This window comes from Cornus florida, unplaced genomic scaffold, assembly GCF_030987335.1.
Source record: "Cornus florida cultivar Cherokee Brave unplaced genomic scaffold, ASM3098733v1 CherokeeBrave_3.0.0_Hap2_Chr01, whole genome shotgun sequence".
Lineage (NCBI taxonomy): Eukaryota > Viridiplantae > Streptophyta > Magnoliopsida > Cornales > Cornaceae > Cornus > Cornus florida.
The window spans coordinates 17,985,673-18,057,761 of record NW_026775571.1 but is presented as its reverse complement, the minus strand read 5'-3'; the positions used below and the strand labels follow the sequence as shown (position 1 = coordinate 18,057,761).

General features: G+C 38.5%; 1 protein-coding gene and 1 pseudogene across 1 annotated transcript; both read left to right on the top strand.

Annotated features, from left to right (window-relative positions):
- The first annotated feature begins 6,584 nt into the window (after window positions 1-6,584).
- On the top strand, window positions 6,585-9,587 carry LOC132269731 (ankyrin repeat-containing protein At5g02620-like). Its single transcript, XM_059770987.1, has 3 exons — window positions 6,585-7,182; window positions 7,490-8,004; window positions 8,811-9,587. The coding sequence occupies exons 1-3, from the start codon at window positions 6,585-6,587 to the stop codon at window positions 9,585-9,587; spliced, it is 1,890 nt and encodes a 629-aa protein (XP_059626970.1).
- A 26,794-nt stretch (window positions 9,588-36,381) lies between these two features.
- On the top strand, window positions 36,382-36,480 carry LOC132284142 (small nucleolar RNA R71; annotated as a pseudogene).
- The last annotated feature ends 35,609 nt before the right edge of the window (window positions 36,481-72,089 follow it).

Genomic DNA, 72,089 nt, shown 5'->3' with positions numbered 1-72,089 from the left:
TTCCATTGTTGTGTTGTTTCTCAGCAAATCTGGAGTTCGTTCTTTAATTTTTCTTCTATTGGTTCATGATTTGTTTGTCTTTGTACGGTTATTTGTGCTGTTCTTTATAGATGCCGTATGGCTGTTCTTCTTATTGCAAAAAAAAAAAGAAAAAAAAAGACTCAGAAGGAAAGCGCCTTATTGCGCGTTGGTTTCTCTTTTTATTTTTATTTTATAAAACATAATACTTACCTCATAAGAAATTAACGACATTTTATTTTATTTTTTATTTATGATCTTTAAAAATTCTTAATTTAATGACTAAAACAGGAGAGCTCGACAGTGTACTAAAAGGGCACTCTTTTAATAACATTATTTCATATATATATATATATATATTAACATAGCAAGAACACATTTAGGACAGTTTCTGAATAGGGAGATGTTTCGTAATTATTTTCTTAGAAGAATGAAATTTAATGCAATTTAAAATAATTATGAGTTAATTAAAAAAATAACATGGAATTTTAGAATACAAAAATAACGTCATATCTGGATACAGAGATGGGTGTTACTGATAGCAAGGTGTTACTTGTATAGGCCCGTTTGGTCATGTTGTTGGGCCTTTTATTTTGGTCAACTTGCTCTCCCTATCTTCTTTCTTAGCTCATTGTTTGAGCTTTTTGGGCCTCTTCAGGCCCAGACCTTGTAACTACTTCTTTTATATATATATATATATATATATATATATATAGTAGTGTTTAATTTGTTTCCAGGAAGCAATATACTCACTTTTGTTCACAGTCTTAGAGATTTTATTCATAACCTTAGGATCTAATCCAACAGCTACTGGAGAAAATAATTATTTTAGAAAATTAATATTATTTTAATTAGCAATTAATTATGAAATGACTATATTGAATACATTCGAAGAAAAAAAATATTTAACAATGAAATGACTCTCTCTCTCTCTCTCTCTCTCTCTCTCTCTATAGATATATATATATATATATATATATTATAATTAAGTGTAACAAAATGCACAATCATCTTACTCTAATTTTTAAAATTGGTGATTTCATTCATAATTATAAATAAAAAATTTATAAGCAAAATTTATTATCTTTATATATAATAATTTTTGATGTATTCATGCCATATAGTATCGTGGTATACTCGTTTCCATATTCTTGCTTTCTGGCCTCTAACCTAAATATCAGTGTGGAAGCTTCAATGAAAGAGTGTGGTAGATAAACATGCAAATTAACATAAAATAAAAAATAAAAAATAAAAGGAAAAAGAAAGCAAATGTTCTCAATGTTAGCAAGTATTTCAACTTACTTATATCTTTATTATGTATATATCAAAATTACAAGAAAATAGACAAAGATCATAAGCTTCTACTTAGACATTCAGCATGTTATTCTCTCCGTACAACCTGAAAATAGAATGAAAACAAATCAAAACTAACAACAATTTTATCATTCAATTTATTAAGCAGTGGGTAATTAATCAAAATAAATAAATTATATATATATATATATAAGTGCATAAGTTGAATAAATTGTCTTCCTTTCTCTAAAAGCAACTAAATGGAAGGAAGGAGTAAGAATATGAATAACACATGATCTAGACATCACGAGCATCATCTGGACTAAGAACATAACCTGAAATTTGAATAAATATCACCCTTCTCTATGTGCAGCAACCTGAATAAAAACCCAAAAAATAAAAAATAAAAAAATAAACTAAACAACCTAACTATTTATTTTGATCAATACGGTACTATATCAATTAGGGTCTACCCAAGCTAACAAAGCTTCAGACAAGAGCCAGAACTGCATACATCATCAGAATGCTAAATTAACCAAAACAAAGAAAGCATACAAGCAACAAATCTGCCATAAGCAAAGCACGAGCATCTGCCATGGACATGGCAACGACTGGAAGTGTTTCCTACTAAATCAGTCTGGCCACCTCTTAAAGTTTTGTATAGGAGCTTCAGTGTAGGAGTTTCAGTGCCGAAATCAATGGCGTGTAGACAAAAACATATAATAAAAAAAATGTAGAAAATATATATATATATAATGCCTAATATAGCTGAAAGTCACTAAGTCCCTTCTTAGGGCAGACCTGTAGAAACACTTTCTTGAGTAGTTTATTAAGGCGGTTTTGTTTTTTTTTTTTGTTTTTTTTTTGTTTTTTTTGTTTTTTTTTTTTTTTTTTGTTTTTTTTACTCTTGCTAGTAATCTGCCATTGTTGTCCTATTTTCTTGTAGTAAGCTCTCTAGATTTCCATATAAAGGAATGATACTACTATAAAAACTGCCGTGCTCTAGTACTAATTGGCAAAATAGTGATACTAACATGCGCAACTGGTATTGATCATTGGCAGAACAGTGATACTAGCATGCACAACCAAGGTTGTTAAAATTGGGATTCTATCTAGAATCGTTTTGGATTTCGTAGAATCGGATCGTATAAGATTTTACCAAATTAATAAAAATACAATTCAAACTAACTTTCTCAACAAAAATTATCCTCAAAATAAATAAAAAATAGTAAAAAACACAAATATATATATATATATATATATATATATATATATATATATAAGTTCATATAAAATTATAAACAGATTCTTTTAAAATTTACAATAGATTCTTTTAAAATTTAATTTATTTATTTAATTTTTGGAATGAAAGAACAAATTTTATATAAATGTAAATATTACATTGGGCTTCAAAAACTTAAAGTTTGCAATGCCCATTTGGCCCAGCTGTACAATAGAACAAATACAGCACAAGAAAAGTAAAAGGCCCAAGACCAATCTTTTTTAGGCAAGTCTAACCTAGGTCAACAACTTGCCACCATCTGAAGAGAGCGAAATTTCCCCAGTGGCAGACAAAGAGAGCAAAATTCCCCTGTTGCAATTCCCCGGCAGCAGCGGCAGTTCCTCTCGTCTTTTTTAGGTAAGCTCTCTTAGCCTCTTGTTTACTCTTTCCTCCTTCTCTGCTTATTCTTCACCAAAACCCTAGCATTCTTTTTGCCTTTTGCATCTCATCTTTTCTCGGAGCTGTGCTAGAGGCCTCGAAAGAGAAGGAATTGTTGCACTGTGGTAATAGATTTAGGGTTTCTTCACAATTCTTAAACCCAAAACAAGACCACAATCATGGATAATTCAGAATCGTTGGGATCGTATAGAATCGTATGATTCCACGATTCTATGTACGATCCCGGCGATTCAACTCACGATTCTGCACAAGCCACGATTTTTCTGCGATTTGGGCATGTTGGATTGCAAAATCGCATGATTCTACGAGTCAGAATCGCGATTTTAACAACCATGTGCACAACTAAGTATTGATCGGTAGATAAAAAATAAGAGTCAAGTGTGGAAAACACCTTTGAAATATGCTTATAGTGCACATCACACCCCTCATGTGCAAAAAATAACTCTCAAGTTTCAATTTGGTGCAATTAGGTCCTTTTGGCACATTTAAAATTTAAATTGACCAAATTACCCTTATTGAATAAATTTATAAAATACATGAAAATAATTTTTTTTTTGTGAAAACACCAAAAAGGACACTTTTTCCTTTCTCATCTCTTCGACTCTACTGTCGCCTCCTTTTCTTGCTCCCCACATAAGACTTAGTTCTTCTTTGCCTTTACTTATTGTCTTTGACTTGGGTGGGAGTCTTCCACAACCAATTTACATCCTCACCCAACCACAAAGACCCACTATGAGATTTGTTTTTTGTTTTTGTTTTAATGATTCTATCATTTCTCTCTCTATAATTCATCTTCAACAACTACCCCCATCTTCTCTCCACAACCCAGCACATAAATCAATTAATGCCACGACCCAAAAATTAGTCAATAATTACCACAACTCCACCATCCTCGACCACCAGTCATCGGGAAATTTCTCTCCGGTGAGAGTTCGGATGCGGGTGAGGAAGAGGAAGATGTGGCGATGGCGGCGGTCGTGATGCGAATAGCACCGTCGATTCCTCGGACCGCCCTTACTCTTCCTCCAGACGACGTCGAGCCACGATGCCGATGGTGAATCTAGTGAGCAGCACAGGTGGAGACCATCCTCTATGGCGGTATTCTGAGGCCAACGTCGTTGATTGTTCTGAGTCTTTCTTTACTTTAGCTTCTTGAGAGCCTTCAGAAAGGCCTTTGTTGCTCTGGGTTTTTCTCTACTGCTTTCTCCTTTCCTTGGTCTTTATGCATGTGGTTCTCATGGTCAAGTTTGAGGCAAACAGATCAATGGTGAAGATGGCGAGACGGCAAAGGATGATTGTAGTGAAAAGGATGATTACAGAGGCATTTTGGGAAGAATAAAATGGTAAAATGGGTATTACAACACTAATTTATGTCAGATTTTTGACAGAGGGGTAATTTTGCACAATATCAAAAAGATTAGGAGTGTTTATTGCACACGTTTTCAATAGGGGGTAAAAGTGCTACAAAAAGTATACTTTAGGAGTGATTTCTGTCAACTGCAAAATCCCAAAATGGCCAATAATACTATCAACTCTCGGAACTCACCCGGCACACCCCACAGTGTCTGGCACACAAAACGAGGCTAGCTTAAACAAAAAAAATCCAGAAAAATAAAAAAATCCCAAAAAATGAAAAAATAGAAACATGACAATATATATATATATATATACACACACGCACACACATATACATAATTAATTTTAGATATGGACATACATATAATTAGTTTTAGAATAGCCATTTTTTTTTAAACCCATTATGGGTTCTTGCTATATATAGTCACACACTCACATAATTAGTTTCTTACTCTAATTTGGATTTGCCCATGTTTATATATTAATTTTGAAACTCTTATTAAACTTGTTTTAATTCTAAGCCATATGTAATTTATTTTTAATTGTACGTAATCGATTGAATTTGAGTTTAATTATTTTTAATTATTATTATAACTCCCCCAAATCAAATTACACCAAAACTGACAATATATTTGTCTTATAGTTAGCACGCGCTCTCTCTTTATATTGATTATATATAATTAATTGTTGTATTAGTGAAAGATGTGTTAATGGAGTTTGAGGATCAAGAGGAAGAGGAGCAAAAGAGGAGATTGAGCTGCTATTGAGTTACGACTCGCTCAGTAACTCGTCCTGACCCAATATGTGAAGCCCAAATGGAGCTAGTGCGTTGTCGAGGAAACCCGGGTACATGGGCGCCTAAAGAACCAGGCCGTCGAACTTGGCGGCCATGCTGTGTACGGCTGTAGAGAGTCCATGTCGGTTGGCCCAGAGGGCACCCTCAACGCACTGAAATTGCGCCGCTTGCAATGTCAGAGCTCTACCCAACGCGGAGGACGGTGATGGTTGGTGGATCGCTTCCTCCACGTCAGAGCTCCACCCAATTCCAATCCCATCAAAGGCGTCAAGACCTCGGATGTCGTCGTCGACTCGACCAGCAATCTTTAGTTCGACATCTTCCCTCCCACTAAACCACCCCGTCCACAGAGACTATGAATATCCACCACCACCCCGGCCATCACCGCCAATTTATTAGTTTATCAAAAATGATCAACGCTATCGCTGCAGTGCCCAACCTTCGCCGTCATCACCTATGTGCCTAAATGATGTCGCCCTAGGTTGCCATTGTTACATATATATATATATACACCTACCCGAGGCTATAATGACATTTAAGTAACATGATATTTTGAAATAAATACGATTATAAAATTTGGGGCAAAGTTATCTTTTTCATATTTTTAATGGAGATTTTAACTGAAAAATATAAATGAATCTAAATAATAATTTTAAAAAGATATTTAAGAATGGTATTTGGCCAACCTAAATGGTGTCAATAAATTAACTCTTAAAAAAACCAGCAAAGTGCACGCTTTTTCAGCAAGCGGACAACTGGACCGGCTTTTTTTAAAAAAATTTTAAATTTTTTTTATGTTGTTTTAATCCATATTTATATTACACATCTGTTTTTATATTCCATTATACAGTGGATAAAGTCAATACTCCTACTGGCCCATTTAATGTGGCTTTAATTAAAAAGTAATTACGCTAAATATAAGTTATAACAACCACATGGCAGCCCCTCAAGTCGTTGCAATTTGAACCAAGTCTTTTTAAAATAATTTCCAGGTAGAAGTCTTTTTATAAATGCACATTTTCACGGATCTATTCATGTGCTCCATTGTACTTAAGCTATTATATTATGTTATATTACATTATATGATTCCTTGAGGCTTAATACTTAAACAACAGCCACTTAATTTTCTTTGAAATACAATCACGTGAATAACAGCAATATCTTTCGATCATGTATATTATATTTATTGGCTAGCCTTTTAACCCTTATATTAACTTTGCGAATCAATTCAACTAATCCATAATAGTAAGTTACTAATCTTTATTAATTTTAGAATACATTTATTCAACAAGTTATATATATATATTTAAGTACAAGAAGTTGTAAAAACAACGATGACCAAGTGAAGTCAACCGAGCAAGTGTTTAAATGGACAAATTAAGCAGCTTTAGGAAGCTATAATTCCAAGCAGAAGAAACCAGTCACAAATAACTAGTCGCAATGACAAGCATCATGGATACAATCTTATATAAGGCTGCAATGGAAGGAGATTGTTGGGTCCTTCGGAAAAATGCTGATCAACTTCAAGTCCAACGGACCCCTAACAACAACACAATCCTCCATGTTGCAGCTCAGTTTGGCAAAACAGAGGGTGTGAAAAGTATCCTGAAGGAGTGCGGCCGGTCATTGCTTTTTGTACTGAATGTCACATGTGAGACTGCACTCCACATTTCAGCAAGGGAAGGTCACACCGACACAGTACTAGCGCTCATTCACTATGCCGAAGCAGTGGGCGAGGACCTCGAAAGTGAGACTAAAGGTGCCAAGGAGATGATGAGGATGAGAAATGTGGAGGGTGAGACCGCCTTGTACGAGGCTGTCCGAAATAATCATCTTGATGTGGTTGATATTTTGACCAAAGAAGATCCAGAATTTGTACATCCACCCAATAATGCCGAGCAGACTCCACTTTACCTAACTGCCGAGAGACGTAATCGAGCTATTGTGTCTAAAATTTTGGAAAATTGCATTTCACCAGCTTACATTGGCCCAAATGGACGAACAGCTTTACACGCCGCAACAATTTTTTATGACCAAGGTACTTACTTTAACTAAATACTCAGTATTTAATTTCTTCATCTGTTTTGCTAGTCTGCAGAAAAGAAATAAAAATTTAGATTAATTTTGTGCGATAGTACCAGTTTTTAATTTGCAGTAGCTATTCACATCTGCTAATGACAGCATAAAAATAATAACTAAATATAAATAAAATTACTAAAAAAAATCCAAATTATTATGATTTAGTAAGGGTCAAGCAATTTCAAAAATGTTTTACTTTTACTCTTACATAGTAATGTTTATATTTACTTGTTAGTATGAGTCTCTAATATATTGTTCTCTTTCAGAATGCATAAAAAGTTTACACACCTGGAACTCATCACTAGTCAAGGAAGCAAATGTATATGGATGGAGACCACTCCACTATGCTGCATGGCATGGCAATTTATTGGCAGCTAAACAACTACTTGACTTGGATAAATCCGTGGCATACATTGTTGCAGACAAGGATGACAACAAGACGGCTCTTCATATAGCAGCTAGTCAGGGTCATGTACGTGTCATGAACGAACTATATACTCGTTGTCCAGATTGCTATGAAATGACCAACAGTAGAGGCCAAAATATCCTTCACATTGCAGTGGAGCATGAGCAAAAGAAGGTAATCGAACATATCTTAGCAAATCCCTTTTCCAACAGCCTCATAAATCAGAAAGACAATGGTGGAAACACACCTCTTCATTTGCTTTGTGCTCAATCCGCTAATCACAAGTACCATCTCAAAGATAACTCTAGAGCGGCCTACAACCAGAAAAATTTGACTGCACTGGAAGTAGTATATGGTGACATGTATCCAGACCAGGTAAGGATGGTACCTTGTCTATAATATGAAAAAAATTTCTTTACGTGAATACATGCTAAATATGCTACCTTGTCTAATTGCTTAGATATTAGGAATTATATTTTCTAAAAATGATTAACAATCATCTCAGGGCTGTGCAGCCTGTAGGAGGTTCCTGTGGGTTAACACTAAACAGTTTGTGGATGTTTTTTCTTCCGGTATTTTTTTAGTTTTGTTTTGCAATTGGATTAGTTGTGTGTGATGAACTTCTCCCTCAAATAGAGAAGTTCTAATATATAGGGGAAAACGTAGGTAGTATTGATATCATTTTTCTCTACTCATTATGCTTGGTTACATTTCAGTTCTTATCCCCCTCTCCCCGGGCTCACCGGCCTCCTATTGTTTCCCTGTGCTATCCCAGATTAAGCTTCATTCTCTGGCTTACTTTCAAACACAAAAATCTCAACCAAAGACAGACCTTATACTTTTTTTTTTTTTTTTTTAACTGAAAATCATGACCATTTGTTCGATCTTCAATTAGAAATGCAGTTCAGTGGTTGCTTTGATCAATTTATTGAGATTTATTAAAATCTTTTATGGACAATATTTGGTTCCAAGTGGAAAATTGTATTTTTCATTTCAAAAAGAAAAGAAAAAAGAAGAGTCATGATCCATAGCATGGTATATTTTAATGGTTATCACTGAGTGTTGTGACATTAATGCATTAATCTTGATATATATATAAGGTGTGAATTTACATGTAAAATTGCCTTTGTATTGAGTTACATTAATGCACTTGCTCAAATTTTCATGACATGGATGACTAGCAAATTTTTCTATTCAGTACTGCTGTTTTCAAATTGATCAAAGAAGAAAAACGCAGGTACCAGAGGTATGTTGCCGAGACAAATTCAAACTACGCAGAAGAAACGACGACCCTAATACCATTGAGAAAGTTTATTAGCAAAATTTCGGACAACAATTTGGTAGTAGCTGGACTTATAGCAGCCGCAACCTTTGCAGCTGGTTTTGCCCTACCCGGTGGCTATGATGGCAATGATGGGGCAAATCAAGGTATGGCAGTTTTAATAAGAAAAACAGCTTTCAAAGTATTTGTTGTGGCGGATACTATTGCCATGATCTTGTCCATTAAAGCTGTAATTACCCACATATCTGCTTCCACTTATGAAGATGAAGATAAGCGTGGTAAGGGCTATAGCAATGCACTTGCAACCATTATATGTGCTATTGGAGCAATGGTGGTCGCATTTATGACCGGCCTTTATGTTGTGTTGGGAGATTCATTGGTGCTCGCTATCAGCGTAATCGTCATTTGTTGCCTCTTTCTTGTAAATGCTTTAAGTTGGTTCATAGAAGCATACCTTGCGGTAGCTGTTAAGTTTAAAAATGACGTAAGGAGGTTTACACGCAACACCATCGACTTTTTTCTTTGGGGAGGGCGCGAAACTATCCGCTATTTTGTTAACGGAGTAGCCATCCTTATCGGCTTTGCAATAGTGGTTGCCTTCTTTTGCGGCTATGGATATCTTATTTACAGGAAAATATTATCTATAATTAAGATTTTCCAATTTCAGGTTCTATAGTCGGTGAAGATTAGAAAGCTTGGTGAAAGAAAAACATGGGATAAGTGAAAATTTCTCGATGCATGACATGATCAGTTGCAAGAGAAGTGCTGTTGGAGGACTACTACATATGAAGGAATTAAAGAATGAAGATCGAAGTCTCTCCACACATCCCCACATTACAGCTTTGTTTTCATTTAATGTACTTTATTTGCTTTCTAGTGTGAGATTGATTTTCAGCATTTCGTTTTTTCATTTCTTGTACTTTTACTTGCTTTCTAGTGTGAGATTTATTTTCAGCAATTACTGTAATCCCCGGCCGTATCTTGTATCCAGTTCTCCATTAATCAATTATCCGGTTTGCAAAATCGTTTGTTTCTGTTTTTGCTATTATAAATTTCTTGGATGTTAAAAAGTCGTTAATTCAAGGCAAAAGAACCTGAATGAGAAAGAGTTATCCAAATTTCCATTATTATTATTATTATTTTTTTAGTTTTTGAAACTTTTAACAAATGTATAAATATGAACAAACGTACAGTAGGCCCATATAGGGAGCCCAATCAGCTTACATTAGGTGCCTGATTAGGTCTCAAATCGGTTCTTGTTGACTCTTTTTGGTTCTTCAAGCAATTATGGCTCTGCCTTTTGGAGTTCCAAAATTCTGAAAACACATTTTTACACTACTTGGAACTGTTTTTGAAGAGCAGTTTTTAAAGGACTGAGTTAACAGAATTGTAGTTTTTGGAGAACAAAAAAAAGCTGTTCTCAGTGTTTTCTTATCACCTAAACTCATTTATCGAAAAAATGGAGAACAAATTCCACTTAAAAAAAGGCGCTGCCCTTCCTCGTTTATATCGTTCTCTCTCCTTTCCCCCTCATTCTCTCTCTAACTACAGCTGAACTCTTCATCTTCTGCCCTGTTACCAAATATTTCGATTTCTGCGCATAGAAACCTTGCAATTACTCAGTCACCGCATCGTTCATCTTCTCCATTTTGGCAAAGAATGCCAAGGTAGTGAACTGGGAAGAGAAGAAGCCAAGAGCATCTTTAAGACCTAATCTGCTTCTGAATTTTATCTCCAAGCCGTGGATTCGTTGTCTGTTTAAATCTTTTTCAAGATTGATCTTCAATTTGATGATCATACCGTCTCCTGAAAGCCTAACTTCACTGTAGGTGCAAAAATTCATTTAGCCAAAAGAATAAATACAACTCACTCAAGTAAAAGAACAATTAACAAGAAGAACAATTAAGAGAAAAACTTGTAATGCTTGATAGATTTTATTGAAGGTCTATGCCTCTATTTATGGTAGGATTCACTATGTTTGTCCTCTACATTATTCCTATATAAAATTTATTCCATATATAATTCCTTACATATGAGGTTCTTTCCTTCTTCAATTCTTTCCATGTAGAACTTCTTTCCATATAGGATTCTTTACTATGCAGGGCTTTTTCCTATGCAGAGTTTCCTTACACGAGGGATCCTTTGTTAAGTAGGACTTGAATAATCTGAACCACACTTGGATTACAATGTGAGTGGGCCGGATGAGTCTTTTAGCAGGCCGAGAGGTTAACATTAATGACCTTGGGTCGATATTGACTTTATTTGGGCTTGATCAAGATTGGGTTTTTGATGGGCTAGCGGAGAACCAATGGAGTAATACCTTATTTAAATGACGTGGCTGATTTATTGGAGGGGGAATTTTTCTCTCCACAGTTTCATAACCAAATTGGCGAACGTGAAGTCAGAAGAAAAAGAGGTTAGGTTTCATAACCGCTGTGGCGAAGGCACAAGAAATCGAAGAACAGAGGTCGCCGAGAGGGCACTCAAGGGAAGGGGATTTGGAAATGGATGTTTAATTTAATATTGCTTAAAATTATTGAATATAAAAAGAAAATTAGAAGGAAAAAAAAAATAGATGCTTCTGATTCTATTCTAAACTTGAGCTATTGTATTTATGTACGACATTCTTACTATTTTAAAAATATTTGATAATGTATTTTTATTTATTATTAATAAATATTATATATCAAAAAGAAGACTTTGTTCTCTACCTAATTTTTAATAAATTTTTTTTTTTTTTTTTTTTTCAAAAGAATAGATTATTGTGTAAACATATTGAAGTGTGAAGTGAGAATGGATTGTCCCAAGAGATCAAGAGGGTACTTAGAATTAAACTTGGATTAGTGAATCAATTGATTGAAAAGAGGTTAGGATTGGTTTGACTAAACTACAATTGAACTTAAAAATATGCAAATAAAAACAAGCTAAATTAAGTAGAGTTGTGAAAATAGGAGAGAGGTCTTAGGGCATAGGAATCACCACTAAGCTCATCCCTTGACGAGTTAATGCCGTTTGTGAACGCCAAAATTTGATGTAGTGAATGTGCGGTTCAAGAAAAGCCTTTTGGGTCAAATTTAAATTTATAAAAACCACTACCAACACTACTACTAACGTAGCAAGAGTGAGTAGGGATCGTCCCAAGGGACTGTGAGGATCGAGCAATGTCGTGGAATCACAATTAGGGCTAGTAGGTCGAGTGATCAAACAATTGGTTGGTTGGTTGATTAAAGAGCAACTAAATTAAACTAAGTAATAGCAAAAGAGTGTAATTAAGAGTAAGTAAGAGAGAGAGAGAAATCTTGGGGTTTAGAGATCACCACCAAGCAATGCATTTCTATATCATTGACAAGTGATTAATGAGGGCAAATAGTGGGTTGCAATATTGGTGTGTGTGTATTTGGTTGATTCAACAAGTAAGGATGATTAGTTAAGCATGTATTGTCTAAACATCATGTGAAAGACACAATATATCAAAACAAGTCATTAATCCTTTCATTAAGCTCACAATTCAAATACAACACAAGGAGAGAGACATATGCTCATTGTATTCAAAAGCTTGGATCATCAAACAACAAGCATAGATTGTCCTCCCATTTATCATTACACTACAACTACACTATATCTACACTACTAGCATGAAAATAAACTAGGGGAGAGGCACAATCCATCAAGAGATAAGTATGAACAATCAAGAAAATCACAAAAGCATTCTTTTAAGCACAATGTTTTGACAATCTCTAAATCTATAGCATCAATACACATAGACATGCATCAATAACACAAAATCTAGAGATAAGCACATGAACATCTATTCTAGCATACATAGACATATAGATAGAATGAAATGACTAATTGGAAGCATTAAACCACATAAATCATTGAATAAACAAGATATATATATATATATATATATATATATATATATATATATATATCAAAGTGTCAAAACATCAATTACAATACTAATCCCTCAACAATATACAAGATTAAGATATAGAAAGCATGCTTGGGGCTAACTCTAGCCCCAAGAAGATGTTTAGCCACTAATGGTGATGATACTCCAACCCTCAAGGGCTAACTTCATGGTTGAAATCTGCTCCTTGTTGATGAAAAGTCTCCAATGGTGTCTCTAGCCTCCTCCTCCTCCAAACTTCCTCTCTAAGAGATGATATGAAAATAATGTTGGCTCTCTCTTGAAAAAGCAATCCTTATCCTTATATAGGTTGGTCAAAATGACACCTAAAATGAGCTGGGATCGTGCACACAATATTCCCTAATGATTAGATAAATGACAACTTTCAATGAGATGGAATTTTAACTTTTTCGCACTGGAGGAAGTTCGATCGATTGAAAGTAAGTGAGATCGATCGAACTTAGGCTGGATCGATCCAACTGGCTGAGTTTTTTGGAAAAAGATAAATCCGAGATATTTATGGGAGATATTTATGGGAAAAGGATAAAAGTGGTTAGTGGGTGGTACAGCTGTGGATAGGATCAATCATTTGAATAAGGACAAAAGTGTTCGATCGATCGAAGGATGGTGTTGGATTGATCGAACTTTTGAAACTTTATGCTTTTGGGTTAAGGCTTGGATCTATCTTGAAGTGCTGAGATCGATCATTGTTCGATCGATCGAACCTTGAACTTAGATCGATCGAACTTTGCTATTTGCCACCTTTGGCTTCATTTGCTTCCTTCTTTCTCCACTTTGCTTTTTTCTTTGATTAATCCCAAAATTGCTTCAATTAAGTTCTTATTTGGCCGAGTTAGCTTATTTTTGGGATAAGTGCTTGAAAATGGAAATAATACGAAATCAATCTAAAACGGTAAAGTAAGATAGATAAAGGTACTAGAATGTCTAAGTTTAAGGGGTTTAAATACGCACTTTTCAGTGCTCATCACACCCCTAAACTGAAATATTGTTAGTCCCTAACAATGAACTAGAAAGAAAAGGAATGAAATAAACAACTACACAAGTATGAATCTAGAAAACAATAAATGGATATCCCGGCATCTATGCAGACTGGAATGACTGTCACAAACAGCTTCGTTCCGCCACTTTCGTAGGGACCACGATTGCATTTAGCATATGCAACAAGCCTTTTAAACCCCTAGGTTACCCGTAGTAGACGAGTGAAGTCTCGTGAGGGTTTCCAGAAATGGTACCCACAAACATTAAGCTCATTCTTTCAAAAGAGGTACCAATATTGCAAACAAGCATCGGGAGAAAACTACCTCAAGTATGCAATTTTTCAGCCCTTTCTAAGCAATCTCCCAAAATTTCAACATTAAGCAAGCAAGTATGGTCTTCCACACATCAGGAAAATGATCATGCAAATCAAAACAACTCTAGAATCCTTTTGAGTGGACCGGCATCAAATGTGTTGCTATCTAAGCCAACTAAAGAATTAATCACATCCTTACCCTCAAACTAGCATACAAATCTAGTACCGATCATCAAGACAAAAAGTGGACCTTTTATTAAAGCTTTATTCATCTAGGTGCGCTTATTCTTTTCACTCATTCATTTTTATTTATTTTTTATTTATTGAGGATCAAAGATGGAAGTATAGTGCAATGTGTTGATCTATTAAGCTTTCTAGGGATTCATGAGGTCGAGTGTTAGGTCAATGACTCCCAAACCAGACAGCTTTAGGGCATTAGGCATTCAAATACCCCTACGGACTTACAAGCTCAAATCAACTAGGCTACAAATCAAGACAACAACCATCTAATCATTTCCCATTTCTCACTTTTTGAGAGAAGTCCTCACTTTTTTTTTTGAATAAACAATTATTAACCTAAAGTTTGGGCCATCCATCTTTCAGTGCAAGAAGTTCAATGCTTGATGAGGCTAGAATCCCGGCTACTTAGTGAAAAGGGGTTGTTATCTACCTTTATCAAGAATGAAAGCTTTCAATGCACTACTAGCCCAATTGGGATATAACCAATTCAATAATTAACAAAGCATGTACCCTACAAATGAATGCTAGTGTGCGCCGGTGCTAGTGTAGATTAAAGTGAATCTCAAGACAATCACAAAATCAAGATGATGTGGACCACAAGTGCAAGCAAGATATCAATCTTTCAAAAAATTAACTCCTAAATGGCATTCATAAGGCATACAAGGAGTATTGGACTCTCAAGTCAAGCAATTTTTAAATTTTAAGCAATATAGTCCTCAGAAGATCAAAATCATAACTAGATATGGACCAATCATAGAAATATCCCTCAAATACATAAGTCATGCTAAAATTTTGAATTTAAAACTAACACTGTAGAGCACTATTCCCCCCAAACTTAAATTGCACAATGTCCTCAATGTGCAAAGAGAACAAAGGAAAGAGTATACCAGTGCAACTAAGTAAGAATGAGCGAGACTGAAGTATCTGAAGTGGGTGGCATTGCCCCCCCAAACTTGGGATGAACTGTGGTCCTAAAAATTGGCACTTGGATAAACTTATCAGATAACAAAATGGGATAATCAGTGCACAGTGGTCATGCAAGTGTAAATGGGATAAACAGATAACAAAATGAGAGAGGTATAAGGGTGGTCCTGGAAATTGGGTAGCATTCTCTCACTGAAGTCACTGTGATGCACCTGATGGAGTCAAACATATAAATATGATAATACAATCATATGACATCCATAGCAAAAATAGATATATAAAATAGAGAAAGTGCAGGTATAACAAAATTATCAAAGCCGATAGACCGGCTGTAAAAATAATACAGTGACAATAATAAAGTATTAAAAGGAGAGAGGGATCATAAGATAGAAAGGACTAGGAGCTCAGGAAGATGAGGTAGGATGGGTAGGTTTGGCTCCACGGATGTCTCTAGATAAATCTCTGAACATGGTCACGACATCCGTGCGGAAGGCAGTAAACTCAGCTCTGTGGGCTGTGAGGTCAGCTCGGATGGTAACAACAGCATCCTCGAGTGTCTGCAGACGTACTCCAAAGCCGGGGGTCATATCTGGAATCTCAGGCATAGATGAATAAGAAGAAAGCTCCTGAGTCTGCTCCTGCTCATGAATGGGCAACATGGGTGGAGAGTCCTGCTCTGCATCGTTTGCAGGGCGCTCTAAGTCGATGTCAAAATGCTCGGCAGCTGGATCGACTGGTGCGTCTTCCACTACGGGATGTGCTGTTGTTGCCTCTACATGGTCCTGTGCTGCCGCCTCCTCCTTTAGCTCCAGCTTTGCAGCCGCCAGTACGGCATGGACCTGCAGGCGAGTGATAATAGCTCTGTAGCTCTTGTCCCAGTCCTTTTTGAGGAAGTGACAGGATCCTCTCTCGGGGTGCTCCTGTGGGTGGATGGGATAACGTTAGTTAATGAGAATCTGGGTGATGAGGTGGCTGAATGGAAGAGACTTAGCCCTTCCGGGCACTTCCTTGTTGACGTACTCATCGTAGAGCTTCCTCATCACGCTCCAGATAAGCACAGGAATAGACACCCAGTGGCCAATATAGAAGGCGTATAGGGCTGCAAGATAGTTGCCCCACTTCTGAATCTTGTGTCCCGCCATGTATATGTTTTGGTAGAGCACCGAATCTGTAAACCACAGGTCATTCGGCAAGAATGTCTGGGTGGCGAAGGTCTCGCCACCGGAATGGTGACCTGTGAGAAAAATCACCATATCGGCGTAAGAAGGCCTGTGGAACCTGGGATATGTCTCTTGTAGCTCGGGCGGGCACCGATGTGGACAGCGAGTCGAACGGGCCAGAGTATCCACTGTAATGGTGATCTCATGGCCATCGATAGAGGTGATGAGCTTGGCTATAGTGCGCGGCGACGGTCGGAGGTTCTGGTAGAACAACCGTACTAGTTGCGGGTAGATCGGCTCTGTGACTGGGGCAAGAATAGCTGAGAGGCCCCGCTGAATGATGTCCTGATAGGCAGATCGAGTCAGCACTGATCTGGTGAAGAATGCGGTGTCGAATGCTGACTCGTGCTCGATAGTCATGTGTGCATATCGAGGCGTGAGTCTGTTACGCTATAGATGAGCTGGCTGAACAGGTGGAGCCTGTTGAGCTAGCTGCTCAGTGCCTCTATGCTGTGGAGATGGTGATGGAGTGAATGTTGGATGAGCCGACGACAGGGGTGGAGTAGGATGTAATGGCTCCTCTGTATGAGAGGGTTACGCAGTCTCCCCAGTCCGCTGTCGGACTCTCCTCTGTGTGTGCTAGGGGCTAGGATCCTGGACATGAGATGGATTAGCCCCGTCGTCAAGTCTGCGGCTGGAGCCATGACAGTGTCTACGTGCTACCGTCTTAATACAAGCCATAGTTTGCAAATAGAAGTTCAAAAGTTAGTGCCAACATATATGGAGTATAAAGCACAATATAGAAACATATATGTCAAATAAGATAGACAAAATAAAATATCGCATGATTCTAAGCAAGTGGCAGAATATGAAACATGCTAAACAATGTGAGTATGAAATGCATCCAATGTGGAATATCACAGGCATTGGGTATATATAAGGTAGCATGAACATAAGATAAGATGAATGAAGTGTGTATATGAGATCTGTGAAATTCGATCCATCAGAAAAAGAATTGAGATCGATCTCAAAAGTTGGATCAATCTAATGTTGGGTTGGATCAATCACAAAATTTAGATCAATCGAAAATTAGTTGGATCGATCGCAAATATTCGATCGATCAAAAATTTGTTCAATTGATCGAATAGTGCGAGGATGAAACCTAACAGTTACAGATCTGTGACTTTTGAAGCATGGGGCCCACATGAATGAGTTCGTGGGCCCTCCAACAAAACAAATCAAGCCTAAATGCACTCCAAATGTGGCCCAAACGCCCAAATCTAACAAAATCTTCAAAATCTATGCACACATATGCACACACACACACACACATATATATATATATATAGACATGGATGCTAAAGCTTTGAGAATGAAAGATTCAACATGAAAGCAACATGATTACGACATTTGAAACAAGTATTGATGCATAAGAGTTCAAATCTAGGGAAGGATGTCTCGGATCTTACCTCAAGAGAGCGAGAGAATGGAGAATGAACTAAGATTCGAGATGCTTGGATCTCGCCGGAGGAGTTGCCGGAGCTAGAAGAGACGATTCACAGTGAAGAAGGACGAGAGGCTAGGGTTTGGTGAGTGAGATCGATCCAAATTATCGATCTCAAGACCCTTGGATCTGTTTTTAAAAACATTTTCCGACTAGTTTGATCGATCGAAGATGAGTTGTGATCGATCGAGCTTTGATGAACTCCTTTCAAAGTATTTTTGGATTTTTTTGTAATTTAATTAATTAAAAACTAAATAAATTAAAATATTTTTGAATTTTTGAAAATTTGTTGAAAATTAAAACAAAATAAAATGAGAGTAAAAATAGAATAAAATAAAAATGAAAATATTTTTGGATTTTTGAAAAGTTGAAAAGTCAAATTAAAGTTAAAATAATGAAATGAAGATTGAGATCGATCGAAACAAGAGTTCGATCTATCAGACAGAGAGCAAAAAAATGCAGGTTTTTGGTTCAAAAATTTGGCTAAGTGTTGGAACATGAGATTGATTGAACTGGAAAGTTGGATCGATTGAAGAACTTTCAGATCGATCTTGGAATGTTTCGAACGATTAGACAGAGAGCTGAAATATGTAGGTTCATGGAGGCTCAAAATTTTTCTGAGTGTTGAGTCATGAGATTAATCGAACTTAGAAGTTGGATTGTGTAATGACCCGGTCATTTTTCTTCCTTTTCTTTTTCTTAGATTTTAACGGATATTTTTTTCCCATTGTCTTTTCCTTTTTGGGCTCGGTTTTTCATCACTTGATGTCGTCTCGAGTGCTCTGGAATGTTTTCCGAGACTCTTTTCCTTGTATTGACAACTTCCTTTGGGGATTGTGTCATTTCTATATTTTATTTTTCCGAACACTATTCACATTTTGTCATTTTCTCGTTTATCCCTTTTCCTTTCACAACCTCACTTTTTGTGCTCGGATTTGATTCCGGTTTTGCATGCATTCATGATATTTGATTTCCATGATAGTGGTATTTTTACTTTTCTAGAAAAGCATGTTAATTGCTTACTTCCTTCATAAAGGGGCATTATTGCATACTTTAGTGTAATTCTTCTTAACTTGTGGGGTTTTAGTGTAATTAAATAAAGTAATTATTTTTCATCTTGGGGACCATTTTGCAATTAAATTTGGAAGATATTTTTTAAAAGGACCTTTTTACAATTTTTGAAAAGTGTGACAAGTGTCACACTCTCATTGGTTCACTTGTTGACATTTGTGTGGAAACACTTTGATGCATTGGATGATGACATTTGGAGGGTGAGGATTCACCCACTTGTTGGCCTAGGATTGGTGCACTTGTTGGCTTGGATAGTTGACAAGTGTAGGTGTGGGATTAAGCCTAGGAAGGAGTCATGGATTGGTGACAAGTGTAGGTTCATAATTTAGTCTTGCAAATATCTTTGGGTCACTTTGGGATTATGGTTTTAAAGGAGGGTTTTTGTGTAATTGACCATAGATGTGTGTGTTGACCATGGTATAGGATCACATAGTGAGTGGAGGATTTCTATTTCCTCCATTCACACATTTTCACATTTCATCTCTTTCTTCCTCACCACAAAACCCTAGCCTCCATAGATGGAGCTTGAAGCCTTAAGCCTTGACCTTGATTTTTGAGGGTCTTCCACTCACTTTAGATCATTAACCTTGGGAGACAAGTTTCCTCTCATCTTCCTCTTCATAACCCTTGAAGAGTTTGCCATTTTGTATTGATTTGCCTTGGATTCAAGAGGAACAATCCTCTTGTGAGGTAGGGGATGTTTTAGGGTTATATTTTGTTTCTTGCATGCTATTGATGCTTATATGAGTTATATGCATGTCTTTTGCTAATTTGAGAAATTATGATTTATCATATTTTACATGTAACTCATTTTAAACTTGTTAAATGGCATGACCATGAGTTGATCTTTGATATATATTGACTTGGGATGATTTAGATGAGTTTTCAAATCTAAAGATTTAATGGATTTAATTTGATTTAAATTCTAGTAAATTGTATTTTACTTGTATTCCATTTTAGACTAGAGATATGGTATGACCATGATTTGGTGCTTGTTATATATTAATTTAAGAACATTTGAACAACTTTTGAAATCTAGAGATTTAATTAAAATTAAATTAATTAAAATCTACATGATGATGTCTTATTTATTTTGCTCTTTTGATTTGATATATGTATTGAGCATGCTATGTTGTTTAACATAGATTAATTTGAGGTTGTTTGGGATAGATTTGAAATCTAGCCATGATTAGGTTGAAAATCTCTTAAAATGTAGTATTCTAATTACCTTGTGAGCATGCTACTAATTTGAAGTATATTTAGTACTTGTGGCGCCTTAAAATGGTATTTAGACTTAACATGATATAGAATATCATTGATTAGTAAAGCTTGTTTAAATGTATCTTGTGTAGGTATATAGCTTATCTAGAATATTACAATTGTTTACCTTGGAAACTAGTTACTAAATTGAAGCTTATTGAGTACTTGTGGCTTAGGATGGTAATGTGGCTCAATTGTTGTAAAATATTCTTGTTTTGTGTATAAATTGTATATTGAGGAGTTGACATGTCATATGCTATTTAGACTTGAATTCTAGGACATGGTTTATGTGGAATCAACCTTACTTGTGTATGCAATGTGGTAACTTGCATTTGATTTTGTATAAGTTTTGAACTTATTGGTTTTGGAAAGCTTGTGAGGACATATATTATGTGATGGCTAGGGTTTGGCTCTAGTACGGAGACAAGTGTCTTCTAAGTCATAAGTGCGCACTAGGTAGTACCTTGTGGGTCGTAATTACCCGAAAATACTTGCTTGGTCTAGCGACCGCATGTCCTAGTCTTTCCACTATTTGTTATTTTTGTATTTAATTTCAAGTTGTTAATCATGGATTACTTGTAACTTGAGAATTGATGCTTGTTTGGGACAATTGAATATTATTTAGTATACTTGAACTTGTATACTTGCTCCATGAGTTTGAATTTCATTTAGTATACTTGTGACATGTATACTTGTCCTATGTGCATTTTGTTGAGCTTAATATACTTATGTTCGTATACTTGATTTATGAGATTTTCATATAAAATGTATACTTGGGTAATATGCTTAGACATTGTGTGACTTGTCTTAACATGGTTAGTATACTTGGAAATGTATGTTTGTATGTCATGTATCATGTTTTAATATGATTTAGTGTACTTGAGCATGTATACTTGGATGCCGTTGTTCGCTTTAACTTGCATGGGTAGCTTAAGATGCTCCCCGAGTCTCACTTGATATAGACGTTAGGTGGCATGAGCCCCTTTAACATGTTTCACCATAAGGTGATATAATTGTAAAATGCTAGGTCGATGCATACTCATTTCCTATGAGTTGCTTTATGTTACTCACCCCTACGATACTGGGGCATATTTTAGGTACAAGAATTAAAGTTGAGACTCCCATTATGCTTGGATGACTTGTGGACTTGAAGAATTCCATTTTATGAAGATTGGCTTGAAATGCCTTTATAGCTTTATATGTCAAAATGTGTATATTTGATTCCATTAATGTAATGTGTACGTAAGTACACTCTTTACAATGTATTTGATATGTATAAGATGAGGCCAAGAGCCATTAACATGAAAGACTACAAGCATGTTCTCTTTAAAACTCAAGTATTGCCATTGTAGCTTATTTGTGAGAAATGGAGGCTTTGTATGCTAAAACTTGTTAATGGAATGTAAAGAGGCTTTAGGCCATGTTGGTGCATCTATTTTATCATATTGCATGCACTTGCATACTCACTTTAGCAAATAATACCTTCCTTGATGAAACAAAAACTCTAAGTACCATTTTTAGGGAGTTTTACCCTATTCTGTTTCAGGAGAATTTCAGGTATTTCACAATGCGTTTTTTTCATTTTTCCTCACAAGTCACGTAGAAAACTCAATTTTGAGAGGGGTTTCTTCTTTGTATTTTTCCAGAAAACATTGCCCTCAAAAATCAATATTTTTCCGAAAAATCCTTGTTGCTAGGTTTTGCAAATTTTTAGTACAAATAGAGTTGGTACTATTCATCGACTTTTTTTTGAAAATCGTCACGACCGATCCGAAACTTCCGGAGGTCTTGTGGGTATATTTTAAGATTGCATTTTCAATTTAGGCAATTTAAAAACCTCCCGAAGCCCTATTTCCAAAACTTGGGCAGTAGCTCGGATTATTTTTTTCCTCTTGACCTGATTTTTCTTGGGGGCATTCTGGGCATTTTAGATTTTTTTTATTTCCGTCCACGATCGGGGTAGGAAACTTGATTTTAGGGGGGGTTTCTTCTTTAAGTTTTTCCAGAAAATTCAATTTAGATGCTCGTTTTTACTCTCAGTTGCAACAGTAGTGGGTTGACGGCACTGTAGCTCTCACGGCCTTCGTCAGGCCGCCTAGACGTCGATTTTGTTTTTGACCTTTCTCCCTCATCCGGACTCCAAATCAAGTGAATTTTTTTTTTAAATTCATTAATTTTTCATTGTCTATCCAACGGTGTACTCAGTTACACCCAGATATTTTTGGATAATTACCAGTTTACCCTTTTAGCTTTATTGCTCGTTTTTCTTTGTTTTATCGTTTCTCCTTCGTCCAGAATCCGAATAATGAAATTCTTGAGTCCATCATGATTAGTTTTTCATTGTCTTCCCAGTGGTACACTCGGTAGCACTTGAATCCATCTTTTTTTTTTTAATTACAAAATGACCATTCTGCCCCTAGGTTCCTTTTTGTCCGTTTTTGAAACGACACTTCTGCATTTGTTTTCCTTTGGGTTCCATGACCTCATTGAGGGTCACATTGGTGTCTTAGAGATGCATTCTATCTCTAGAGACCGTTGTTTCACCTTTCGCTTCCGCATTTTGGATCCGTTATCGCGTCATCTTTTGGTCATCACTGATGCACCGGGTTTACAAAACTTGGGCCGTCACAGATCGATCGAAGGTCTCTTGATCGATCTTGGAGTTGGTTCGAACAGTGGGACAGAGAGGTGATTTGGATGTAGGTTTCTGCAGGTCAAAATTTTTTTGAAGTGTTGGATGCAAAGAAAAGTTCGATCGATCGAAGATGAGTTTGAGATCTATTGAACTTTGCAAAATGCTCAATAATGACCTGAAAGCTTATGCAATCCTCACCAAAGTTCCTTGAAATGCATATAAACCAAAAACAAGTATCTAAACTTTGCAAGAAATGAAATGAAAGATAGAAATGGGGGAGGAATAGGGTTTTGACACCCTACGAATGCTCTTGCTAGTCTTTAACGTCTCTAGCAAGACATTGGACACTTTTAGCCCGGATCAAAGATCTTATAATGCATCCCCTCCTTGTTGGGGTGATGGATGCTTTGAACTCCGCCCAGCAAATGGTTCATTGAAGAACTTGTTGGACTAAGCTCAAAAGACGTCTTTGGTCCCTTGTCTATGCAATTACAACCTTTAGGCTTCCATGCCCTTTCAAAGCAAGAGTTTGAAACAAGACTTTTAGAATGCAAGGTTGAAGATGATCCTTTGAAAGTTTTAGTTTTACACAAAAGCTCATTTCCTTGGCATTGAAGATCATGACATTCATCTACAACATTGACTTCTCTTTTATATTTGTCAAATGAATTGGGTGTGGGATTAAAGATATTCAACTTCACCTTCATGTGGCCAAATGAAATCTTCATTATCCCCGTCCTACAATTGATGTTGGCATTAGCGGTTGCCAAGAAAGGACGGCCAAGGATAACGGGAATTTGGCTCTTAGGATTGGGAACCGGTTCCGTGTCTATGACAACAAAATCAACCGGGAAGAAGAATTTGTCAATCCTTATCAAAACATCCTCAATTATACCTCTAGGCTTCTTAATGGATCGGTCGGCAAGTTGCAAAACTACCGACGTCGGTTTTAATTCACCTAAGCCCAATTTGACATAAACCGAGTATGGAAGAAGATTAACACTTACTCCTAAGTCAAGAAGCGCCCAATTAATGATATGATCACCAATAATGCATGATGTAGTGGGTGAATCGGGGTCCTTAAACTTTGAAAGAGTGTTATGTTGCAAAATTGAGCTTACTTGCTCGGTCAAAACCACTTTTCTTGGTGCTTGGCTCTTGTTCTTCCGCTTTTGGGTGCACAGGTCTTTCAGGAATTTGGCATAAGCCGGAATTTGCTTGATTGCATCCAATAGTGGAAGATTAACTTTCACTTGCCTAAATATTTCCATGATTTCATTGGTTTTTGCCTTTTGTTTATCTTTTGAAATGGATCCTTTTAAGGCAACCGGAAAAGGAACTATTAGTCACTAATTGACTCTAGAGGGGGGGTGAATAGAGTCAAGGGCCAATTTTTGCAATTTAAAAATATTAAATCTAACAGACTATTAATCACAGAGAAACAGAAATATTCAAGCAGTGTATGGCACAAGTATAAGAGAGATAGAGATGAGAGATTGCAAACAATGACTCGGCGATTTAACGAGGTTCAGAAACTCCTACTCCTCGGCTCAAGGTCCCCCTTGAGACTTCCCAAAATCACTAGAGCTTCTCCTTAATGGTGGAGAGCAAACCTTCAGTTTAAGCAAGACCTTGCTTCTCTTCCTTGCTAAAAGAACACCCTTCTCCTAAACTTTCTTTTGGGTCACACCAACCCTTTTACAATAACTTGAAAAGAAATGAATTGTACAATAAATCTCTCAAAGATAGAAGTACACAGTTCTGCTCATGACTATAGTAAAGATGAATATATATCTGAAGCCCAAAATTACTACAGTAGAATTAAATGAAGAGAGGAAATGAAAGCAGAGGGAATGAAAGCTCAACGAATGCTTCTTTAATGCTTTTTAGGAATGGTAGAATGCTCTCTGTAATTGTGTAACTTTTTGATGCAGACCAACCTCTGTATTTATAGATAAACAATGGTCGATATAGCTGTTGCAGGTGGTTGGACAACAATAAATGGAAAAGTTTCCGTTGTAGATCAAAACCCTAGAAGGAGCCGGCTCTTTGCAAAAGTGGAAGCGGCTCAATTTCAAATGGAGGCGGCTCTATTAAAAAAGTGGAGCAGGCTCTTTTTTCTGAAAAGGAGACGGCTTAATAGAAAAGTGGAGCCTTTTCTAGATTTTTAGAGCCTTCTCTACTTTTGTAGAGCCTTCTCTACTTTTTTTGTAGAGCCTTCTCTACTTTCAGTAGGAGGCTTGAAATGAAATCCAGTATGATGTAAGGCTCATATGAATGTGTTTAAAAACCTAATGAGCTAATTTTATGTTCTTTGAGAGATGAGATGAGAATGATATGCATGAATTGTAATTTTGAGCTTCAAAGTATATTCAACTAAACTTTGACATTGAGCCTTAGCATCTCACCATCCTATCTACCCTTTTCTTCATTTCTTGATTATGATCGTCTAGGCTTGATGAAGATTTGCTGAAAAGCTTGAATGATCTTTGAAGACCGAGTTCTTCTTTATTTTCTTGTACTTTGATGCTTCTTTGAAATCATTTCTTGAGTGTTTGGAATGCTTGAAATGGAACTTCTAGCTCATCATTAAGGATTGAATGATTGAACAACTGTACTTCACTCAATGAAAATATTAGTACATAAACATCATTAATGGATTGTAATCATCAAAACATAAGATTGACCTTTAGATAGAATCCTTAGGCCAACAATCTCCCCCTTTTTGATGATGACAAAACATTGATGTGTTTATAGTCAACATGTAGCATATTTTGAAAATTATATCAAACTCGATTCAATAGCAATAATTTTAGCATATAAATTTCACAGACATTTTTAGAAGGCTCCCCCTATCAATATGCATCTATCAAGATACTTAAAAAATAATAGAATAGCACATTAGCATGATAACACATCTTTCTCCCCCTTTGTCATCTAAAAAAAAAAGAAGGTGAAATGAATAGATAAAGAAAAATCACTGGCCATTTCAGGAAAAATCAAAGAAGAATGAATTAAAGGGCAAAAGATAAGCAGAAATAGCATTTTATAGATAACAGAAAGAGACTGTGAATACAAGTACCATATGACAGATAAAAGCATAGTTTATAAAACACAGAAAAAGACTTCTCTAAAGCAAATAAAGCTAATAAGTGCACACAAAATAGAGAAAAACTATTCTAAGGAGAAGAGGGTCCATATTGGTTTCGAAATTCTGTAAAATCCTCATTAAGATGAGCGATTGCCATGTGCATTTCGTCAAGTTGAGTTTGTTGTTTTTCAAGAGTGGCTTGGTTCTGACGAGTCCCTTTGAGAATTTCCAACAAGAGAGCACGATTGGTTCGATTTTCAACTGGAACTTCCTTATTTTCATCATCGTCATCACTTTCATGGTCATCTTCATCCCCATCATCAACATCCTCAATCTCTTCTCCTCTAGCTCGAGCCTCTTCCAACCTTCGTTGCCTAGGATAAAACCACACTCCATTGTAATCCCTTTTTAGCCCCATTGATGCAAGATTTGAGGCAGTGAGAATGTGTCTTGGCCCTGGTTTGACTGCTTCACGACTATCAAGCGGAACCTTTTTAGCCATAAATATGTGTGAGAGAACCATGGGATAATATAGAGAGACCTTTTTCTTTCTTTTGCATGTAAGAAGGTGATGAAATATAATGTATGCAAGATCAAAGTGCTTACCATTTAAGACACACCAGATAAGAAAGACGTCCATGTGGGAAACTTTGGATCGACTGCCAGATTTGGGAAGAATAGAGTACATGATGATCTTGTGAATCAGCCGAGCTTCCATAGTTAATTGTTTGGTGTTGACTTCTCTGGTATTTGTTACATTTGAATCATAACTCATTTGCCGAATAGCTGCTAGTTTATCAAAACCTTGTCCTTTAAACCAGTTGAAATGAGAATAGAATTGAATTCCATCCACAGACGGAAGATGAAGGATCGAGTAATGCTGTTTGTATCAAGGTGAAAATATATTCCAGCCACATAGCAGTTAAGTTTTTCTTCTCCAGGCATTTCTTCAAGATGAGTGTAGAATAGCTTCACTAATTTTGGATAGTAACCTTCATTCATTCCAACAAATGATCCAAGGCCAATTGCATCAAACAATCTATAGGTGTTGAGATGAAGATCATGGCAAATTGTGTCAGACAATACCATTGCTGTGGCCACTTTTCTATGCTGAAAGAATTTGTCATATATGCTTTTGTATGTGGGGTTTTTATATAGCATGGTGGTAGAGATTTGAAGTGGAGGAGGATTTGGTTCACTAGGGCCTGATTCATCATGATGTTGAGTAGACCGTTTTTGTCCACGAGAGGGATTCTTTCTACGTGAGGATGAAGCCGTGGACATTTCTAGAAATTAAACTGAAATAACAGAGGAATTCTCTGAATAAAGATTCAATTTAAAAGGCAATGAAAAATTCAAATCACAAATAAGTTTAGACAGAAGATTAACATTAGAAATAATAAAACAAATTGAACCAAGGAAAAGGCCCTGGTTAAAGTTTTACATTTAGTTAGAATTTAAAAAAAATATTTATCCAGATATAAAGAGCCAAACTGGAATCATAATGGAGGATTCAAATTTAAATTTAAATGGAAGGATATGGAATTTTGACAAGATAGTGTATGGAACAATCCTAAAATGTGTGCTTGAAAAACCCCAAAAAATATATATATAACATGCTCAGGGGATTGAGATAAAAATAAACTCATCTTAAGAGAAGGAGTTCGACAAAGTTATGAATGAACTTCCCAAATGAACCATAGACATCACATGATTTAAATTTATCCCAAAAAAAATTCAAAACACAAAAAAAATTGGTTTTGATAGCAAAATTTATGCAATATCTCAAGATTTGATCAATAATGAAGCAGTAGATTAAATAGAGCCAAACAAAATTTATGCAAGTATAAAATTTGAATAGCAAAACATATAGTAAGCAATATTCTTACGATGATTGACCAAAAAAATAAAAATAAACAACAATAGTGAATATGAGGGTTTCATGAAGGAAAGCTTAAAGGAAATGAACCAAAAAAAATTTGGACAGCTGAAAATATGAATGAAAAGTGAGATCATCTGCAATAATGATTGAATTTGAGAGGAAGAGACTTACAGAACACAATGCCCAAAGAGAATGGAGAAGTGCCCTAGCCGAAAAACTCTGTGGAATGAAGTGTTTATGCCCAATAGTGATACTGCCGAGGCTTACAATATCCTACAGATCAATTGCATGACAGTCCTAGACATTGTAATGATGGGGATTAATGGAGTATTTTTATCAGTTGAGGCATGCAATACAGAATGAAGAAAATCGTCCAAGGCAAGATGGAAGAGCCAAATGCTTCTGGAATGGATCTGTTATAACCTCAAAATGAGGAAGTGCCGAGACTAAAGCAATTGATGGAAGAGCCAGCTCATGGAGAATTTGGAGCCGGCTCGGTAAAAGGATTTGGGGCCGGCTCTTAGGAAATGTTGAGCCGGCTCTTAGAAAATGTTGAGCCGGCTCTTGAAAATGTTGAGCCGGCTCTTGAAAGTTACTTGGAGCCGGCTCTTCAAGGATATTGAGACGGCTCAGAGAGAAAAAATAGAAAAGAAAAAAAAGGAAAAAAATAAAAATAATAACAGCCGGCTTAAGGAAGAAAATAGAGACGGCTCTAAACAATTTTTGGAGACGGCTCAATAAATTTTTAGAGCAGGCTCAATTGTCTGCAGAGGAGATCCCAAGAATTTAAAAAAAATATAGCACTAAAGGAGCCGGCTCTACCTTTTTCTAGAGACGACTCTTTCTATTCCAATTTGTATGCAGGTTGGGGAGTCGGCTCTTGTTTTTATAGAGCAGGCTCTTTTTAAAAAACATTGAGATCCCCAGAGCAAGCAATGTGATATCATCTGTGGAGACAACTCTGCCTTGTGTAGAGACGGCTCTTTTTCTTCAAAGAGACGACTCTTTTTTTGAATGAAGCTGGCTTTGCTGCTACTTTGCTTTACTGCTGTATTTCTTCTTCTGAGCACATTCCAATTTCCCTGCTAAGCAAGCAAAACCTATCTTCTTGGAGTGGTTTTGTAAAAATGTCAGCTAATTGTTTCTCCGTATTGACAAACATAAGTTCAATGTCGCCCTTAGAGACATGATCCCTAAGAAAGTGGTACCTAATTTCTATATGCTTTGTCCTAGAATGCTGAATTGGATTTTTTGAAATACAAATTGCACTTGTATTATCACACATTATAGGAACATGATCAAAATGAAATCCAAAGTCCTCAAGTTGTTGCTTAATGTAAAGCGTTTGAGCACAACAACTACCGGCTGCAATATACTCAGCTTCCGCCATTGATAGAGCGACAGAGTTTTGTTTCTTACAGGACCAAGAAACCAGTGATTGTCCAATGAAGTGACAAGTCCCGCTAGTGCTTTTTCTATCAACTTTGCATCTTCCAAAGTCAGCATTCGAGTAACCAACAAGTTCAAATGATGTATGTCTAGGATACCAAAGACCTAAGAATGTAGTATAACTTAAATAGCGAAAGATGCGTTTAACAGCACATAGATGAGATTCTTTAGGGCAAGATTGAAAACGAGCACATAAGCATACACTAAACATGATGTCCGGTCTACTAGCGGTTAAATATAAGAGACTACCAATCATGCCTCTATATTTTTTAATATCCACATTAACTCCCTTTTCATCTTTGTCAAGTTTTAAAGAAGAGCTCATTGGAGTAATGGCATGTTTGACTTCCTCCAAGCCAAATTTCTTTAGCAAATCGATAACATACTTAGATTGGCAAACAAAAATACCATCAAGTGTTTGTTTAATTTGCAACCCTAAGAAGAAGGTTAGTTCACCCATCATGCTCATTTCAAATTCATTTTGCATACAAGAGGCAAACATTTCACATAAAACACTATTGGTTGATCCAAAGATAATATCATCAACGTAAATTTGAATGACCAATAAGTTGCAGTCAATGGTTTTAGTGAAAAGAGTATTGTCAATTTTACCTCGAATGAACCCATTAGCAAGTAAAAAACCACTTAGTCTTTCATACCAAGCTCTTGGAGCTTGTTTCAAACCATACAATGCTTTTGTCAATTTGAAAACATGGTTTGGACAACTATAGCTTTCAAAACCAGGAGGTGGCTCAACATACACTTCTTCTTCAATGAAGCCATTTAAGAAAGCGCTTTTTACATCCATTTGATATAACTTAAAGTTTTTATGAGATGCAAATGCAAGGAGCATTCTTATAGCTTCAAGTCGAGCTACGGGGGCAAAAGTTTCCTCATAATCAATTCCTTCTTCTTGATTATAACCTTGAGCAACAAGCCTTGCCTTATTTCTCACAATTGTTCCCGATTCATCCTTTTTATTTCTAAACACCCACTTTGTGCCAATGACAGTTTTATCTTTAGGTCTTGGAACTAAATGCCAAACATCATTTCTTTCAAATTGATTAAGTTCTTCTTGCATGGCCAAGAGCCAAGATTCATCATTTTCGGCTTCAAGAATATTCTTTGGTTCAAGTTGGGAAACAAAAGCTACATAGTTGCAAACATTACTTATTTGAGATCTAGTGCTTACTCCTTTAGATGGATCACCAATAATTTGATTTATTGGATGATTGGACACTTGCTTCCAAGCCTTAGGAAGAGTATCTTCATGAGAGTGACAATCTTTTGGAACATCTTTGGAGTGATCTTCAATAGACGAACCATTTAAATCAAGATTTTTGATGTTCTTTTCAATCTCAATCACATCTTTATTATCATCCAATGAGCACCTAAGAGGGGGTAATGGTGATTCATCAAATACGACGTGTATAGATTCTACAACCACTAGTGTTCTTTTGTTGAACACTCTAAATGCTTTGCTACGAGTTGAATAATCTAGAAAAATACCTTCATCCGATTTATGATCAAATTTTCCTAGACGCTCTTTGTCATTTAACACGAAGCATTTACACCTCAAAACTTTAAAGTATCCAATATTTGGCTTCCTTTTGTTCCAAAGTTCATAAGGAGTCTTATTAAGAAGTTTTCTAATGATTACTCTATTTATGACATAGCATGAGGTACTAACGGCTTCGGCCCATAGATTTCTAGGAGATTTATGTTCATTTAACATAGTCCTAGCCATTTCTTGGAGAGACCTATTTTTCCTTTCAACTACTCCATTTTGTTGAGGAGTTCTAGAGTAGAAAGATTATGATTGTATCCATTTTCATCACAAAATCTTTCTACATCTTGGTTATCGAACTCTCTTCCTCTATCACTTCTAATGGACTTAATCTTACATTCTTTTTCGTTCTCGACTCTCTTACAAAATTTAGCAAAGATTGCATGAGCCTTATTTTTGTGTGGAAGGAAAAATACCCAAGAGAATCTAGAGTAATCATCAACGATGACAAAGGCATAAAGTTTTCCACCAAGACTAGCAGTTCTCTCTGGACCGAATAAGTCCATATGAATTAATTCAAGTGGCCTTGTAGTCATTATGTCCTTTTTCCTTTTAAACGATGTCTTAATTTGCTTACCTATTTGGTATGCCCTACAAGTTTTATCTTTAGAAAATTAGTCTTTGGGAGGCCTTTGACTAATTCATTTCTAGATAGCTTTGAAATTAAATCCATACTAGCATGACCTAACCTTCTATGCCACAACCAACAATTTTCATTTGAGGATACAAAGCACTTGACATCTTGATCATGTAATTCACATAAAAGCAAAGTATACACATTACCATTTCTTAGAGGATGAAAAACTTCATTATTATCCTTTTTGACAATGCATTTATCCGATTTAAACAAAACATCATATCCTTTATCACATAGTTGGCTAATACTAAATAAGTTGTTTAACAAGTAAAACGTCATCAATAGTTAAGGAAGAGGAGATACCAATAGTTCCAATGCCAATGACCTTGCCTTTTGAGTTGTCGCCGAATGTAACATTTCCTCCTTTGTGAGGTTTGATAGAGCGAAATTTTGATTGATCTCCCGTCATATGTCTTGAGCATCCACTATCAAGGAACCATTTGTCCTTGGATGAATATGAAGACTTCACGCAAACCTACAAAATGAATTTGAGTAATCTTCTTTTGGTACCCACATTCTTTTGGGTCCATGAGAGTTAGGAAGAAGCACATAAGTTCCTTTAACAACCCAAATCTCTTTTGTCCTACATGGCCTAATAGGACAATGATTGATCTTATGTCCTATCTTTTTACAATAATTGCATGTTGCACTAAAGGAGAGATTTTTAACAAAGTAATTGTTCAAGGGATTTTTCCTTTTTAATAAACATAAATCTTTGTTATCAGGATCAAATCCAAGCCCATCCTTAGTATAAGCATTTCGTTGTTTTCCAAGAATGATGCTTAAATTCTCTCTGCCTTTTGTGAATTTGGCTAAGGTTTCAACTTGATCCTCAATAATGACTTTCAATGATTCATTTTCAGAAATTAACTCAATTGAGGCTGCTTCTTTAGCTATTTCTTTTTCCTTTTTCAAGGTTTCATTTTCAAGTTGAGATTTTTCAAGGTTTTGAGAGATGATAAGCTTTTCTCTTCTAAGGCTAGCACACTTTTGAACCATTTTGCCTAATTCATCATGTAATTCTTTGAAAGCATCTAGCAAATAATTGTGTGCATCAACTAATTCATCATATGAAGTTTCTAAATCAAATGAGTCATGATTAGAATTTACCTCATCTTCATCGGCCATGAGACAAAGATTGACCAATTCATTGAGTTCATCGTCACTTTCGGATCCATTTGAAACATCATCTTCCCATGTAGCTCGCATGGCTTTGCCTTTCTTTTTCCTTTCCTTTTCATTTTTGTAGGTAAAGCAATCGGATTTGAAATGTCCCGGTTTTCCACAATGAAAACATGTAGGTGCTTCTCTTTTTCCTTGCTCATTTGATGCACCATTTCTTTTGAAGTTGTTACTCTTTTGGAATTTTTTCATTTGAAGAACTCTTCTCACTGTCTTGGTAATGAAGGCAACTTCTTCTTCTTCTTCATCATTAGGAGCTTTATCAATTGTGACTTCTTTCGCAGAGGCTTGAAGAGCTATATCCTTCTTTTGAGCTTCTTTGTCTTCATCTCTATCATTCATCTCTAACTCATAAGCCATTAATGAGCCAATAAGTTCATCTATGGGGAGTGTATTGAGATCCTTGGCTTCTTGGTTGGCGGTCTTCTTGGCTTCCTAGTTTTTAGGCAGAGACCTAAGAATTTTTCTCACATTGTCGGACGATGTATATGATCTTCCAAGAGCCTTCAAAGGATTCACAATGTTAGTAAAACGAGAATACATTTCACTAATAGTTTCTCTATTGTTCATAGTGAAAAGTTCATATTTATGGACAAGCATATTCATTTTGGATTCCTTTACATGACTGGTCCCTACATAGGTAACTTCAAGTTTATCCCAAATTTCTTTGGCTGTTTCGCAATCTGAAATTCTATTGAATTCGTCTTTGCTTAAAGCACAATAGAGATTGGTGATAGCCTTGACATTACATTGTACAAGCCTACGATCATTTTCTGTGGTCCATTTAATATCAGGTGTTGGAACAGTTTCACCATTTACAATTTTGGTTGGAACATGGTCCCCTTTTTCTGTGGCTTTCCAGACATCTATATCAACACCTCTTAGAAATGCTCTCATTTTGATCTTCCAGTAGTTGTAGTCATTTCCGTCAAACCAAGGAGGTCAATTGTTAGATTGACCTTCTTGATGAAAATTTGTATTGGCCATGGTCGTTCTCTAAGATGGTTAGATCTTTTTCTAGAGATTAGGCTCTGATACCAATTGTTAGTCACTAATTGACTCTAGAGGGGGGTGAATAGAGTCAAGGGCCAATTTTTGCAATTTAAAAATATTAAATCTAACAGACTATTAATCACAGAGAAATTGAAATATTCAAGCAGTGTATGGCACAAGTATAAGAGAGATAGAGATGAGAGATTGCAAACAATGACTCGGTGATTTAGCGAGGTTCGGAAACTCCTACTCCTCGGCTCAAGGTCCCCTTTGAGACTTCCCAAAATCACTAGAGCTTCTCCTTAATGGTGGAGAGCAAACCTTCAGTTTAAGCAAGACCTTGCTTCTCTTCCTTGCTAAGAGAACACCCTTCTCCTAGACTTTCTTTTGGGTCACACCAACCCTTTTACAATAACTTGAAAAAAAATGAATTGTACAATAAATCTCTCAAAGATAGAAGTACACAGTTCTGCTCACGACTATAGTAAAGATGAATATATATCTGAAGCCCAGAATTACTACAGTAGAATGAAATAAAGAGAGGAAATGAAAGCAGAGGGAATGAAAGCTCAACGAATGCTTGTTTAATGCTTTTTAGGAATGGTAGAATGCTCTCTGTAATTGTGTAACTTTTTGATGCAGACCAACCTCTGTATTTATAGATAAACAATGGTCGATATAGCTGTTGCAGGTGGTTGGACAACAATAAATGAAAAAGTTTCCGTTGTAGATCAAAACCCTAGAAGGAGCCGGCTCTTTGCAAAAGTGGAGGCGGCTCAATTTCAAATGGAGGTGGCTCCATTAAAAAAGTGGAGCAGGCTCTTTTTCTGAAAAGGAGACGGCTCAATAGAAAAGTGGAGCCTTCTCTAGATTTTTAGAGCCTTCTCTACTTTCGTAGAGCCTTCTCTACTTTTTGTAGAGCCTTCTCTACTTTTTTTGTAGAGCTTTCTCTACTTTCAGTAGGAGCCTTGAAATGAAATCCAGTATGATGTAAGGCTCATATGAATGTGTTTAAAAACCTAATGAGCTAATTTTATGTTCTTTGAGAGATGAGATGAGAATAATATGCATGAATTGTAATTTTGAGGTTCAAAATATATTCAACTAAACTTTGACATTGAGTCTTAGCATCTCACCATCCTATCTACCCTTTTCTTCATTTCTTGATTATGATCGTCTAGGCTTGATGAAGATTTGCTAAAAAGCTTGAATGATCTTTGAAGACCGAGTTCTACTTTATTTTCTTGCACTTTGATGCTTCTTTGAAATCATTTCTTGAGTGTTTGGAATGCTTGAAATGGAACTTCTAGCTCATCATTAAGGATTGAATGATTGAACAACTGTACTTCACTCAATGAAAATATTAGTACATAAACATCATTAATGGATTGTAATCATCAAAACATAAGATTGACCTTTAGATAGAATCCTTAGGCCAACAGGAACCTTTGGTTCAAACACTTTTTCAAAATTTTCTTTTGAACTCTCTTCAACACATGAAGTTTTTAAATCATTTTTTAATAAAACCTTTTCAACATCCTTTTTCAGAACTTCTTTTTCAAACACATCTTTTAAGACTTTCTCATCTACAAGGTCATGTGTATGCAATGAAGGAGGAATGGGATGTGAAACGGGATGGGTGACAACTTGAGGTTGCACCGGTTCACTCTCTTCATTAGACACTCTAACTTGATTGTTCACAATCCTACCACTCCGTAAGGTAGTCACCACATTAACATGTTCAATGGCGTGGCCTTCCAATGAGGAATGGGTTTCCACAACACATTGTTGCTTAGGTGGGGCATTTATAGGTATTTTTCCCTTCTCTCTTGCATTAAGAGTGCTTGTTATTTGCCCTACTTGGGTTTCTAGCTTTGTAATAGATTGAGAGTGAGAATGAAGCAATTGAGTGTTAGCCTCTAAAGTGCCCAAAGTATTCAAAACTTTCTCGTCAAAGGCAGGACTTCTAGTATTACCTTAGGAATAGGATTGGTTAGGAAAATGAGAATTAGCAAATTGATTCCCTTGTGATTGATAGGGTCCATAACCTTGGGATCCTTGGTTTTGAAGTGGAGGTGGAATGTACTTCCCTTGAAAATCGCCTTGGGAAGGGTTTGAGCCCTCTCCTTGGTTTTTCCCAGAGAAATTTGGATGATTCCTCCAACTTAGATTATAATGAGTACCATAAGGATTGTTCCCTTGGTTCACAAAAGCCGCATTGACTTGTTCATTAGGTTCACTTTGCACTTGTCCGGGAGGACAATGAGAAGTAGAATGAAGAACACTAGAACAAGTCATACATGTTTCATTTGATGTACGATGAGAATGGTTAGGGAAGGATGATACTTAGTTCGCCAAGTTTTGGTTAATAAAAAATTGATCAAACCTTTGAGACAAAGACTTCATTTCGGCGGCTATTTCATTTGAATGTTCAACTTGATGTAAGTCTACACTCTTCCTACCTTGTGAATTTCTACCATTCTTGGATGATAGTGTTCTATGCAAATAATTTTCACTCATGCTTTCATAGAGACGCCACACGTCATCCTCATGCCTATCAATGTAAGAGCCACCCATGGAAGCGTCAACCATACCCTTATAGTTATCTGATAAGTTCTCAAAGAAGTATTGAACTAATTGCCATTTGGGCATGTCATGATGTGGACACTTCTTAAGCAATTCATTGAAGCATTCCCATGCCTCATGAAACGTTTCTCCATCCCCATGTGAAAATTCTCGAATTGAGATCCTCATGGCATTGGTCTTAGAAACCGGATAGTACTTCTTCAAGAACTCTTGTTGCATTTCTGCACAAGAAGTGATTAAAAAAGGCCTAAGATTGTTAAACCAATACTTTACCTTGTCTTTTAAGGTGAATGAAAAAGTTTGAGCCTTTAAACCTCTTCCGGCATGTCCGTATATTTTACGGTGGAACATACTTCAAGAAACTCATCCAAATGCTTGTAAGTTTCTTCACTTGGAAGTCCATGATAGTTAGGAAGTATTTGAATGGTTTGTGGCTTCATTTCATAATGATGTGTTCTAAATGGAGGCAATTGGATGCATGTAGGTGCATTGTATTCATTAGGCACATAGTGATCTCTTAAAGCAAGAGGTGGATTAGCTACTTGAGGTGCAACATGAACACCTTGGTTTTGAATTCCTTGATTGTTGACGGGAGGTTGTGGAGCATACATTGGCCTTGGCATTTCATATGGAACTTGGCCTTGTTGTTGTGGTGGTTGGTGAATGAATGGCTTAGGCATGCCTAATGGTACTTGTATGTTCTCATTGTACACATTGGGATGAAGGATACCTTGTTGGTCTATGTGAAAAATGTCCTCAACATAATTATCATTATGGTCATCCATTGAAAGATTAGCACTATTTGAACTTCCTCTTCCCCTAGGATTTCTAATGATAGATTCAAGATGCAAATCAAGAGGGGCAAGAGTTGGTCTCAATGAACGACGTACATGTATGCACAATACAAAACACAACAAACACAAAGAATGACAAACACTATGCCTTCACAATAATGCAATTAGACTTCTTCCACAAACATTAAATTCATACTCCCATACTTTAACTCAATGATGCATGACAATAAAAGATAAGCCTTCACGCGGGCCGACGATTTAACTAAGGGATTGAGTAAAGAAAATCTCACAAAGGTCCTTTAGCACTTCCACTCCAAATTTTAAAGCTTAGCTTAGCAAATTTTTTTTTAAGTTTTTAACATTTTTCCTTTCTTTGCTTGCTTGAATTGAATGCTCAATGGCTCCTTTGCTTGCTTCCTCTCCAACAATGCACCTAGTTAAGTAAGAACAACACAATAAGTAATCAAAAAGAAAAAGAAAAATAAAGTAAAACAGGATCCAAAGAGTACTAATTCTAATCAATTCCACAAATCCGACGTTGCCAAATCTAATCAACAAATCCCCGGCAACGGCGCCAAAATTTGACGAGTTAATGCTGTTTGTGAACGCCAAAATTTGATGTAGTGAATGTGCGGTTCAAGAAAAGCCTTTTGGGTCAAATTTAAATTTATAAAAACCACTACCAACACTACTACTAACGTAGCAAGAGTGAGTAGGGATCGTCCTAAGGGACTGTGAGGATCGAGCAATGTCGTGGAATCATAATTAGGGCTAGTAGGTCGAGTGATCAAATAATGGTTGGTTGGTTGATTAAAGAGTAACTAAATTAAACTAAGTAATAGCAAAAGAGTGTAATTAAGAGTAAGTAAGAGAGAGAGAGAGATAGAGATCTTGGGGTTTAGAGATCACCACCAAGCAATGCATTTCTATATCATTGACAAGTGATTAATGAGGGCAAATAGTGGGTTGCAATATTGGTGTGTGTGTATTTGGTTGATTCAACAAACAAGGATGACTAGTTAAGCATGTACTGTCTAAATATCATGTGAAAGGCACAATATATCAAAACAAGTCATTAATCATTTCATTAAGCTCACAATTCAAATACAACACAAGGAGAAAGACATTTGCTAATTGTATTCAAAAACTTGGATCATCAAACAAGCATAGATTGTCCTTCCATTTAACACTACACTACAACTACACTACATCTACAGTACTAGCATGAAAATAAACTAGGGGAGAGGCACAATCCATCAAAAGATAAGCATGAACCATCAAGAGAATCACAAAAGCATTCTTTTAAGCACAATGTTTTGACAATCTCTAAATCTATAGCATCAATACACATAGACATGCATCAATAACACAAAATTTAGAGATAAGTATTTGAACATCTATTCTAGCATACATAGACATATGGATAGAATGAAATGACCAATTGGAAGCATTAAACCACATAAATCATTGAATAAACAAGATCTATATATATCAAAGTGTCAAAACATCAATTACAACACTAATCCCTCAACAATACACAAGATTAAGATATAGAAAACATGCTTGGGGCTAACTCTAGCCCCAAGAGGATGTCTAGCCACTCATGGTGATGATACTCCAACCCTCAAGGGCTAATTTCATGGTTGAAATCTGCTCCTTATTGATGAAGAGTTTCCAATGGTGTCTCTAGCCTCCTCCTCCTCCAAACTTCCTTTCCAAGAGATGATATGAAAATAATGTTGGCTCTCTCTTGAAAAAACAATCCTTATCCTTATATTGGTAGGTCAAAATGACACCCAAAATGAGATGGGGTCGTGCATACAATATTCCCTAATGATTGAATAACGGACAACTTTCAATAAGATGGAATTTTAACTTTTTCGCACTGGAGGAAGTTCGATCGATCGAAAGTATGTGAGATCGATCGAACTTAGGCTGGATCGATCCAACTGGCTGAGCTTTTTGGAAAAAGACAAATTTGAGATATTTATAGGAGATATTTATGGGAAAAGGACAAAAGTGGTTAGTAGGTGGTACAGCTGTGGATAGGATCAATCATTTGAATAAGGACAAAAGTGTTCGATCGATCGAAAGATGGTGTTAGATCGATCGAACTTTTGGAACATTATGCTTTTGGGTCAAGGCTTGGATCTATCTTGAAGTGTTGAGATTGATCATTGTTCGATCGATCGAACCTTGAACTTGGATCGATCGAACTTTGCTGCTTGCCACCTTTGGCTTCATTTGCTTCCTTCTTTCTCTACTTTGCTCTTTTATTTGATTAATCCCAGAATTGCTTCAATTAAGCTCTTATTTGGCTGAGTTAGCTTATTTTCGGGACAAGTGCCTGAAAATGGAAATAATACGAAATCAATCTAAAACGGTAAAGTAAGATAGATAAAGGTACTAGAATGCCTAAGTTTAAGGGGTTTAAATACGCAGTTTTCAGTGCTCATCATCCCTAAACCAATAGCATTCTTCTAATTGGGGAAAGAACAATGTTGTAACTAAAATGTGTGTTATCAATTGCAACAATGAGCATGGAATTTGAAATACAAGAATGAATTGTCCACTTAACAACAAGTAAACTAGGATGTAGCACAACTCATCAAGTCAAAAAATAAACCATCCAATTAAACTACAATTGTAACACACATTAATCTAAAGAATCATATATATACATAAAGATGCAAGAAATTTTCCTTCTCAAATTAAAAAGGATAATTCTACATTTTAAAATTTTTCAACCTATTTTCCCTCTATTTTTAGCCTATTTATAGACTGTTACAGACCTTCTAGATATTTTCTAACTAACTACTTGAGATGAGCTATTTTTTTGGCCTTTTCTTCATTGTGGGCTCTGCCCCTTCCATCCAAAACCGGGCTTCTAACCTAATTTCAATATCTTGGGCTCGGTTAACAAGGACTTGGTCCAAAGCAGTAGTCTTTGTCTGACCCATTCACAACCATCTGGATTGTACCCAGCCTAAGTCATTTTAGGCGTCCTTATCTGCCCCCATAATCTCCCCCTAATTAATTAGGGTGGGATTATCGAAAGGACATACTCATGGTATGACGGCTCGAAGTAATGACGTGGGTAGGCGAGTGGTTGGTTCAAATGATCAAACTTTGAGATCGGTTGTACCATTATTACTGTAGCTTCCTAGATGCCAAGTTGTTTTGACTTTAAAAAACTCAAGCTATTCACCTCTTGTCTTCCTTCAACCTTTTCATCTTTGTATCCTTTCTGTACTTTCCAGCGAACTTTTTTATTTTTTTCGGCGAGCTTTTACCTTTGCGTTCTAACTTTTCCTTTGCTACTGGGTGTCTTGCGAACTCCATTTCCAAGGTTAGTTCCCTTCTTTTGCTATTCTTTATTAGAAAAAACTAGAATTTTTACCCAAGATTGTGACGACCCTGGTTTTTTGGGCCAGCGTGTCCTGTGATGAACCGAAGATTGACCCAATAACAGATCCGATATGCGGAAGCAAAAACAGAAAACAAGACTCTAAGAAGTCAAAATGACCTTCCATGAGGTCGTGGAACTCAATGAGAATTGATGCGGAAGCCAAAGGTTAAAAATATGACAAATAAGCCCCTTGGGGCAAAATAATCATTTTTGAAAGTATGGATTCCGGTGCCACCGAGCACACCACTGGAAAGACAACGAAAAACTAACCAAGATGGACTCAAGAGTCACATGATTCGGGGTCCGGTTGAAGAAGATATGAAACTCCAAAGTTTCATAAAATTAAACTTTTGGGTTTTTAAAACAAGTGTGGCAATGGTACTTTACAAGGGGTAAACTGGTCTTTTTAGACAAAACCAGATGCAATTGAGAATACCATTAGATAGAAAAGGAAAAACCAATAAATCTAGACTCAAAAATCACTTGATTTGGAGTTGGGACGACGAAGATATGAAGCCTCAAAGTTAAAAAAAAACAACTTTCTGGGTTTCAAGCATGTGCAGGGTCTGCACAGATTTTTGGACTTCAAATGTGGTTTTGAGGGCTTAAACTACATTTTTTTGGCAAAAAGTTGTGAACAAAAACCCCCCAAAATCATGTTTTCTACATGACCATGTCAAGAGAAGATTTTTTTCTCCAAGTGAAATACCTGAAATGCCCCTAAGATCAGAACATTTTTTGGAAAAACCTGAAACGCACCAGGTTCCCAGATCTGCGAGTTGTTTTTCGGCATCAAAACGATTTGTTTTGCAAAAACACAAAGAAGAAACCCCCCTTAAAATCATGTTTTCTACTCGAAACGCTAAAGAAAACAAAAAAAATGCACTGTGGAATACCCAAAATGCCCCTAGATCAAAAAGGGGCAAGAGGGTTAAAAAGCTACTACAAGCATAGCAGAAAAGTGAACTTTGCACGGAATTTCCGGCACGAACATGATATTTTCTGGAAAAACATGAAAAAGAAACCCCCCCCCCCCCTAAAATCACGTTTTCTAAGTGACCATGTGAAGATCGGAAATTATTTCTTGAAGGAAAACCCTAAAGTGCCCCTAAACCAGATTATGCAATAAAAGTGCAAAATGAATCCTTAGGATGCTCAATTTGCCAAGGAAGAGGTTTTACCCAGAAACGACCATGCACGCAAATGTAACTTACCTATTTGGACGTGCTACAATGGTCCATGGCTTAAAAATACCACCGATACAAAATTCGACCCCCCAACGGCCAAAAAGGCAAAAATGGACTTGAAATGGGAAAAATGAAAACCAAAATTAGGAAATGGTTTCAAATGACCATTTGGCCCTTGGCTACACTTCAAACATGATTTATGAGACCCTATGAAAGAATGAAAATGGAATTCCCACACCCGATGCAACCATGGTGAGACAATGACTTGGCATTTTTCAATATTTTCATAATATTTCATGAAGCTAAAACATACATAGAATTCAATATACATGTCAATGGCCGTCGGCCTCATCTCATACATATCAAATACATTGTAAAGAGTGTACTTAGGTACACATTACATACATGGAATCAAAAGATATAAGCTTTGTTAAAATAAACAAAAGCAAACATGATATGCTAACATTTGCATATTCAATGTCATAAAAAATACTTCAAGACTTCTAGCATGTCTAAAAGTGTTGTGTATCCCACAACAAAACTTCTTTACCTGTAAAACACCCAGTAACTTCAGGGTGAATAAACAAGACTAACAAGTTTATTCGTAGGGGATGAGCATGCATCAACTCGATTTCTTCAGAGATTTTTAAGATTAACATGATATAGTTCAAAAGGGATCATGCCACCTAACGTCTATGTCAAAGATTAGACTCAGGGATTATCCTAAGCTACCATGGAGTATAAGCAACAAGAATCATGATATATATACATATATAAAACAAGTCAAAGTTGGGATAATCCAAGAACATGACAAGAAGGTTACTTGAACATAGATTAACATGAATTGCATTATCAATACAATTAAGCAAGGCTTGGAATGATTCCATACAACATACAAAAGGATACTAGAACATAGATTAACATGAATTGCATTATCAATACAATTAACATGATTAGAGCATTCTAATTAACACGAAAGGGTTAATACACGAAATCAAGAACATGGCATAATATCTATGCTATTAGACAAAGTTGGAACCATTCACATAACATGAAAAGAGTTACACATGACATCAAGGATAATGCATAATATCTACACAATTAAACAAGGATGGGATATTCCATAAAATACGAAAAGGAAGATACATGGAGTCAGGAGCAAGGCATAATATCTATGCATTTAAACATGGGTAGAATCTACCACATAACACAAAAAGAGTCTTAAATCTTCAAGGAATACAACACTTAGAATTTAAGGAGTTAAATCATGAATGAAGCATAAAATCTATGCAATGAGACAAGATTGGTGCATTTCACATACACGACAAGTTTAAATCTTTAAGGAATAGCAACTTGAAATTTAAAGAGTGAAATCAATTAATGTGGAAACTTAGATATCGCCCGGATTAAAACCGTACTCTTGAGATCACTTTAGGGTTACTCACCCATAGGTACCTTTCCCTTAGTGCGCACTACAGTGTAGAGGGACATTCCCCCGTACTAGAACTGAGTCCTAGCCATGTCAATTCTTGATTGATATCCCAAGTCCAAAATCAGTAAGTTATGCAAGTCAAGATTGTATCAAAATACAAGAAACGCATTAACCACATATCTTACACAACCAAGATTTTGGAACACACAAGTCATACCCTAAGTTCTCAACTATGATGGCATGTGAAATGTCAAGAAATCAATGTGTGCGTTTATATAGACCATAACCAAGATAAATAACACATGGAATCCATCGAAGCAAATACACCATAAGTATAAGATACATGATTCAATTGTATACTAACCAACACATATGTAAATAAACCATTCCGAAACAAATGAGCATGTTCATTAAGCACATTAATGAAACCAAGATACAAGAAGTCTAGATACATGATATCAAGGCATGATTAACTCGAGGGAGACATAAAAGGAAATTTAATCTGCTCAAGGATTAAATTATCAAGATTTCAAGGTGAGTCAAAATGTTCTACGAACAAGTTATTTCAAGGATCATGTCAAGGCCAAGTTCATTGTCAAGTTACAAGTCCATTACATACAAGATGCAACCATGTGAATTAAATTCCATACAAGGGAATTAATTAAATATAAGTTTGAAGACTTATCCGATTATTCTTGATTTGATATACGTGAAGGAACTTGCCAAGGAAATTATGAATACAAGGTTAGAAACTTAATCTAGCTCATGGAACCATTGAATGGATTTTAATTAATTCATTAAATTAAAATCTCTATATTTTGAAACTCGTCCAAATGATCTCAAATTAATATATGTTATTAAACATGTCAAGACTTGATTTAAGAGCATTATACAAGTACATTCTATACAAGTTACGGCCATGTGCATTAAACTTTAATACAAGAAAAATAATAAATAAAAGGCTTCAAAACTAAATCAAATATTCTAGATTTAATATATGTGAAACTATATTGCATGCACATCAAGAATTTCAAGTCGGAAATCCAACGGGATGAATAGTACACTTGGAGCAAATTAATTAATCTAATAAATTAAATATTACTAGATTTCAAAACTTCTTCGATTACTCTCAATTTAATCTATGTTGAAGAGTATGCTAGGGCCTAATATAATATGCTATCACATGTTGATTTAAAGCTAGATTAGGCCACATGACTTAAACAAAGCTACGGATAACCGGAAAAATTAAATCCTTCACAAGAAAAATAATAATAAAATCTTTAGATTTTTTGATTCAAGCATGCAAACAAGTTGTATAAGCATCACAAGCATGTAATATAGCAAGAAAGTAAATTATAACACCCCCTACCTCAATTTGAGATGAAAACCCCAAATCCCCATCAGAAGAAAAGTGTTCCGAATCCGCCGAAATCGAAGGGTTTTGACGGGGACAACATGATCTACATGAATCCAAAGGAAGCCCCATGAAAATCACAACTTAACTTTAAACCCAAACTTAAGAAGTGGTCGGAAATGAATTCTAATAAGGGAGAATGGTAGAACACGTCGTGGGGAACAAAAACCGTGAAGGCCGAAGACTTTTCACTTAGGAAAAGTAAATCAACGGAGGAGAGAGAAGGTGGCAGATCCATGGGCATCCATGGCTGCTTCAGGTCATGCAAGGAGAGTGGGGAAGATGAAAAATAAAATATTTCACCCCCCTTTTAAAGAAATCTCAAAAAGTGCCCCGAAGAGTTTGACCAAACGTGCTCAAATGGCAAAACTTCCTGAACAAAAAAGATTCAAAATGAGAAAATATGAACAATGGAAGAAACAACGTCAAAAACCGAGTCGCGAGCAGAAAGTTATGTCCCAAACAAGTTCGGCGGCAATCGGGTCCAAAAACTCTGAAACTGGAGAAAAATGACCAGAAGGAATTTCCAAGAGTCCATGACTTGACAAAATGTGAAAATGAATCCTGTACGAGGATACAGGCTCTAGACGAGGCATTTTGCAAAAACTTTCGTTAATTGCACGATGGCCCCTACAAAAAGGGTTAACTGCGAAACTGCCCCTACAAAAAGGGTTAACTGCGAAACTACCCTAGAATGAAAATATCTTCCAAAAGATATTTTCTTAGATACCCCTGAAATAAAATATCTTCAAAATATATTTATGAAAAATACCCCAAGAAATGAAAAAGATTCTGAAGAATTGTGCATCCATGCCCCTATGGGAACCGGGAGCAACTAGAGTACTTTCTTGCAAAAGTAAAGATACGTATTTCAAGGAAACCACTTGAGATGAAGGCACCTGAAGTCAAAAACCAACTCCGAGTATGAGAAGTGAGGTTGTGCCAACAATGTGACAAACGAGGAAAAAACAGAATAGGGAAAAAGACGAAACAGGGAAAAGGATGAAAGGCGCATAGTGTTCGAAAAGTGAAAATGCGAAAATGACTCAGTCCTCAAAAAAGTCTCAGAAACCAATTCCGAGCACTCAAGATGACACTAAGTGACAGGAAACAGAGCTTAGAAAAGAAAATTAAACGAAAAAAATTCATTCGTAAAATTTCAAGAAAAAGGAAAGGGAGGCAAATGACCGGGTCGTTACAAAGATACCTCTTTTACCCCTTTTTCTTCAAATGGCTCCTCCTGATTTGGATGCTATTCATTTAAAGAACAAGATACCCAGTGATGTGTCCCTTAGGGTTTACCCCTCAGACTGAACTCTGGTGAAGGTCTTCTTCCTGGTGAAATCCTCTTCTCGGTCAACCATTTGAACGTAATTAGGTTTCCTTTACACCCTTTCTTTCGCTATGTCTTCAATAAGCTAGGGCTTACTCCCCTTCAGGTTAACCCTAACTTCCTTAGGGTGATATCAGTACTATTAATTCTAAATCGTGATAGGAATCTTGAATTAGATATCATAGACCTTCTTCTCTGCTATCGAGTTTCAAAAATTAGGAACACTGAAAGGTATTTCCATTTTTTTCCTATAAAAAAATGATCCATTTGTACGGACAAGCTAACCTTTGAAAAGGGTTAAAGGAAGAATATAATTGGGGTCAGTGGGAACTGGCTAACCCCATTTGCTCAAAACTTCCCTATCCCAACCTCTTTTGGAGAGTGCTCTATTCCCCAGTACAAAAAGCCCAAAAAACATTTAGTTGACTGCCATTGTGAAACTTGCCTTCCTAGCTTCTGCACTTTTCTTTGTGATTGCCTTCAGATTCCACATAATGAATTGGTTTACAACATTTGCAGGGTCAGGCTTGATATCCTAAAGGAGAGTGTGCTGAACAACATCCCCTCAGCTACTGACCTGCGTACTTCTGACAATCTTTTTGACATATCTCTTCCAGGATCTACAATGGAGAGTATTCAGATTCCATCCTTCAGCAGGAGGAGGTGCTCTGCTTCCACTCCTTCTGCTGAACCTACTACCACAACAGTTACCTTATCTATCCTAGCTCCAACTCAAGTTACAACTGTCCCAGTTGTAGCTCAAGATGCAGGCCATTCTACCACTGGACCCTCTGTATCCATCCCTACTAAAGTTCTGTCCACTGTGCCAATCAATAAATCTTCTAACATTCTAACTAACACCTCTTCAGATGACACTCAGGATGTTGAGTGTTCTTCTCAGAACAATGGAGGACCTCCTCTAGTACAGGCTGGTATATCACAAAAAATCTTGGGAAAAAGGCCAATGCCTGAGGGTGGTCATAATCAGAGCGACATCCTCCAACGCAGATGGCCAAGGTGACCTCTTTTAGGATCACTGATCTTCTGCCCCCTCCTCAGCTATTCATACCAGAGGGTAAATCTGCCAGAACCTCTGGTTCTGCACTATCTTTTCTTCCATGGCGTCCCTTGCTCAGCCGTGAAGATGGTTCAACTTCAGACTCCTTATTTAAGGACCCCCTTACTTCCTTTGTTTTTTACAAGGGTTTTTGGACTCCCAAGGACATTAAAATCTAGAATAAAATGTCATTTTGTGAGACGTATAAGCGGTTCCCAGCAGCTGCTGTTGAGGTAACTCTTCCTACCCTTATAATATATTTCTTTTTCATTCTAGTTATTTGACGATTGAACTGATCAGAGCATCCTTCCTTTTGTGCAGACTCTATTTGGTATGTTTACCTTCTAAAAGAGCATTGAAGTCCTAAATAAGAAGCTTAAGCATCTTTTTGCTGGCCTTAAGAGATCAGTCGAATCAGAAAAGTTGCTTAGTTAAGCTGAGCAATTCGGAGAAGGACACAACCGCTCTGAAGTCTGAGAGGGATGTTCTAAAGGCTGAACGAGATGCCCTTAAAAATGCGAATAGGACCCTCTTCATGATGAAGTTGATGTCTTGAAGATTGAGAAAAATGTTGCCCTAACTGAAAGGAATGCGCTAAGGGCTGAGAAGGGTGACCTTCAGCGTACACTAGTTGCTGAACGGTTGACCCATGCAAATTCAAAAGAGAAGTTCTCGAATGAATGCTCTTCTTTGCTGAACATCATTGGCAAAGTTGAGAGTAGCATGAGAGCTCTCCATGCCCATTTTATCAGAACATGTGCTCTCAGGAATGCTGAAGGGTACAGGGATGGCTTCATTGACCGTTTCCCCCTAAGGGAGAATCTAGCAGCTGCGCTGGCCTGATGACCTAGACACTTCTCTGGATATCAATATACTAGGCAACTATCAAGATCCAACCTCTGATCCTGCTGAAAACATCTTCGTTGAATGCCGAGAGGTTACTGCCTTAGGGATTGCTCTTCCTTTTGAACCTTTCTCCTATCACCACTGTCATCCCTTCCACATCAGTTGCCTCAGACAGACTTATGTTGACTGAGGGGGTCATCTACCTTGACTCTCCCCCTAGAGATGATGATGCAACCAACGGTGGAGAGGGCAACAACAAGCTAGAGGACAATAATAGGGAAAATAATGGATCTGGGCTGGGAGAAGAACCTGCCACCTAACGTTCTGTGAAACTTTGCAGCAGTTTATTTATTTATTTATTTTTATTTTTTGTGTTCAAGAATTCATGCAATTCCAAAACATTAACTCATGTATTTCAGGAACTTACTTTATGATAAATGAAAAAGAAATGATATACCTGTTTTCGCAAAGCTTCCATTCTTCAATCCTGAATGAATTGGTAACTTGATTTCTTTTTAATTTTGTTTCACAAGTGCTTGGCATTCGGCTATTAATGCCATCTGCCACTGGACCTTGCCTTTATGCTAGAGTTTGGTGTTCGGCTCTTAGTACCACCTGCCACTTACTTTACTAAGTGCTTAGCATTCGGCTAGAATGCCACTTGCCACTTAGCACACTTCTTTTATGCAAGTGTTTGACGTTCGACTCATAGTGCCACTTGCCACTTACTTTGCTAAGTGCTTGGCGCTCCGCTAGAATGCCACTTGCCACTTGGCACATTTTTATGCAAGTGTTTGGCATTCGGCTCATAGTGCCACTTGCCACTTACTTTGTTAAGTGCTTAGTGCTCGGCTAGAATGCAACTTGTCACTTGGCACATTTTTTATGCAAGTGTTTGGCGTTCGGCTCATAATGCCATTTGCTACTTACTTTGCTAGGTGTTTGGTGCTCGGCTAGAATGCCACTTGCCACTTGGCACATTTTTTATGCAAGTGTTTGGCGTTCAGCTCATAGTGCCACTTGCCACTTACTTTGCTAAGTGCTTGGCGCTCGGCTAGAATGTCACTTGCCACTTGGCACATTTTTTATGCAAGTGTGTGGTTCAATCTAATTTTGAAACTGAATGAATTATTTTTATAAATCTTTGAAAAGTTTGTACACTTGCAGGAACGTAATTCTCAAATGAGTATTGCTCAAAACATAATTCAATTTCTATTGATAGTACCTTTTTAGAGATGTGGCGTTCCACGACTTACTGACCAATCTTCCAGCCATAGTCTCCAAAACATATGCCGCATTTCCTATGACTTCTGCCACTCTGTATGGACCTTCCCATGGTGACATCATCTTTTTAACAATCCCCACCTTCTTTTTCAGAACCAAGTCACCAGGTGCAAAGTCTCTGTGCTTTACTTTTTTGTTGTGGCTATTCATTAGCGTCTGCTGATAGGATGCAAGCCTTATTGCCGCTGCATCTCTTTTTTCTTCTAGCAAATCGAGATTAAATCTTAGCATACTATCATTCTGCTCCTGATTCCAAGTCAGGCTCCGAACAGTTGGAACTAAGTGCTCAACCGGTATTACCGCCTCAGTACCATATGCCATCATGAATGGACTTTCTCTGGTCGGTTGCTTTGGGGTTGTTCTGTAAGCCCACAGAACGTTGGGGAGCTCATCCAACCACTTACCTTTCTCATCTTCAAGCTTCTTCTTAATACAAGCAAAGATTGTTCTATTTGTGATTTCAGCTTGACTATTTGCTTGCGGATGGCTGACTGCTGCTAAATTTTGATTAATTCCATACTGTTCAAGCAACTCTCTCACTTGCTTGTTGTCGAGATTAGTCCCGTTATCCATGACTATCGACCTTGGTACGCCAAAGCGGCAAATAATATTACTCTAGATGAAGCGTCTTACGTGAGTTTGGGTTACGCTAAGATACGGCTCTGCCTCCACCCACTTGGTAAAGTAGTTTGTCGTTAGCAGAACGTACTTGTTCTGTGACCTAGCGGTCGGCAGAGGGCCAACCACATCCATCCCCCACTACGCAAAAGCCTATGGTTTGGCCATTACGTGCAGGTCTTTAGGTGGTTGGTGGATTAATGGTCCGAGTCCCTAACACTTATCGTATCTTCTAGAGAATTCTTCTGCATCTCCCGACATGTTAGGCCAGAAATATCCTCGTGTCATTGCTTTATGCACTAGAGATCTTCCTCCCGAGTGATTGCCATACACACCCTCATGGATGGTACGCAAAATTTCCCTAGCTTCTGAGGGAGTAACATATTTCAAGTATGGACCTAAGAAAGACCGTCTGTACAACTGATTATGAACAATAGCATACTTAGTAGCATTTGACCTTATCTTTCTTGCTTCATCCTTTCGCTCGGGAAGCACACTTTCCCTTATGAAAGTCATGATTGGATCAATCCAGCTTGGTTCATATGGTATAACATTAACTTTCCGAACGTTTGAACGGTATGGCTCTGAACAGATGGATGGTTGGCATAACACATCAACTGGAATGACCCTTGCTAAAGTTGCTCCAGAGCTAGATACACTGTAGGCCAGCTGATCGGCATCCTGATTGTACTCCCTTGGCAGCTGGATAAATTTAATCTGATCAAAATCTTTTGCTTCGTATAGAACAGCAGATTGATAGGCCTCTATGGTCTCATCCTTGGTTCCATACTCTCCAGTCACTTGCTGAATAACCAACTGTGAATCACTAAAAGAAACTAGACTTTTGATCTTCAACTCCTTAGCCAACTTTAGTCCTGCCAACAATGATTTATACTCAGCCTCATTATTGGTGGCATTGAACTCAAGTCTTACTGCTTGGCTCAGCGTTGTGCCTTCTGGAGTTTGAAGTTTGATCCCAATCCCTGCTCCCATTTGATTCGAAGAGCCATCGACGAATAGCTTCAATGAGGAGCCTTCATAATCTTCTTTCAAGTCTTCTGTATCATATTCTAGTAGGAAATCAGCTACTGCCTGACCTTTGATGGACGTTCTGGGTTCATATGTTATGTCAAAGGAGCTTAACTCTATGACCCATTTCATCATTCTTCCTGACAAGTCTGGCTTATGCAAGATCGTTCTTATAGGAAATGTGGTCAGAACGACGATAGGATGGGATTCAAAATAGTGCCTGAGCTTTCTTTTTGCATTAACCAATGACAGGATCATTCATTTGGCCTTTGAATACCTTTTCTCTGGCTCGGCCATTGTTTTGCTAACATAGAACACTGGGAATTGCTTTCCTTCTCTACAACGGATTAGAATTGCACTTGTTGTAATGCTGGATACACCAAGGTATATAAAAAGCTTTTCACCTGGCTCAGGAGCAAATAAGACTAGAGGGTTTCGCATACATTCTTTCAAGCTGGTCAGTGCCCATCATTGCTCATCCCCTCAGGCCTGTCTTCCATGTCTTCGTATTGTATCAAAAAACGGCTTACAACGATCTGACAGCTTGGAAATGAACTGACTTAGTGCGGCTATTCGACCTGTGAGCGCTTGCACCTCTTTAATCGTCTTTGGCTCTGCATTTTTTATTAGAGCCTGCGCTTGGGTTGGGCTAGCTTCTATTCGTCCATGATTGACCACATGCCCCAAGAATTGACTAGAGCTCACGTTGAACAAGCATTTGGTCGGATTAAACTTCATTCCATACTTCCTCAACACATCAAATACGCCTTGCAAGTGCTCTAGGTGACCCTCCTTCTTCTTACTCTTTACCACCATGTCATCAATGTAGGCTTCTACAGTCTTCCCCATTTGATTTTTGAAAATATTGCTGATTAGCCTCTGATAAGTAGCTCCAGCGGTCTTTAGCCCGAATGGCATGACTTTGTAGTAATAGGTTCCTCGCTCGGCAACAAAAGAGGTTTTTTCTTCATCAACCGGGTCCATAGGGATTTGATTGTATCCTAAGTAAGCATCCAGGAAGGTTAACCGTTCGTATCTAGTAGTGGCATCCACCATTTGATCAATCTTTGGCAATGGGAAGCTATCCTTTGGGCAAGCTTTGTTCAGATTGGTGAAGTCAATGCACACTCTCCATTTCCCATTCTGCTCCTGCACAACAATGACATTGGAGAGCCATAGTGGGTACTGGACTTCTCTAATGAACCCTGCATCCAGCAGGCGATCAATCTCTTCAGCTATGATTTGGTTGCGCTTTGGGGCGAACCTTCTCTACTTCTGCCTTACAGGCTTAGCGTTCGGGTCCACGTTGAGGGAATGACAGGACACGGACGGGCTAATTCCTGGTATATCTAAATGGCTCCAAGCGAATACGTCTACGTTCTGAGTCAGGAAATCAATTAACCCTCGTTTCTCCCCTTCTGCAAGTATGGATCCCACTCGTGTAGTTCGGTCTGACTTCTCATGATTGATGTGCATGTTAACGAGGGGTTCTTGGGTCAGGGCCGAATGCTTCTCCTCCCCGTTTTGACTGGGTGGAGATTCTTATAATTGCTATCTTAGGCTAACAGACCAGATGGGTGCATTTCCTTTTCCAGCAGACTTCAGGACTATAGAATAACACTTCTTGGCCACAACTTGATCTCCATAAATATCAATCACCCTGTTCCTATCTGGGCCCAAACACCTCATCACCTGATGCAGAGTTGATGGAACACCTTGAACCCTGTGTATCCACCCTCTTCCCATCAAAAGGTTGTAAGATGGATGGATCTCAATGACCACAAAGCTCACTATCAGAACTTATTTAGCAGCTTGTACTACCAATTCCACCATACCAATGGGCTTCACCCGTTTCCCATCAAACACTAGCAATGGATTTCCTATGGGTTTGAGCCTTTCTTGCTTGATCTTGAGCCGGTCAAACGTTACTCTGGGCATGACATTCGCACTGCTCCCTGGATCAATTAGAACTCTCCGTACTAGGCATTCTGCTACCGTCAAACTGACGAGCAGTGGATCGTAATGAGAGGTCTGAACGTGCATCAGGTATGTTCTGTCAAACTTTATTTGTGCTGATGTATTCTGCTGGTGCAGTGCGTGCACACTGCCTATCCTCTTATTCATTTACGCTTAGTGGAGACATGTTCTTAGCAGTTCTTCTGACTCTGGCGTTTGTTCAAGTCGACCATAAATTGCATTAATAATCTGAACGAGCTGAGTGCTATGATAATTCGGCTTCTAATTTTTCTTGACTTACTCAACCAGTTGGTTCTGCTTCTGTGCTGGCCCTTGAATGTATCCAGTAAACTCTTCTCTTGTGATCAACGTCTCCACTTGCCTCTTTAAGTTCCTGCATTCATTAGTCTGATGACCAAAGTCACTACGAAAAGCACAATGTTTAGACTGATCTCTCTGCTCGAGAGGTTGTCGAATTGGTAATGGAGGGCGAAACTTATCTTTGTTGTCCTAATACAGCCTTGCTAAAGTGACTTTGAGTGGAGTGATCAACTACTCTTCTTTGGACCTCTTCTCTGCCTTCTAGGAGGTTTGACGCTTTGGTGGAGCTTGCTTTTGCCAAATCTTGGCTTTGGACTTCTCTTCTATGGAAACAATTGACGTCTTCTTTGCATTAGTTGCTCCTTCTTCCTCCAAACGCACAAAACCACTAGCTCTCTAGTTCAGCTCATCCATGGTCTTCAGCGTATCCACCACCAGGCTTTTGTGGAATGGTGTCCCCCAATTCATCACAAGCTTGAACGCTTGAACCGCTGTGGATGGATGACATTCTATTACCATGCTCTTGACAAGATTGAACCTCATAAGGAAAGCTTAAAGTTGTTCATCCTCGTGCTATTTCATTGTAAAGAGGCTTGATACATCCTTGGCCGGGCACTTGTTCCCATAATACTGGCTTATGAACTTGTCACATAAGTCCTGGAAGTTAGCAATTGAACCTTAAGCCAGATTCTTGAACCAATTGAGGGCTAGCCTAGCCAAACTTGTAGGGAAGCATTTGCACATCAAAGGATCGTCATTTGTGTTCAGAGACATTTTTAATTGAATGTGATAAATGTGATCGATAGGATTAGTCATTCCATCGAACAAAATGAAAACCGGTATGGAGAACTTCCTCGGATTTGGTGCATTCAAGATTTCATCAGTGAATGGAGATGTAACCATTCTTGCTGATGAATGGAGTGCTTCATTCTCCCTTGAGAACCGTGGTGGAATCTTTTGATCTACTGATCTCCTTTCCAAACTCCTGTAGTCATATGTCGCCATGGAAGGCCGGTATGATGGATCAAATGATCTTTCTGATAAGCGCCGAATAATGTACATTCAAGCGCCCTAAATTACATTAACAAAGTCCAGTTATTAATTATGTTATGTAGATTAACTCCAATTTTATGTTTTTATGCATTTTCAGGTTCATTGGCCAAAATGGAACAAGAATAAGGCCTTGTGGAATCCTGAGCAACAAAAGGTGCCAATGCTGAATTCTGGCAGCAGTAGAGCCTGGACTTTGCTTGCCATTTTGACCTTCCAAACTCGAGAACTGGACTTCCCTCATAACATGAAAGATTTAGAGCTCTGAATCAGCTTTCCAAATCTTCAAGTGGTTCATCATTCGGAGTTCGGAGCAGAGAGTTATGATCTTCACAACAGAGGTGCGCAGAACTGCCTAGCAGCACTGATGTACTGCCTTTCTCCCCATTTTCGACCAACCAGACTTGAGAATTGGGTCTTCATCAAAACATGAAGTTTTTAAAGCACTGAATCAGCTCTCCAAAGCTTCAAACAGATCATCATTCGGAGTTCGGGGCACAAAGTTATAGTAGTTTTCCCAAAATAGGTCAGCACTGAGCAAGAGGAGCATGTTGCACATTGCACTAAGTTAGAGTGCTCGAAGTCACCAAGCGTGTGCTCGAAAATCAGGCAGAATGCCCTTCGGAAATGGCTCATTTCAGCCCACTTGCACATTGGTTTCCCCAATGCCATCTCCCTTCTTTATGAAGTGGTTGGAGGTGTTCCTTGGAGGAGAGAGGGTATTGTTGGAGCATAAAAGGCTACCCAAAGGCCACATATATGATTAAGCTTTATCTTGAGCAAGAGAAAGGAGAGAGAAGAGAGCAAGGAGAAGGGTGTTCTTGAGTGCTACAGTAGGAGCTCGAAAATGGAGATGAGGATGATGCTTCTTCCTTCTTCTAGCTCACCAATGGGTAACTAAACCTCATCTAGGGAGGTGATGAAACCCCTCCCTTGTAAGCATGTGTTAGTATAGTTTATTTTTGGGGATTACAATGTATTTTTGATAGTCTTTCCATGGTCAAGAGCCTCATTTTTGTTGTAATGAATGTTGAATGTTTTAAATGATTATTGTGAGTTATTCATCTTGTCTTGGATGGTTGCTTTTCTTAATCATATTGCTTGCACTTCCATGGTGACAATGGAAGTTAGATCATGGAATGGTTTTAATGGCATGGAGTTGGAGAACCTAGATAGTTCATGGCTTAGGGTTTCCCTTTGGTGGGCTATACTTGATTCTTAGCTTTATGTGCATTCACCATTTAAATTAGGGCTTGATAATCCTTGGCTTAGTAAGCATGTTCTAAGCTACATTTTAGTTTAGGTAGTTGATCATGTGAACCTTTGATGGTTTATTCTTGCCTTTCTAATTAAATGAACTTCTTAAGGATATTATAGCAACCTAGTATTGTTATGTATCATGACTATCATATATGTTGTTTTCCCCTTAAATTAATCTTAACCTAGCATGTGTATAGGGATGGAGGTGGATTCATTTCCCTAGCCTTCTTTACTTGTACTTCACTCCCTTGAATTCTTGCAATTTATTGTTTTTTGCACTTTTAATTTCCTAGCTTAAGTGACATCCAACAAAACCTCTATACACCCTTCATCATTCTAAGAATGATTCTAGACATTTAGGTTGTATTAGACTAGCGTAGTCCCTGTGGTTCGACTTACCCGACCAATAGCCCTATTTTACAATGATTCGTGCTATTGCGAAGGTTGATGTTAATTGACCAACCGATCAATTTTTGGCGCCGTTGCCGGGGACTGCAAACGGTTTAGCAACCAAAGTTTAGGGTTAATTTTAGTTTGATTGTGAATATTGTGTCTTGTGAATATTCCTTGCATGTTTTGATCATCTTTGTGTTGTAAGATTCTAGGGACTCGGAGCTCGCCGTGGGATTGCTAGCAAATTGTAAGTCTAGAGGACCCCAGGTAAGTCTCTTGACTTCTAGTTTCGCATTGTGAATATTGTGTATGTTTTTAATTTAGTTGTGAAGCCCTTGTCGAGGCTCTTAACTTGTTTATATTTTGTGTTCAAGCATCGGTCCTTGTCGTGGCCATTTACATTTTCTGTCTTGATAATTGAGGAGAAAGGGAACATCGTATGTGGAGTTGTGGTTGATGAATTGCTTTGTTGAGTATATGCTTTGTTGTTGATGTTCGATCGTAGGTCACTTTCCTTACCCACAATCGATTCTCCCATTGATATTAACTCTCTTGAAAGAACTCTTAGACGGAACCTTAGGGAACCCACTCTTACAAGGGACCTTGAAACTGAATTCAATATAATGGGGGATAACGTAGGAAATCCGGGGAATGAAAGGGCTGAAATTCCTAATATCGAGCCAATGACTCTTAGAGATCATTTCATCCCTACCACCTATGCTTCTCCATCTTGCATAGTGATGCCAAACATCGATGCAGCTCAATATGAGATCAAGTCTAGTACCATTCAAATGCTTCTATCATTTCATGGCTTTGATAATGAAGATCCATACAAGCATCTTGATGAGTTCCTTGAAATCTGTTCAACCATCCGGTTGAGAGGTTTTCCGGACAATGCACTTCATCTCCATCTCTTCCCATTCTCCCTAAAGGATAGGGCAAAATATTGGTTGAACTCCCTCGCTCCCAACTCTATTACTTCTTGGGCTCAATTGCAACAAGAATTTCTTAAGAAGTATTATCCGGTGAGTAAAACCAACCAAATGAGGCGTTCCATTCTAAGCTTTTCTCAAGTTGATGGAGAACAACTCCACGAGACTTGGGAAAGGTTACAAGATCTTCTTCGGAAGTGTCCTCATCATTTGATCCCAAAATGGCAATTAGTGCAAGCTTTCTATGCCGGCTTGACCGAAACCCATAGATTCATGGTTGATTCTTCTTGTGGTGGGATGTTCATGTCCAAAAATGCGGATGAGGCTTGGACCTTCCTTGAGAATTTGAGTGAAAATTCACTTTAACACAATTCTCGTAGGGCTCCGACCGCAACCACTCCAAACAACACCAACCCTTGTCAACCAAAGTCAATAAGGGAGGAATCATCTCAAGTGGATGCCATCGCTCATAAATTCTATCAATTGATGGCACCACATCTTCCTCCTTCATTGTCTCAAAATTCGGCAAGTTCAGTTTGTGCTTCATGTACTAGTCCATTCCGTCTCTCGGAAGATTGCCCCACAATGGAGCAATTTCCTAGTCCCAACCAAGAGCAAGCTAATGCCATGTTCTCGCGGCCCGGGAACAATCCATATTCCAACACCTACAATCCGGGTTGGCGAGATCATCCGAATTTCTCGTGGCGGCAACAAGCCCCACAGAATTCCCAATTCCAAAACCAAGGGCGGCAAAATCAGCCCTCTTCTCAATATCAAGGTAGACCTTTCCAAGCCTCTTCAAGCTACCGTCCTCCTTACAATCCAAATGTCTCCAATCAACCTCCTGTGTGTCCAACTGACGAGATAGTAGCTGCAAACAAGCAAATGATGGAATCATTAAATAAGCAAATAATGGATGCCAACAAGCAACTCTTGACATCCTTGCAGCCTACTCTCCAAATGGTTCACTCTCATACTCAATCCATAGCTAATCTCGAAAATCAAGTGGGCCAAATAGCTAACTCGGTGAATCAATTGCTTCAAAAGGACAAGGGCAAGCTTCCCTCTCAACCTTTTGAAAATCCTAGAGGAATGCATGTGATTGACGAAACCCCTCCTCCGAGTGGGCCGACTCATGAACAAGTTCAAGCTATCACCACCCTTCGGAGTGGTAGAGTGGTGGACAACAAGGTCGATGGAGACAAAAGTGAAGAAGTTTCGCCATTGAAAAATCCAAATTCAAGCTCTTCTAATCCAAATTCTTGTCCCAATACCATTCACGGATATCCCACACATGTCTCCCCAAATGTGGAAACTACTTATGAGCCAAAAGCTCCGTTTCCTCAACGTCTTCAAGAGTCGACACACTTTGGGAACAAGAATTGTAAAATTCAAGACATGTGGGAAGTCTTCAAGCAAGTGAAGATTAACTTGCCCCTGTTGGATGCTATCAAGCAAATCCCCCCCTATGCAAAATTTCTCAAAGATTTGTGCACTCAAAAGCGCACTTCTAAGAATCATTTGCCAAAAAAAGTGAGGTTGACTGAAAATGTTAGTGCTATTATTCAGCACAGCACTCCCCCGAAGTATAAGGATCCGGGTGCCCCCACAATCTCGTGCGTCATTGGTGACAGCAAAATCGAGAGGGCACTCCTTGACTTAGGAGCTAGTGTGAATTTAATTCCATACTCGGTCTACCTACAACTTGGTTTGGGCGATCTTAAGCCGACTTCCGTGGTTTTGCAACTTGCCGATAGATCGGTCAAGCATCCACGAGGTATTCTTGAGGACGTCATCATCAAAGTGGACAAATTCTACTTCCCGGTAGATTTTGTGGTTCTTGATACGGAACCAGTCCATGACCCAAAAAAGCACATTCCCGTGATCCTTGGTAGACCATTTTTAGCTACGGCTAATGCATCAATTAATTACCGAACCGGGGTGATGGACATTGCTTTTGGAAACATGCAAGTCAAACTCCACATCTTTCATGCAACTCAACATCCCTCCAATGAGGATGATTGTTTTCTTGTGGATGTCATTGATGAAGTGGTCGAAGAATCTCTCCCCTTCATCCTAAGCAAAGATCCCCTTGAAACTTGCATGTCTCATTTTGACTTCTCAAACTTTGATGTTGATCAAGCCATTCAAGAAGTCAATTCCTTGCTTGATATTAATGCTATCATGGATGTACCTCCTTGGAAAATTCCAAAAGAACCACTTCCCCAGCTTTCCACCACTCCTCCGGTCCCATCATTGTTATCTCCGCCACAACTTGAGCTTAAGCCGCTCCCGGCCCATCTCAAGTATGTGTTCCTTGGTCCAAAGCAAACCCTTCCGGTCATTATTGCCTCGGACCTTCAAAAAGACCAAGAGACCAACCTTTTAGCGGTGCTCCAAGAGCATAAAGAAGCTATTGGTTGGACAGTGGCAGATTTGAAAGGAATTGACCCCTCCATTTGTATGCACCGCATTCATATGGAGGATGACGCAAAGCCTACTAGAGAGGTCCAGCGCCGGTTAAATCCAAACATGAAGGAAGTGGTCATGAAAGAGGTGATCAAATTGCTAGATGCGGGAATCATCTATCCTATCTCTGATAGCAAGTGGGTGAGCCCCACACAAGTTGTCCCCAAGAAATCCGGGCTCACCGTTGTTGAAAATTCAGCGGGCGAGCTCGTGCCACAACGAACCACCACCGGGTGGCGTGTGTGCATTGACTATCGTAAACTCAACTCATCAACTAGGAAGGATCATTTCCCACTCCCATTTATTGATCAAATCCTAGAAAGGTTAGCCGGCCAAAGCTTCTATTGCTTTCTTGATGGTTATTCCGGCTATAACCAAGTGGCCATCGCCCCCCAAGATCAAGAGAAAACAACATTCACATGTCCCTTTGGTACTTTTGCCTATCGACGCATGCCTTTTGGTCTATGCAATGCACCGGCAACGTTCCAAAGGTGCATGATGTCCATATTCTCCGATATGGTTGAAAGGTTCTTGGAAGTTTTCATGGATGACTTTTCCGTATTTGGCTCCTCCTTTGACTCGTGTCTCAAAAATTTATCTCTTGTGCTCCAAAGATGCAAAGAGACGAATCTCATTCTAAGTTGGGAGAAAAGCCACTTTATGGTCCAAGAAGGCATTGTTTTAGGACATGTCATTTCTAAGCGGGGAATCGAGGTAGACAAGGCAAAAGTTGAGTTAATCTCTAATCTTCCTCCTCCGAATTCCGTCCGTCAAATCCGTTCTTTTCTTGGCCATGCCGGATTCTATCGTCGCTTCATCAAAGATTTTAGCAAAATCTCACGGCCCTTGTGTAATCTCTTAGCCAAGGATGTTCCGTTCAATTTTGATGACGCTTGCATGGAAGCTTTCATCAAACTTCGCATTCTCCTCTCCTCTGCCCCGATCATGAAACCCCCTAATTGGTCTCTTCCCTTTGAGATCATGTGTGATGCATCCGATTATGCATTAGGGGCGGTTTTGGGCCAACGTGTGGATAAACTTCCGCATGTCATTTATTATGCTAGCAAAACTCTCTGCGATGCCCAATTGAACTACACCACCACTGAAAAAGAATTGCTAGCTGTGGTGTACGCCTTGGATAAATTTCGCTCCTATCTTCTTGGCTCCAAGGTCATTGTCTTTTCAGATCATGCCGCTCTTAGGCATTTGTTAGCGAAAAAAGAGACAAAACCCCGCTTAATTCGATGGATCCTCTTACTTCAAGAGTTTGACATTGACATCCGGGACAAAAAAGGGACCGACAATGTTGTCGCCGATCATCTATCTCGCTTACTTATTGAGAAATCTTCAGAATTTGCAGCCATCCGTGATTCTTTTCCAGATGAGCAACTTCTTCAAGTTTCACATTCTACTCTTCCGTGGTTTGCAGATATTGTCAATTATCTTGCGGTTGGCAAAATTCCAGCTCATTGGTCCAAACAAGAGAGGGACCGGTTTTTCTCCCAAGTCAAGCATTTCTTTTGGGAAGATCCGGAATTATTCAAGTATTGCCCGGACCAAATCATCCGGCGATGTATTCCTGAAACCGAGGCCACAAGCATTTTAAATTTTTGCCATACTCTTGCTTGTGGAGGCCATTTCAGTGCCAAAAAGACCGCTAACAAAATCCTTCAAAGCGGATTCTTTTGGCCTACCTTGTTCCGGGATGCATACAATTTTTGCAAATCGTGTGAACGATGTCAAAAACTTGGATCCATGTCCCGAAGAGACATGATGCCCCTCACCAACATTTTAATTGTTGAAATTTTTGATGTGTGGGGGATTGACTTCATGGGACCATTTCCATCTTCTTATGGCTATGAGTACATCCTCGTAGCGGTGGATTATGTGTCTAAATGGGTTGAAGCCGCGGCTACCAAAACCGATGATCATAAAGTCGTGATCCATTTCATTCAATCTCACATCTTTAGTCGTTTTGGTACACCCCGAGCAATCATTAGTGATGGCGGATCTCATTTCCGAAATCGTTATCTCAAATCCGTCCTTGCTAAGTATTCAGTCATTCATAAGGTTGCTACACCTTACCACCCTCAAACGAGTGGTCAAGTAGAGATTTCTAACCGGGAGATTAAGCACATTTTAGAAAAAACGGTTAGACCGGACCGCAAAGATTGGTCATTACGGCTAAACGATGCACTTTGGGCTTACCGAACAGCTTATAAGACACCCATTGGCATGTCACCATATCGACTTGTCTTTGGCAAAGCATGTCATCTCCCGGTAGAATTAGAGCACCGTGCTTATTGGGCCGTAAAAAGGTTCAATTTTGATCTCAAACAAGCCGGCTCTAATCGTGCGTTGCAATTAAATGAACTTGAGGAATTGCGCAATGACGCGTATGAAAATGCAAAAATTTACAAGGCAAAGACTAAAGCTTTTCATGACAAACACATCGTCAAAAAGTCTTTTGCCCCGGGACAAAAGGTCTGGCTTTTCAATTCCCGCTTGAAGCTCTTTCCCGGTAAACTCCGGTCAAGATGGGATGGTCCATACATTGTCACTACCGTCTTTCCTCATGGAGCAATCGAACTTCATGATCCTGCAAGTGGATCACTCTTCAAGGTAAATGGCCAAAGGCTTAAGCCTTGCATTGACAGCACAATTCTAACCCGAAAAGTTGAGGAAGTCCCCTTGACGGATCCCATTTATGAGGAATAGTGCCTGCTCTAGCTTGGTCTAGCTATCGACATTAAATTTAGCAAAGCAAGGGAAGAAATTCTTTCGATGTTCCAAGCTTCCCTACATTCTCAAATTGCTCGTGCCTTGAAATTTTCTGGGAAATGGTTTCGAAAAGCCAAAAATTTGATTTTTCTGAAATGGTCTTCAGTTGTGTTCCGCAATTTTAGACCGGCTTCTTAGACCTTCTCAACTCTTGTTTTCATTCCCAAAAGTTTCCGGCTCTATCAGGCAATTTTCTCGGACTTTCAACATGGCACTCACATGCATAACCCCTCATCTTCAATGCATTGTTGAAATGTTCTTAATCTCATCCATGCATTGAAGAGATGTTCCAAAGTTTGAAAATTTTCTCAAAATCATCCACGCATTGTGTGAGGTTGCAAAAGTTAGGAAATCTTCTTGAAATCATCCATGCACTCATTGAAAAAAAATTTGCACAATTTCAAAATTTTTCTAAATTTTCCATGCATTGCAATGAAGTGTAGAGTTTGACAATTTTCCCTCCTTGCATTAGAATGGATTGAAGTTCAAAAGTTTGAAAATTTTCCATGCATTAGAACGAAGTTGAAAAGTTTTCAAAATTTTTCATCCATGCTTTGGAATGGAATGAATTTGAAATTTTTAAAAAATTTTCCATGTGTAAAAAAAATTTGCACAGTTTGAAGCATTTTCCAAATTTTCCATGCATTGCATGAAGTTGCCAAGTTCTTGATTTCCATCCATGCATTGGTTTGGAAAAATGCATGCAAGGTCTGAAAATCCATCTATGTATTACTTGGCCTCAGGTGCAGCAGTTGCAAAAATTTTTCCATCTAGTTTGCATAATGTTGCTCACATTGCCAATTCCATCTCCTTGTTGCCTAATGAGCTCACTGCCTCATTTTCGAGCCCTCTCAAGTTCCTTTGGAGTGCTCGCAGCCACCTCCCAGCAAACCCGAACTCTCTGGCTTCATTTCGAGCAATCTAAACTCCAATTTGGAGTGCTCGACCTTGTTTGATTTTTAAACCCCAAAGCTGCTGAGGCTACTGGTCCCAATTCGAGCACTCTACTTCCATGCTTAGAGTGCTCGACCACTTCTCTCAACCAAGAAACCCAACTCCAACAACCAATATCCCAGCAATCACCTTCCATCTGCAACCCTCCCCAAATGCATGAACCACCATGCAGGAAACAACTCACCCTTCTTACCAACCTACACCAGCTTCTCTCCCACCATCTCTCTCTCTCTCTAAACGACCATCACCACCCTGCATGCATGCATGCACGTCCATGCATGCATGCCACCCCTCACACCCTCACTACTCTCGGCTTCCTCACAAAACACCATTTCCTCCCCAACAACAACCCCATTTCCTGCAACCTACCCAAACCATCCCTCTCAAACCCCCATTCTCTCTCTCTCGGCAACACAACAACAACCCACCATCCCACACCATGCAACACTACCACCTCTCGGCATCCAACCCTCATCCCTCCCCAACCCATCCACCCTCTCGGCCATGCATGCATGCACGCCCATGCATGCATGCCACCCCTCACACCCTCACCAACCATAACCACCTTCCATGCAACACCCTCACCACCCCTCACCCTTCCCTGCAACCCACTCCATGCATCCCTCTCACCAAACCTCTCACCTCCCCACCCAGCTCACCACCCTATGCCAAACCCACCCAGCTCACCACCCTTGCATGCATGCACGCCCATGCATGCATGCCAACCCTCTCACCAAACCTCTCACCAAACATCTCACCTCCCCACCCAACCAATCCCACCACCCCTCCACCTTCCATCAACCCTCACCATGCCATTCACCTCAACCAACTCAAACCCTCACACTGCTCAACTTTTGAGCACTCGAAGACCAAGCTTCGAGTGCTCGAACTCCTCCTGCCCACACCCTATGCCAAACCCAGCTCTCTGCCCCCATTTCGAGCACTCGAAGTGGGCCTTCGAGTGCTCGAACCAAGCCCTCTTTTCTCTCTTTTAAAACCCATTCTCTCCCTCGCAGCTCCATCTCCCTCTCAACCCACAAAACCACCCCCAATCCTCTTCCACCTCACAACTACCTCCCTCTCTCTCGGCCCCTCCCCTTCCCCAAACCAACCAACCAACCTCCCCACTCCATCTCCCTCTCAACCCACCAAACTCCCACACCCTCACCACCTCACACCACCTTTCTCTTGACCCCCCCACCCACCAACCCCTCCATGCACCAAATGCATGCCACCACTTCCTCTCTCTACCCCAAACCCACAATCCATCTCTCATCCACCACCAGCCCAACCACATTGCCACCACCCCTACATCTCTGCAGTTCCCATTTCCTATTCTGTCCCAAGGTATGTGAGCTTCCTTTTTTTTCTCCTTTCCTTGTCTTTATTTCATCATAAGGAGGATGGGATTGCATGTTGGTGATTTTGTTGATGCTTGGGTTGCTTGTTGTTGATGTTGCTCTATGCTAGAGCTTGTTTCTTTGTTAAAAATTTTGGGTTTCCTCCTCCATCCCACTCACTTCCATCTTCTCCTTTTTGTGGTGCACGCCAGGTGTTCGCTGAAATTCCTCAACCAAGTCCACCTCTCTAAATGTCTCGTGCCGGTCCTTCTCGCCCTCCTCGACCCTCTTCAGGTGCCCGTGCTGTCACTCGTGAGCGACCACGTGATCCTTGGGATCGCAAACAACTCAACTACGAACTCTCATTTCCGCTCACGGATGCCTTTGACATTCTACCCACAACTTCGTGGGCTGTCGCCGAATTGACTAACCGGCGTCTGCAACACATTTACGCACCCCTTGCCAGGGTTGCCTACCCCCGTGTAGTGCGCCTCTTCTACCAGAATCTCCAGTGCCCTGAAGAGCCACCCATTTCTCTCACTACATCCATTGATGGCACCGCCTATGCTTTCACTATGACCGACATCATTCAGGTTTCTGGTTGCCCCATTGAGTGCCCCGATGACATTGTGAATCGTGAGAATCTCCCTTTATATAAGGAGCCGGATACATTAACTGTGGCGCAGATTGCCGCTGCCATTTGCCCTATTGACGATCCTACTCGGCCCCGGTCTTTTATCCGCAAGACCAATCTTCCGGAACGCCTATGGTTCATTGACACTGTCTTCAAGCACAATGTTTGCCCTTTGGTGCACAGCACCGAGCGTCGGGGCCTCTTTCTGCAAGCCTTATATGCCATGGACCAAGGCCAATGGTTCTCCATCCCAGAGCTCATTTGGTCCACCTTTATGAAGTTTTGGCATGATGCTCATAATGCACGGGCTCCGCGAGTTGAAAATCAGAAATTGCCTTTGCCGTTTTTCATCACTCGACTCCTTCAGCACAAGGGTTTTGTTGTTCCTCCCCACGAACCAAAAGGCGACAAAATTAAAATTTTTACCCAGCGCCGGTGGATCAATGTTCTGAGCCATTCTACCACCCCTCCGCCTCCTGCCCCCCTGTTCATCCACGCTCCACCTCCTCCTCCTTCTGAGGCAGTTTCCACCGTCGCAGCCACTGCGAGGATAGAGCCTTCGGTCGACTCTCACCAGGACCAGGCTTTCATCCGGGCTTCCATTGCCGGTATTCATGCGCGACTAGATCGTTTTGAGCATTCTTTGTCCGCGTGCACTCAGGCTCTGTGTGAGTCTTCTTCACGTGCTGAAGAAGATCGTCGTCTTGCTGCTGAAGACCGCCGTGTCGCTGCTGAGGACCGTCGTTTGGCTTCCGCTGAACGGCGTAAGACTCAATCTCTCCTCCATTCCATCCTCGCCCGTTTACCTTCTGGCCAGTAGCTTGTTGCGCGTGTGGACCTTCTCTTTTGTTTCATCTGTAACTATTTCTCTTGTATATTTTGTTTTCCTTTTAAACTGTAAGAATTTGCTATGTATAGGTTGCTCTGGTCGACATGATCCCTGTACAGTTCTTTTTGTCATCATGTAAACTCTTTTTGCAATGCAAGTTCTTTATGTTCTGTTAACTTTCGATACATTCGTTTTCTGTCTTTATGCTTGTGCTATTAATGTGTTTGTGGTTGTTTCTTTTGGTTCTTCATATTGCTTTCCAGGTTGCGCAGTCCAGTTCAAGTTTGGGGGTTTTTGTCTCAAAATGCCGTTCCCTCCCCCTGGGTATTGTTGTTCCTTTTATCCTCGTTGTCATTTTTGTCTCTCACTTGCATCCATGTCCACATTGAGGACACTGTGTCGTTTAAGTTTGGGGGTGCATCAAGCATTCTTGGCATATTTTTGGTTCCATAATTTTTGCTAAGCAATGATAGTATAACTTGACACTTGTCGGAGATGAAACATATGTTTAATACCTTGTGTATAGAAGCAATTGAAAAATTTTGAAAATAAAGAAAAATTTGAGTTGAAATGATCATGTAAATACAATGTAGTCTGTATAAATGCCTCAATTAGATTCTTGCTGGATTTACACTCTTATAAGCTTCACAATGCACAGATGCACATTGGAAACTTAACTGTGAGGCATGCAACTTGATTGACCTTGACCTTGGCCTAGTTAATCTGATTTGATGAACCTGATAGATGGATACCTTTGGCATGTTTCTATTTAAAAAAAAAAAAAAAAAAAAAAAAAAAAAATGTTGAGAAAGAAAGAAAAAAAATGACCAGTTGACGTTCGTAGCCTTTCCAACTCGAGCTATTAAGCCCTAGGAGTGTCTCTACACTTAGCACCCTAAAGCCATCTGGTTTGGGAGTTGTTGGCCTAACGCTTGCTACAAGGGTTGGTTAGAAAGCTTAAGGGACTTAAACATTGCACGGTCATTCAAAAAAAAATTAAACTAGTAATAAACATGGTTCGTTGGAGTTCGTAGCCTTTCCAACTTGAGCTATTAAGCCCTATGGAGTTTCTCTACACTTAGCACCCTAAAGCCATCTGGTTTGGGAGTTGTTGGCCTAACGCTTGCTACAAGGGTTGGTTAGAAAGCTTAAGGGACTTCAGCATTGCACAACCATTCTATGTTTCGCTTATGTGTTGAAATAAATTGTTAACAAGCAACAAAAGTTGTCTTGAAAATAAAATCATGCCTTAGGGACTTCATGTAAAAGGGAATTCATTGACTTGAAAACTTGTGCCTTGGAATTGGAAAAGAAAGTAAAAGCCGCATGTTGAGAATCCAATTCACTTTCACTGAAGCTAGAGTTGATTTCTATTCAAGAGATGATAATTGAGTTATTTATATAGACTTTGATGTTGATGCATGTATGTAGAAATGTATTTAGCCAATTTTTGTATCAATGCTTCATATATGCAAGGTAGTTTTCCCAATGACCCCATCTCCAGTTTTTGTCTGTTTCAAGTTGTATTTGAGCTATGTTTCTATCTCATTTTACCATGGAAGATATTTTTGTAGTAGCATGCCCATGGTTGTCTTTTCTTTATGTTTTTCATTGTAGTTTTGCTAAGGGACTAGCAAAATGTAAGTTTGGGGGTGTGATAAGCGCCGAATAATGTACATTCAAGCGCCCTAAATTACATTAACAAAGTCCAGTTATTAATTATTTTATGTAGATTAACTCCAATTTTATGTTTTTATGCATTTTCAGGTTCATTGGCCAAAATAGAACAAGAATAAGGCCTTGTGGAATCCTGAGCAACAAAAGGTGCCAATGCTGAATTCTGGCAGCAGTAGAGCCTGGACTTTGCTTGCCATTTTGACCTTCCAAACTCGAGAACTGGACTTCCCTCATAACATGAAAGATTTAGAGCTCTGAATCAGATTTCCAAATCTTCAAGTGGTTCATCATTCGGAGTTCGGAGCAGAGAGTTATGATCTTCACAACAGAGGTGCGCAGAACTGCCTAGCAGCACTGATGTACTGCCTTTCTCCCCATTTTCGACCAACCAGACTTGAGAATTGGGTCTTCATCAAAACATGAAGTTTTTAAAGCACTGAATCATCTCTCCAAAGCTTCAAACAGATCATCATTCGGAGTTCGGGGCACAAAGTTATAGTAGTTTTCCCAAAATAGGTCAGCACTGAGCAAGAGGAGCATGTTGCACATTGCACTAAGTTAGAGTGCTCGAAGTCACCAAGCGTGTGCTCGAAAATCAGGCAGAATGCCCTTCGGAAATGGCTCATTTCAGCCCACTTGCACATTGGTTTCCCCAATGCCATCTCCCTTCTTTATGAAGTGGTTGGAGGTGTTCCTTGGAGGAGAGAGGGTATTGTTGGAGCATAAAAGGCTACCCAAAGGCCACATATATGATTAAGCTTTATCTTGAGCAAGAGAAAGGAGAGAGAAGAGAGCAAGGAGAAGGGTGTTCTTGAGTGCTACAGTAGGAGCTCGAAAATGGAGATGAGGATGATGCTTCTTCCTTCTTCTAGCTCACCAATGGGTAACTAAACCTCATCTAGGGAGGTGATGAAACCCCTCCCTTGTAAGCATGTGTTAGTATAGTTTATTTTTGGGGATTACAATGTATTTTTGATAGTCTTTCCATGGTCAAGAGCCTCATTTTTGTTGTAATGAATGTTGAATGTTTTAAATGATTATTGTGAGTTATTCATCTTGTCTTGGATGGTTGCTTTTCTTAATCATATTGCTTGCACTTCCATGGTGACAATGGAAGTTAGATCATGGAATGGTTTTAATGGCATGGAGTTGGAGAACCTAGATAGTTCATAGCTTAGGGTTTCCCTTTGATGGGCTATACTTGATTCTTAGCTTTATGTGCATTCACCATTTAAATTAGGGCTTGATAATCCTTGGCTTAGTAAGCATGTTCTAAGCTACATTTTAGTTTAGGTAGTTGATCATGTGAACCTTTGATGGTTTATTCTTGCCTTTCTAATTAAATGAACTTCTTAAGGATATTATAGCAACCTAGTATTGTTATGTATCATGACTATCATATATATTGTTTTCCCCTTAAATTAATCTTAACCTAGCATGTGTATAGGGATGGAGGTGGATTCATTTCCCTAGCCTTCTTTACTTGTACTTCACTCCCTTGAATTCTTGCAATTTATTGTTTTATGCACTTTTAATTTCCTAGCTTAAGTGACATCCAACAAAACCTCTATACACCCTTCATCATTCTAAGAATGATTCTAGACATTTAGGTTGTATTAGACTAGCGTAGTCCCTGTGGTTCGACTTACCCGACCAATAGCCCTATTTTACAATGATTCGTGCTATTGCGAAGGTTGATGTTAATTGACCAACCGATCACTTTCCTCTGTAAATCCTCTATGCCATAGTGGCATTGCTCCATGACGGCCAAACTCCATAACTTCATCGCGCCTCAGTTTTCCCTGACTCAGATCAAACGCTGTTATTTTTTCTCGCATGACTCGCTCGCGATGCGGATCCAAATGGATAGATCCTTCTCGATCTTCCATCTGGTGTACATTTGAAGGTAAATTGCTTGGTGCGATCTCTTCGCGATGAAGATCCATGCGATTGTTTCCTTTCAGATCACCGTGATAATCAACATTGAACTACAAAACTCCCTCATCTACTAAAGGTGGTCGTGGCATGTCCAGAGCTTCCGGATGCTCTGTTGCAGCTCGCAATTCTACATTCTCTCTTCTTAAGGCCTTTATTGTACGCATTAACTCATCAAGCTTCGACTGCTGGCCATTCTCTTGTGGATTTGAGCTCTCTCCTCCGATCATGATTCCAGATCAGAGTAAATTCATTAACTGCAGACTTCTGGTCAAATCTGAACTTCGCTAGTGTGAGTACACTAAATCTAGAATTAACTAGCTGAATTCTGACCTTAAGTGACAGGATCTGAATCGCTTCTATGGCGAGCTTGTCTAATTCAGCAATTGGAATGAATCTCAACTGCGCAAATCAACCAAACAAGTATAGATCTGCACTACATAGATCAGACGCCAGCTTCTCGCAATCAATTAGAATCAGGATTCTGCAATCTGTCTTTATCAAATCACAGATCAACCTTCATCATTCCTACGGACGGCGCCATTGACGATGCAAGAAATTTTCCCTCTCAAATTAAAAAGGATAATTATACACTTCAAAATTTTCTAACCCCTTTTCCCTCTATTTTCAGCCTATTTATAGAATGTTACAGACCTTCTAGATATTTTCTAACTAACAACTTGAGATGGGCGATTTTTCTGGGCTTTTCTTCATTGTGGGCTCTGCCCCTTCCATCCAAAACTAGGCTTCCAACCTAATTTTAATATCCTAGGCTCGGTTAACAAGGACTTGGTCCAAAGCAGTAGTCTTTGTGTGACCCATTCACAGCCATCTGGATTGTACCTGGCCCAAGTCATTTTAGGCATCCTCAATACAACTTGCAACAATAAGTATGGATTATCAAATACAAGCATGGATTGTTTACCTATCTAGGAATTGAAATGCAATTACACTACAATTAAGCTAAGACAATAAAATTAAGACAACTAAACTAAAGATGTAGTTCAATCCATCAAGTATAGGTATAACCCATCATATTAATCAATAAGTGTATCTAATGAAATTCATGCATAGCCATCATTAGATTCATAATCAACCATATATAGACATGCAATTAACATAGAAAAACTAGTGTAGAGATGAAATCCTCAACTAATTACACATAGGCATGCAACTAATCTAGATAATTATAAGAAAGCATCCAACCATAGATAAAATCATAGAAAAATCAAAATTCATATATTCACAAGGCTATAGCATTCATTATAACAATAGATTCCCCAAAAAGACAAAGAGTTAGGGTTTAGAGAACAAGCTTAAGGCTCTTCCAAACCTTAAAATAATGTTTAGCCACTCATGGAGGAGGTTGATGTGATCTTGGAACCCTCAAGGGCAATCCCCAAATATGGCTCCATCTTTTTCTCCTTGGTCTTCTTGGTAGAAAACCCCAAAGATGATGATGATCTTGTCTCCTTTCTTTACAAGAACCCTAATTCTAGAGAGAGAATTTCTATGTAATTAAAATCTAACTAAATGCAATATTGGTCAACAATTCATGGAACCCCTAACAAAATGGTTTATTTTGTCTTATAAATAGGCTCCTAGAGTGTAAAACAAGTCAGAAATTGGCCTTCTAATTGGTTCAATCTTGCAGCCACTTGGTAGGTGAAGTTCAGGCGAGGCCGGGATTAAAACAACTCACTGCCAGCAGAGTTGCGATCGATCGTGGAATTCTGTAATTGGTCATGGAATTCTGTAATCGATCGTCAACTTCTACGATCGATCGTATCTAACGTAGTAGTCTTATCTTGACAACTGGCAATCCTATCTGTTGAGCTGGCGCTGACGTGGCACTACGAACGATCACAGTTGGTTGCAATCGATCATGATTTGGAACGAACGATGATATAACAACCTTATCCAATGCTGACGTGGCTGCGAACGATGATGTGGCCTGCAATGTGGACGCTCCAGTGCACTTTTTTGAACTTTTTTTGAATTTTCCACTTGACTCCAAAAAGGCTTTAATGGACTATTTTTAGCATGTTTGAAACTTATTGACCTGAAATAGACAAAAACAAGAATTAGAACTAAAATAGGAAAGTAAGATAGATGAAAGGACTAAAATACCCTAGCTTAGGTGCTAAAATATGCTACATTTGAGCACTTATCACACCCAAACTTAGATATTGCTAGTCCCTAGCAATGAACTACGAAATTAAAACAAAGAAATGAAAATCTATACAACTATGAACTAAAAAGCAATAAAAGGATAACACCATTTTCATAGGGACCACGGTTGTATTTAGCTATACAATAAGCCTTTTGAACCCTGAGGTTACCCTTAGTGGACGAGTGAAGTCTTATGAGGGTTTCCAGATATGATACCCATAAATATTTAGCTGTTTTTCACTTAAGAGGCACCAACATTCCAAACAAACATTGAAAGAAAACTACCTTAAGTATGCCAAAACTACCTTAAGTATGCCATTTTTCAACCATCTCTAAGCAATTTTCCAAAAATTTCAACAACAGGCAAACAATTATGGTCCTCCATACATCAAGCATCCTTTTGAGTGAACTGACATCAAATATGTTAATATATTAGCCAATCAATGAAATGGGCACATCCAGTCTAAAGTTAGCATACAAATCTAGTATCAATCATCAAGACAAAGAATGAACTTTTTTATTCAATTTATTTACAACATGCTGTCTTTGTCTTTCTTTTTCTCTTTTTTATTTTTATTTTTTTATAGGATCAAAGACAAGAGTATGGTTCAATGTAGTGATCTCTTAAGCTTTCTAGAAAATCCATGTAACGAGCGTTAGGTCAAC

Excerpts from the sequence above, each read along its gene's own strand:
- LOC132269731 (XM_059770987.1), top strand. The coding sequence starts at position 6,585 with ATGACAAGCATCATGGATACAATCTTATATAAGGCTGCAATGGAAGGA. Across the intron at positions 7,183-7,489 it reads AACAATTTTTTATGACCAAG|AATGCATAAAAAGTTTACAC; the intron begins GTACTTACTTTA and ends GTTCTCTTTCAG. Across the intron at positions 8,005-8,810 it reads GTGACATGTATCCAGACCAG|CAAATTTTTCTATTCAGTAC; the intron begins GTAAGGATGGTA and ends ATGGATGACTAG.